At 28.6% G+C, this 72,089-nt stretch overlaps 2 protein-coding genes across 2 annotated transcripts; one reads left to right on the plus strand and one right to left on the minus strand.

Moving 5' to 3' along the window:
• Positions 1 to 8,647: 8,647 nt before the first annotated feature.
• On the plus strand, positions 8,648 to 42,876 carry LOC101238853 (ankyrin repeat and LEM domain-containing protein 2). The gene is made up of 8 exons (XM_065810852.1): positions 8,648 to 9,864; positions 13,137 to 13,259; positions 13,335 to 13,398; positions 20,631 to 20,767; positions 35,341 to 35,429; positions 35,917 to 36,423; positions 36,514 to 36,645; positions 42,402 to 42,876. The coding sequence occupies exons 1-8, from the start codon at positions 9,004 to 9,006 to the stop codon at positions 42,487 to 42,489; spliced, it is 2,001 nt and encodes a 666-aa protein (XP_065666924.1). The 5' UTR covers positions 8,648 to 9,003; the 3' UTR covers positions 42,490 to 42,876.
• Positions 42,877 to 62,621: 19,745 nt separating this feature from the next.
• Positions 62,622 to 67,916, minus strand: LOC136086985 (uncharacterized). The gene has a single exon (XM_065809487.1). The coding sequence runs from the start codon at positions 67,914 to 67,916 to the stop codon at positions 62,622 to 62,624; it is 5,295 nt and encodes a 1,764-aa protein (XP_065665559.1).
• Positions 67,917 to 72,089: the final 4,173 nt, after the last annotated feature.

Below are 72,089 nucleotides of genomic sequence, written 5' to 3' on the forward strand. Positions count from 1 at the left end.
ACACTTAGTTTTATGAACACTTAGTTTTATGAACACTTAGTTTTATGAACACTTAGTTTTATGAACACTTAGTTTTATGAACACTTAGTTTTATGAACACTTAGTTTTATGAACACTTAGTTTTATGAACACTTAGTTTTATGAACACTTAGTTTTATGAACACTTAGTTTTATGAACACTTAGTTTTATGAACACTTAGTTTTATGAACACTTAGTTTTATGAACACTTAGTTTTATGAACTTTTTATTAAAATAAATCGCAAAGCGTTATTTACAATATTTTGGGGAAAAAGACATTACGAGGTAGACAAAATTTGGGTAAAACGAGCCCATTTTCTTTGATGCGGTTGAAAAATCTTTCGAAGTAATAATGGAAGTTTTAAAAACTTTTTTTTAATGTTTATGGGAATTTAATTCATTTAGTTTCGTGTTTTATAGTTTAAGTTTAATGGAATTTTATTCATTTTGTTTTTTAACTATATTTTAGAAAATTCATGTATTAAAAGTCTTTCAAATAATACTTTTTAAAAGAATTTTATTTGCTTTTTTTAATATATAAACGCGTACACAAACGCGTACAAACCCCAAACAAGCAAAACTACCGTCAAACGCTTACTGTACGCGCCAAATACGTACGTATGGTCACCTTACTTAATAAGTTTAAATAAAAATTTACTAAAAAATAAATAATGACATGCTGCTTTCAGCCATTGGAAACTCATCAACGCTATCTAATTATGGTTCTTTGTTTCCTTTTTTCTTATATTCTTTGTATACTGAAAGCTCCTTTTAACTGTACATCTTTCACAAGCATTGTATCCGTTATGATTAATTGTACCTTTAATAAATGCTCTCGCAGGCGCATAACATATAAATGTCCTAATAACTACTTTATATTTTTTTTGTCTTAAAAATATCCCATCTAAATGAAGTTGTCTGTATTCATTTAAAAAATCAAAAATTAAATTATCAATATTATATGGTTTAGATTTTTTATAATATAATCCCACAATAAAAGAGTTAAAATTTACTATTTGATGCAGAAACAGCTTTTAGCATACCAGTCTCAAGAACAAAGTAATAGTATTGACCATCACACTTGCTTTCGAAAGTAACTGATTTTGGAGTCTAAAGCAAAGTTCTTTTATCAGACGATGCCCTTCTCAGAAGGGCATCGTCTGATAAAAGAAAGATAAAAGAACTTTGCTTCAGACTCCAAAATCAGTTACTGTCAAAAGTAAGTATGGTGGTCAATACTATTACTTTGGTCTTGAGACTGGTATACTAAAAGCTGTTTCTGTAGATAGCAGAAGGCTTCTGCTATCAGTATAGCTAACAGCTTGTTTACACATTCACGTGAACAGCAGTGGTCTACTGCCCATTTTACTAGTTTATGATTAAGTGAAACATCATTTTCTTCAATTTCTTCTGAGAAAAACAGTATCATTGTCACTTTGAGACAAATAATCATAAAGAAATTCTTCACTTTCATAATCGCTTTCCGAATTTTTGTCTTCTACTACTTGGCTGATGTTTTGAGTAAATTTTGAATTGTCATTATTTCTCTCGAGTTTCTCTTCTTCACTACTAAAAGATGATTCTGCTAGAACATTAAAATAGAATAGGAAAGATGTAGTACACACTTGATGTGTGTTGAGTCTTAATTACGTAGAATTAAGACTATGACAGCCGATTACAAAATATAGTGTTCAGAAACCGAAATATTTATCAATGCTGTTAATAAAAAGGTTTAAGTTATCTTTACCTATTATCCATTGAGGAAAAGAAATCCAATCGTTTGTAACTCTGCTTGTGAAGAAGTGGTGACGAATTCTCGAATTGGTAAATTGTCTGCGTATTCTACAATTGCAACTTCTACTTGATCGTTCCAGCTCAAAGTTTAATGGAGGGTGGTAAAAATTGACAATATCTTTTCCTCTTGTGATCTTATACATTTGAATCAGATCACCTCTTCTTCTTCTATCATGCAAAGTTGGCAGTTTAAGTATCTTTAATCTTTCTTCATCTGATTTGTCAACTTCCTTCTTCCAAAATGGACTCCAAACTGCTGCTCCGTATTCCAAATTTTTTTTTTAAACATCTTTGCTTCCAACAAGACTACAAGTAACCACTAATTAAAGTTGGAAGTTACTGGAGTTTTACTAAGAGAAAATATGAATATTGTAGAGCAAAATAACGATTTACAGACAACTTATAGGATTGCAATTTATATGAATCAGGAAAGCAAGATAAAGGAAGCGAATTCCAAAGAACCGATGTTCGAGGAAAAAAACTAGACGAATAAGACTTTTTTGGAGCACTTAGTAACAGTCGCAAAAAAAAGGATGAGACTTAATTGAATGACGAGTAACACGAGAATGAGTTTTAGTAGATGGCTAAATTATTGCGAAAATGATTGGCTGAAAAATTTGAGTTTTATCTGTATTGAAGTTCACCAGCCGCTGTGAGCCCCATGCTGTAGCAGAAGTGAGATCCTTTTCAAGCTCAAAAGCACCCTCCAAGCAATCAGAGAGTGTTGGCTTCTTATCATGACAAAAATAAATGGTAGTATCATCAGCAAACAATGCCACCTTAGATGTGAGAATATCTGGAAGATCGTTAATGTAAATTAAAAAGAGTATAGGGCCAAGGATAGAACCTTGAGGAACCCTTGAAGTTACAGAATAATAAGAAGAGTGCTGTTCATCGAGGACAACTTTTATACTACGATTGGAAAAGAAGGATTCAATAATTTTAAAGATGTTGCTAGATTCATCGTAAGAAGAAAGCTTATGGAGAAGACCAGCATGCCAAACTTTATCAAAAGCTTTAGAAATGTCAAGAGCAATAGCCTTAATCTCTCTGTCTCTATCTAATGCACGATAAAACCTATCGGTTAAAACTGTTAGCAAATCAGCTGTAGAACGAGAAGATCGAGATCCATATTGATGATCAGAAAGTGAGCTATTAGATTCAAGATGAGAAATTAAGTGTTTGTTAATTAAAGATTCAAAAGTCTTGTTTATGATAGAAAGAAGACTAATGGGGCGGTAGTTGACGAGTCAGATCGCTCTCCAGAATTTTTGAAAGTAGGGATACCAGAAGCCGCTTTCCAGCAGGCTGGAAAACAACACTCTAATAAGCACTTGTTGAATAGTTATAAGAGTATGGACGACAGCTCCTGAGAACACTTCTGCAAGACAATAACAGGTATGTTGTCCGGCCACAAGCTGTAGAAGAGTCTAGGCAGGAAATCACTTTAGATACAGATGCTGGAGTGATATGAATGTCAAGCAATGGATCAACCTGTTTGTTGGCAATATCAGGTAGAAAAAAGAGAAAAGCCATATAGAACAAAGAGAAAGGCGATAGAGTGAAGTGATGCTAAACGAAAGCACATGAAAGATTAGATTATGGATTAAATGTAAATGCCCAGGCCAAGTATGTGACTATTGGATTCTTTACGAATTGAAGTAAGATAACCATTAACACTAAGATTGCAAGATAAGACAGCTGAACTTAAATTAGTCTCAAAAAGAGCAAGTAGGTCTGGTAAACTTTGCAAGAGATAAGACTCAACAGAAGAAAAGTTACTTCGAAGACCACGAATATTAGTGAATGATAGGTTAAGAGAACTTGGTAATGATGATGGTTTTTTGTGCTTTATAGTTTTTGGTCCTTTTTTTCATTTTTAAATTTGTTGAAGAACTTGACTCAAAGCATAGATAGTACTCAGAACACTGTTTAATAGCCCAAGCATATGCCACATTACTATTAATAAACCCTAAGCCGTAGCAAAGGGCTCCAAATGTGGCTTCGGCAATGCACACCATAAGTACAAACAGGGACACAGCAACATAGCACTGTTAATACTTTGATATTTTTCAGCTGTTGATGGAATCAGCCTCTCTGATAGCTACCACGGAGTTCGGGAAACCTGAATACCAGCTGGCCTCAGAACCGTAAAACTGAGTTTTAGTGCTGTACCCTCATTAGGAGATAATTGAATGAGTTGCTTAGTCATAAAAACAGAGACACAAGCAAAACTCATGCATTAAGTCAAGAGGATCCAGCATTCAACATCCTAAACTGGAAACAATGTATTAAAAGTACATTTGCGCCAGTCTAATAGATAAAGAAAGGGTGCGAGGCTGGTCAACACATAGAATCTGTTTACCCCTTAAGTCTTTGCCTAGGGAGGCCTTCTACAAGACAGTTGCTGGATGCATTTAAAATTTGCCCAAGATAAGTATTTTTATCGAGACACCATCTCTAGCCTTTACTCAACCAAGAGCTCCAAGGCAGGGAGATTTAAAGTCGGAGTTGGCATCTCCTAGCCTTTGCCTAAAAAGGCGTATCTTACAAGACAGCAGGACATGAAGCAGATTGCACTGGGTTACATGTTATCTGTTGCAGGAAAATCTGACCTGACACATGAGGACGTACTAACGATTTGTATAGTAACTTTAATGAAAATTCATGAAAATCTCAAAAGAGTTTTTGATTATGCCTAATTTGCTTTGTCTATAGCTGAATTAATATGATATTTCCACTCTAGATTTTTTGAAATGAAAATCCCAAGATCTTATTCTATTGTTGTTTCTGTTAAAACGGAGTGGTTCAGTTTATATTCATATCTAGGATTCTTTTTACCAATATACATGACTTTACATTTTGATTCATTAAATTTAATTAACCAATCTTCAGACCATTTTACTAGCATGTAAATGTCCTTTTGTAACAATTTATTATCATCATAACAATGATTGATTGAAGTAACTGTGGTATCGTCTGCATATAATTTAGTGACTTTAATAATCCCTCTATATAGGTCATTAATGAAGATAACAAATAATAGAGGTCCGAGTACTGAATTTTGCAGTACTCCACTAGTTCCATCTTCCAACTTGAAATATATTTTTCTATCACCACTCTCTGAGTTTGATCTGAAATAAATGATTTACACCAATTTAACAAAGTTGACCCTAATCCAAGTCTAAATAATTTTTTCAGTAATTTCCTGTGAGAGACTGAATCAAATCCTTTTTGAAATCCAAAAACAAAACATCAACTGAAATGTCCTCTTCATACTCTTAACCAGTGCACATTTAGAAATTGTTTATTATGGTGTCCCTTAAGTCTCAATACTTGGTCCCCTGCTATTTCTCATATATATAAATGATATCCATTTATCCTCCTAATTTTATTTTCTTTGTGGATGAAACTAATATTTTCTTTTCTGGAAACAATTTAAAGTTCATTTTTTCTACTGTTAACACTGAACTAGTAAATTTCAACGACTGGTTTAAAGCTAACAAACTTTCCTCAAATAATGATAAAACAAAATACATTTTGTTCACATAACCCTTAAAATCTGATATCTTACCCCAATATCCAGACTTATTTATAAACAATATCAAAATAAAAAAAGATTATTCAATAAAAATTTTAGACACATTATTTGATATCATCATATCAAATAATATGCCTAAAATTATGTTAAATTAATAGAAAATAAAACCTCTCCAACTTTGGGTATCATGTTCAAAACGAGGCACCTTTTGAACAATAATGCCGAAAAAGTTTCTATTTTTCATTTATCCATAGCTATTATAGCATTTATATTATAGCTATATTAGTTACTGTAATATAGCTTGAGCAAGTAATCAATCTTCATTAAAAAAAATTTATAGCAAACAGAAGCAAGCGACTCGGTTAATTTTCAATGCAAACAGAAATTCATACGCCAAGTCTTTACTAAAAGAAATTAATGCTTTAAATGTATACGAACAAAATATTTATTAAAGTTTATTGTTAAGTATCTGCGTAATCTGCGATTACGCAGATACTTAACAAGACATTCTAGTAAGAATTTTTAAATTCCATCAACAACACTTAAAAAATCGGACTACTCAATAACTTATGGTGGTCCACGTCTGTTGAACTCGATCCTGATAATAACATAAAGCCTGTAACCACAATTAAAGCTACATCTTTATAATACTTCTTGGTGCACCTAAAACTTTTTTTTTTTTTTTTTAAAAGGTATCCATAGCAACCATTTTTATCTACTTTAAAATATTTCCTGCCTGGCATAAGCTCAGGCTTGACAATTTCATACCATCCACTTTCTTTTTTCTATAATGTCTTGCCATCTGGAAAAGAATGATAGGAGCATAAGGCATATAAATAATTCAACCTGTTCTCACTTTTTTTTTCTTTCTATTTTCCCTTTAACTATGTAACATTTATTGTTTATATTATATTTATACAATATATAAAATATAAAAATATATATATACGAATGAATATACCAATAAAAATAATCAATAAAGAATAAGGAAACTCAAAGAAGACCGTGATGTCTTGTTGCAGAGAACCGTTTGGATTTGAAACTTGGACTATATATCCATGTCCATAGCTTTTTAGATAAATGATTTTTTTTCTTTACTTTTTATTTATTTGATCCGTATTACGGAATTTTCATTTTACAGTCATAATACAATTGTTTTTTTTTTATTGTTGGCACACTTTTTCTTCTTGCATATTACGCACTTACGTACACAGTCGTTTTATTTTGTGGGTAAACATTTTCATTATCGCAAATTGAATCAGGGTGTGGGTAGAAAAACGATTTTTTATTAATTAAAAGCATAAAAGTATATACTGATAATTATATTATCAATAGACAAAATGATTTTCTTAAGTTAGTAAGAAGCAAATAAACTTTCATTAAATATTGAAAAAACGAAATATATTTTGTTTGCTAAGTCATCTAAATCCGAGAACCTTCCACTCAAATTACCTGAACTAACAATTAACAATATTAAAATAAAAAGAGTTTTTTCAATGAAAATACTAGGAATAATTTTCGATGAGAATTTAAATTGGAAAAGCCAAATAAAGCTAGTCGAGAACAAAGTTTCAAAGACCCTGGGGATTATGTACAAGACAAAACATCTTTTAAATAATTTATGTTTAAAAAATTTATACTTTTCATTTATACATAGTCATATTAACTATTGTAATATTGCCTGGGCAAACAATCATTTATCTTTCCTAAAAATTATTTATACAAAACAAAAGCAAGCAAGTAGATTAGTTTTGGGCGCAAGTAGATACGAAAGTGCCGAGCCGTTACTCAAGGAAATAAATGCTCTAAATGTATACAAACTAAATATATACCATAACTTGTTATTTATGTTTAAACTTCAAAATGAAATGATTCCAAAATATTTTTTTAAAAGTTTCACTCGAATTAATCATAAATATGAAACAAGACATTCAATGAGTGATTACTACATCCCACTAACATCACTCAAAAAATCTGACTTCTCGACTATATGCCGGGGACCACGCTTGTGGAATTCGGTTCTTGACGAAAATATGAAAAAAATAAAATCTATTGCTACATTTAAAAGAACTATAAAAAAACACTTACTAAATTTAAACATTACGTACATTCTCTCATTTTTTTGAAAAAAAAATCGAAATAGTTTTGTACTTTTAATTTTTTATGTACTTTATTTAATTTTGATATTGTATTGAATATGTATATGCATATGAAGCGAATTAAATTTTATCTTAAATTTATCTTAAATTTCTTCTTTTTTTAACTTTAAGTTCTTTTTTTAACTTTAAGTTCTTCTTTAACCTTCTAAAATTTCTAACCAATTTTTTTTTTAAACTTAATAATTTCACTCTTTTATGTAATATTGGAAAATGTAAAATTTAATTGTATTTTTTTTTGTATTTCACAAAGGGGCTTGATGATAAGTCATTTTGACTTCTACTTGCCCCAGTCAGCTTGTAATTATATATATTTGTTTAAATTTATAGATAACATTGTAAAATGTGTAAAATGACGAAATAAATATAAAAAAAAAAAAAAAAAAAAAAAAAAAGTTTTCTTTTAAATGAGTTAAAATTCTATTCATGAGAAAAGTCAAAATTTTTCAAAACTATTTTATTCCAAAGATATATTTAATCAAAAAATAGAATATTTCAATGAAAATAAAACATTTCTTTTTTTTTTTACAAATTATTTATTTTCTAGAATAGAAAAATAAAATTTACTCTTAAAAAATTTCTTAATGGAGCATTAAGTTCCACTCATTTTTAAAAAACATTATTTTCTGTCTGATCTAACTCACTTTAAGGGGAAAAAAATTCCATGTTTACTAAACATAAAGTTGAGAAAAATAAATTCAATTGAACTTAACATGTCAATATAGTAGACTAATAGTCTTAATATAGTAGATAACTTAATATAGTAGATTTTTGTTTTTTCTCAATTATAACGACCATTTTCTTCTAGCCAGCCCCCTTGTCCTCTCCTCTAAAGAAAAAAAAATTACAGCACTATTACATCTGTCTTTTAACAAAAAAATTTAAACCAAATAATTTAAAAAAAAATTATGAGCGCTTACCTTAGTTATATTTATCACTCGCAAACAATATCCTGATGTGAAAAAATGAAGTTTTAGAATTTAGGGTAACTATAGTCAAACACTTAAAGTTGGAATGAGACTGATAATTTGTGACGGATGCTTTCATGGAATAAACACAATGACTGAACATTTTCAATGATTGGCTGCAAGGCAACTTCCTGTACTGTAGTAAATGCAATCTGATTGGGTAATATTTGTAAGAACAAGATGGCTATTTAGATTAAATTTAATTTAGCATGTTTTCATTGTACTTGGGGCTTATTGCCTCATGGGGCTTAATACCCTGCTTTCCCCTAAGTTTAACTTTAAAAAGAATATTAAAGTTGCTTCACTACCGGCAATCCTGTAGTGCCGACTATTACGCATATCTTATCTGGTATTAAACTACTTATTTTAAATGTAGAAATTCAAAACTAAATATAATTTATGCATATTAAACACATCAAAATGTATAATGATTAGTATTTCTGGAGTAATCCAACAAAATTTGATAACTTCTGAAATTGAATTAACGGCTGTACCAACGAAGTTTTTAATTTATTTAGATAAAATATGTTAAATAGTAAGCCATTGAGTTCTCTCAGTACTGAAGAGCTTGCGAGGGCTCTTAAGTCACTGAATTTAAATGTTGGTCCAATAACATCTTCAACTAGAAAAATTTATGAAAATCGTTTAAAAGAACATTTGCTTAAAACTATAGAAAGTAATCCATCTAACGAAAAGCCGAATAATTGTGTTTCTAATACATTAGAAGAAGATAATTTTCAAAATAACATTAACAGCAATAATAATTTTATAAATAAAACAGATATAATAGATAGTGAAGTTTCTAATGGAGAATCAAAGCCTCAAAACTTTTATGCAGTGTGGACACCAATATCATTAAAAACTGAGAATGGTGTTAAAACACCAAATATCTATACCTCTCAAAAAAACGCTTTAGCTTTTATGAAAGAGAACCGTGGTTCTAGATTTAAACTTTTCAAGAGCATTGAAGAGGCAGAACATTTTTCATTATCAAAATTAGACAAACCTAATGTCGAAAAAGTTGTATCATCAAATAGGGTTAATAATGTGGAAAGCAAAATAATATTTAAATCACCAACATTTCACGAACTTTTGAAATTTAAAAAATATATTGAAGAAGGAAATTTTTTAGAAGTACAAAAATGTTTATGCAATCCAAGATATTTAATTACATCATTAGATATGCCTGTAATTCTTCAAGAAGGTTGTCGCTATAATCCTATGCATGTTGCTGTGCATGCAAATAAACCTAACATATGTAAATACTTTATTGAACTTTTGCATTCACACAAATTTCTTAAGCTTGTATTTTCAGATGAAAGTGATGATTTAAATTTTAGAGAAAGACAATTAGTGGACATCTTTCTAAATACTCCTGATAAGGCGGTGAGGTTTTTTCATATATAGATAAATTTAAAATAATTTAGAACAGTCTTTGAATAAAAATGTACACACGCATGATAAAAGATGGCTTTAGCCTTCATATCTAATCTTTTTGGGTTATATATTAAGGAACATTCAAATAATATATGATTTTTGCTTTTTAAAGCCCATTTTCATTGTCACATTGCAACATTTTTTTAGGAATATATTTATATATATTTTTTTGAAAATAAAAATTCTGTTCAACAGTTTCTTATGTTACATTTTCTATTATCTTAACAACCCATTACTTTTCTAGGGTGCCACGGATTGTTATTAAAAAATATACAAAAAATACTTCAGTGAAAAACACTTCTTAGATAATCTTAGATAAGAGTTTCAAGTTTTTATAAACAGTCAAAGTTAAAGACAATAACTTTGTTAAATATCTGTAAAGTTTTAGTTAACAATGCAAGTTGTGATTTAAAAACTTTGAAGGAGGAATTTATTACCCTGTACTTAAAAACCTGATGTTGCAAGTCATGTTATAAAGTATTATTTTTCCAAAAAAGCTGTGGAAATATTTCATTATCTTTTGTTTAATATATTCTAATATATTGTTTAAACATCCTTCAATTAAAATTTATATTTTTAATGAGGTTGGTATTTTAATATTGTTTTGAAACTTTGAGTTATATTAGATCTAAGTCTGTTATAAAAATTTTAGTTAAATCTCCACTAACCACCCCCATATTTGTGCTTCATTGTAGGATACAAAAGTTTCCTATAATGAAATACTGTTTTTCTGGAAGATTTTTCTATTTGATCTCAGTTTGATACACATTTTATGTTAAAACATTTCCAAGCTATATTCAGAATTTTCAGATTGAGAAAATTTAGCTGTTTATATATAATAGTTTTCACAAATTTATTTTTATGTAATATCTGTTTTTCTAAATCTTTAACTTGGTATATGAATAAAAAAATTTAGAAATTACAAAATACTTTTAAAGTACTGAATTTTTTATTTAGTTAGTTTTATATTTTATTTATTATCTTAGTTTTAATATAATAAATGTATAAGTTGTCTCTTATAAGTCACTCTTATACTCTTGTAAGTCACAATATTTTGTTGACTATTGTTTCTCTATATTGAATGTTATATTTTGTGCAACCAAGTTCCTAACCGGTGTTAATTGATTTTAGTGTTCTTAATTGTATTTGCTGCATTTCTTGCTTTATTTTATTGATGCTAGCACAAAGTAGTGGTGCAATATGGATCTATAAGCCTTTTTTAATTATTTTTTATTAATCGGTCAAATCATTTGAGCAAGTATTTCTCTTTGAAAGCCTTGTGTTTTTATCATCAGGTCTATTTCTAATCTTTTGATTAGACATAGGCTTAATGAGAAAGGCAATTTGAGGCAATTCCATTATTGATACAAAAAAGTGCTTTGATGCGCTTCCATTGTTAATCAGAATATAATTGATATTTAAGTCTTAAATCCTAGGTATTAACATGAGTTTGTGTGTTTAACTCTGAAGTAAATTTTAGCAATTTCAGTTTACTTGAAATGGTCATAGTTTTCATTTTTTTATTTTAAATAACATTTTGTTATTAAAACCAACATAAACATTGTTTCAAATTCTTTGTGTTAAGAATAATTGTTGAATTCTTGTGTTAAGGTTTTGTATTGAAGTACTGTGAGCAAGTTGCATTGTCTTTGACAATGTAAGCAAGAATATTGTTGGCAAATTTGTTTTATTTAGAATTGCATTCAAAAAGTATGATTGTATAAGAAATGCTTGAGGTTGCTACTTTGTTTTTATTCAAAACTTGTTGGTGTCTAGCTCCCATGTACATACAAATGAAAATCCATGAAAAACATGGATTACGTTGTACAACGAATTAAGCCATGTAGGAAAGTTCTTAGTTAGCTTGGTAAATAGAAGGTATTTAGAAGTAACATATTTTCTTATTTAGTATTTACTTAATTGTAAATTTTTTTTTTTTTTAAGTTTTCTACAAGAATTTTTTCAAATTTTATAACAGTTAATAGTGGTTAATACCTAACAAATATCTAAATACCTATGACAAAAAAAATTCTTAAATAACAAATACCTAAAAAAGCAACAACAACCTAACTATCTAAAACAAAAATGTGTTTATATAACAATTAAAAATTGAAGTAAAAGTTTTAAAGATATATTTAAGTTGACATAAAACAATGAAATTGAAAGAATTAATGAACCATTAAAAAGTACCAAATTATTAATGTTTTTTTTTAGATTGGTTAACAGCATATTACCTTTACCTTTCTAAGGTTCACCATTTTATCTTTCAAATTAATATAACAGCAAACTAACTTCATCTTTTTAATATTTACTATTTTACCTTTCAGATTTTTAATGCAGCATACTAGTTTCACTTTTTGTTAGGCTAGTAAACTAATATTTTATAATAACTAAAGTTTTATGTTTTATGTATGTATATAATGTATATTAGTATGTATATAATGTATTATATTATATATAATATTAGTAATAACATAAAAATGTTACATCTTATAATTAAATGTATAAGTTTCAATTTTCAAATAAAATGTGAATAAAATAAAAACATTTATTCACATTTTAATTAGAATTAGTTTTAATGTTTTTAATTTCTAAACCTTAGTATTTATTAAAATTAACTATAGATGAGTATTTACCATTACTAATACCAGTGTTTACTTAAAATTGAGAAAGTTTTTTAGATGTTAATAAGACTAGTTTTAACTTTAGTGTTGTGATACACCCTTATTTATTTATTTTAGTGTTGTGATACACCCTTATTTATTTATTTTAGTGTTGTGATACACCCTTATTTATTTATTTTAGTGTTGTGATACACCCTTATTTATTTATTTTAGTGTTGTGATACACCCTTATTTATTTATTTTAGTGTTGCGATACACCCTTATTTATTTATTTTAGTGTTGTGATACACCCTTATTTATTTATTTTAGTGTTGCGATACACCCTTATTTATTTATTTTAGTGTTGTGATACACCCTTATTTATTTATTTTAGTGTTGTGATACACCCTTATTTATTTATTTTAGTGTTGCGATACACCCTTATTTATTTATTTTAGTGTTGTGATACACCCTTATTTATTTATTTTAGTGTTGTGATACACCCTTATTTAATTATTTTAGTGTTGTGATACACCCTTATTTATTTATTTTAGTGTTGTGATACACCCTTATTTAATTATTTTAGTGTTGTGATACACCCTTATTTATTTATTTTAGTGTTGTGATACACCCTTGCACACTGCATGTAAGTTTTGTTTTAAAGAAATAGTAGTATTTCTATTGACATGCAAAGAAACTGATCTTAAATCAATTAACAAAGATGGTTTTACTGCATTCCAGGTAATCTATTTTTACAGTTTTTTATTTTATTTTTTATTAGTGTTATAAAGTATAAACATTTATGTTTTACTTTAGGTCATTGGTCAAAGAATAAATAATCAATCACCTCTTATACAAGATATCAGGGAATTGTTTGAAGGTAAATTTAATGTTTATGTGTAAATTTAATGTTATGTTTGAACTATTACAGTTCAATACAGTATTATGGTTAGAAGATTTAACATTCTTTTTATAAGGTGATGATTTTTTTTTGTGATCAATAAATTTTTATTATTTTTTATATAGTTTTTTTTTTTTTTTAATTTTATTGTATTTTACTTGTTAAAAAATTATAAGTTTAGCTAAAATTATTAATCCTTTAAATTAGGTTTTATTAGTTATTGTTTATCATTAGCAGTGAGAAAATATTGAAGAAAAACAAAAATATTAAGTTTTCCTCTGTCAAAAACTCTTCTAAATAATCATTGTTTGCCAAATAATCAGTTAGTTAGACTAGAAAGCATTTCCACAAAAGCAACTCAATCGAGAACAGATTTATTTTTATTATTGAAATCAAATAAATTAGGTTCAGTAATTTAGTTTAACATTACATCTTTTATAAATGGATCTGATCATATTACCTTTTCCAAGGATAAGGGAATACTATTTGTAAAAAACTTTTTTTCTGATTTGTTTCTTGAGTCAAATGTTCACACATTTCCTTTTATCCCAATGAAACAGGTTTATTCATTGATGTACCCTCATGGTTGTCCGGTGGCACAGGACAACTCGTTTTCTCAAAGGGCGACTGAAATTTAAAACAATGGCAGGACGACCAGACAGTTTATTACTTACAAAAGTATGTTTAATAATAAAACCATATTTTGAACTATGAAGATTTTATTCCTTGTGATTATTTGAAAAAAACCTTTAAGAAGCATTCAAAGTAGTATACACTTCGTTTAATATTGATAAACTTCGGTGCATTTTACAAAATTTTAATAAACTTGTTGATAAAAAGCCAACACGCAATTTAATATTTATAAGTGCGACTTTACTTTCTTTTTTTGCATTTTGAAGCACATTTCTTCTCAATTCAAAAATAAATTTTAAAATTACATTTTTTTTCAATTCAAAAATCACACGAATGTCATTAGTAAAATCAATTTTTAGTTTAACTTTGTCAAACAAAATTAGTAATAAAAATAATTAATGATAATAATTATATATAATAATAATAGTTAATAATATTAATAATGATAATTATAATAATGATAATTAATAAAAAACATTATTAGAATGCATGTAAAAAAACATTATTAGAATGTACTTAATGATGCACGTGGAAATTTTTTTTTTTTAAAAAAAGAAGTCTTAGTGACGTTACAATAAAAACATTATGTTTTTATTGTAACGAATTACAATAAAAACATAATGTTTTAAACATTCAACTAAATTAAATTTGATTGAAGATTTAGAGAGATTAATAGAATATTTTTCTTTTTACAAAATGTTTCTTTGCAGTTTTGGCTTTCACCTTTTTTGCTCTGTCTGATGAAACTTATCGTAAGATTGACAAAAAGAAACAACACGAAACCGATATTGACTACAATAACTTTTTTTTTGACTGTTCAAAAATTTTAAATAATCAAAAAAAATTATAATGGATGAGGTTTTTCATTATTGCTGCTTTAATGTTGCTTTTTTAAAACCTTGCAAATTACAGATGTGAGTAATATTTGTTAATAATTTGAAAAAGTTAGTCTCTTCTTTTTGAAGACTGGCAAGGTGTTAGTTGATTTCCAAAAAATAGGAAAAAAACAACTTAAAAGAGCTTCAGAGAAACCATTGTGACAATTGTGTAGTGGATGACGGTGAATACTGTCACCACCCAGGGTATTGTATGAGTTATAATTTTTTGAGAGAAGAGTGATCAAATATACTGATGTTAAATGTTCTTGAATTAAAAATTAGAATTGGAAAAGATAATTATAGAAAATTTTTTTAAAAACTGAATAAAAGTTAGTTAGAATTTAGTTTAGCTTTTTTGCAATTTGAGCTTGGTTGTAAACCCTAAGATAGTTCAGAAGAGAACATTTTGTTACTTAGGTTATTTTAAAAGCTTCTAGAAAATTACAATTTTGAAAGAAAACTCTAGCTCTGGTATTCTTAAATCTAATTTTGCTAAAAATATATTTTATAAAAAATTTACAAGTTAAAATATTTACCAAAATTTTACTACTTGCTACATTTAATTTGTTCAAAAATAGAATATGCAATTTATTGAGACAGTAAAAAATTGTATAATACAAAGTTTTTAAATAGCAAATTCAACTAAAATGTGCTTTTTAGTTTCAAACTCAACGAGGATGTCATATCAGATCATGCCACAAATATTAAATAATTATTTTTTAATATTCGAAGCAATGTACTAAAAATTATTTTTCCTTCTAAATTTTTTTTTAAAACTTTTTTCAAATGCCTTATATTTATTTTTCAGTCATTGATCTTATTCTTTATTCATTGTAAGAACAGATTTGTTACAAGTAAGTTTCTCGTAAAAAGAATTAACCAAATTTCCGAAGTCCTAGGAAATTTACTTTGAAACCTTTGGATTTTTATCACTTAACTTTTAATTTCCTGTTTATGATTGCTATTTAATCAAGGATCTTAAGAGTCCTCTAATTGAAAGAATATTTGAAAGAAGGATCTTGTTAGCTTCCTAAGAATTTTTGATAATCCTCAATCTTTAAAAAGTGGTATGGATAATAACTTATTTTGCATACCATCTTAAACTATATAAATCTATGATAAGTTTAGTTATTGAAATAATTTGTAGGCTCTTCACAATAATTGAAAATATAATGTAGAAGACAACAATAAGCTAAACAATAGTAACATAGTAGCAACAATTTAGATTACTCATATAAAAATTCAATTTAGATTACTCATATAAAAAATCAGAAAAATTTTTAACAAAAAAATTACAACTTGGAATAAGTTGTAATAAATCAATTTAGTGTCGAGAATTCATTTTGTTTTGAAGCTACTAACAAAAGATCACTTAATTTACATATAAGCTATTAATATATTCAATGTATAAATTTACATATAAGCTATTAATATATTCAATGTATAAATTTACATATAAGCTATTAATATATTCAATGTATAAACTTACATATAAGCTATTAATATATTCAATGTATAAATTTACATATAAACTATTAATATATTCAGTGTTGAGGCTGAAATGGTAATTAGTTCAACCCGATTATTTTTTTGAATTTTCTAAAAAGGTTTTTTTCATTGGTTTTTCTAAAAAGGTTTTTTCCATTGGTTTTTCTAAAAAGCCAGAAAAAAAAAGGAATTAAATAGTTTGTTCAATTACTTGTATTTTTTGCTAAAAATAAATATAACTTATAATAATTACCCCTATCTTGGCTTTACCAAAAAGGTCTGAAATTCTCAATCTTTACTTGTGACTGAAAATGAGATCTCATAATAAATGTTCATCAAAACAACAGCAGTCTTGATTTCAACAATTTTCCTGCAAAATGGTCTTTCCCATAATTTCTATGTTCTTTGATGACTAATTCTTTTTAAAGTTTTTCTAGAAGCTTTTAAAGTAGACTTTTAAAGTAATTCTTTACCACAAAATAGGTCATCTTTTAGACTAATTCATTTATAGAACTATTTATCTTTTACCAAATTAAGTAAACTGTTTGAAAGAGCATTGTTCCACAGACTCTTGAATTTTTTGAGGAAATTTTCAATCTTTACAAGTATCAATATGATTTGATATCTGTAAAGATTTAAATAACCCTTTCTTCAACACTGCACTTTTTAATAAAAATATATAGAAGTCACAATCACTCAACAAATCATTCATTAATAGAAAGTTATCTTGATCAGATATAAGGGTTAAAATATAAAGTTACTTTGCAAGGTTCAAACAAGTTTCAAACAGGTTCAAAACAGAAATTATTTTGCTCTTGTACCATTTCTCCATCACTTTTTTAATAAAAGTATATAGAAGTTACAATGGTATATATTATAAGTTATAGAAACTTCTTCTCTAATTATCTTCTTCATAATAATCCACAGTAATATCTATTTGATAATGTGTAACTGGTTTACCTGTAGCATTTCACACAAGTTTATTGGTTTCACTTTCACAAGTTTATTTGTTTTGCTTTCACAGATTTTTTGGTTTTACTTTCACAAGTTATTTGTTTTACTTTAATATTTTTTAATAAAATTGTTATTTATCTGTTTTATTCATTAAGCATTAAATTCCAATACAAAGCGTATGTTAAAACCTTTTAATACAATGCAAGGTTGTTGCAATGTGAATATATTAGATAGAACTTATAAGAAAAAAAAAATAGTTTTTTTAATTTTGAAGAATAAATGTGTATTTAAATGTTATTTACAGTAATTTTTCATTGTATATTTATATTTTGTAACTTGAGTACATAATAAATTAAATCATTTTATACTTAGCTCTAAGAGCTAATTTAGAAAGTATTTCAATAGCATCTTCTTTTGTGATATCCAAAATCCACTACAAGAAAGCCAAAATTATTTAAAAACTGAGTAAAGTTATTGCATTATAAAAATAAATGGTAGCAAAGGTTTGTAAATTTTGTTGTCCGGGGCCGGGTTTGTGACCGGGGCTGCATAAACAATTATACATCCTAAAGTATATTATTTTTATTCAAAATTCATCTTATATTTTGTATATATATGCATATATAAACATCATTATGATCAACATGATCATCATTACCATTATATTCATGATCATGATTATTATCATCATTATCATCATCGTCATTACCATCAGGCTTTACTCTTTTGTGCTGTTTCTCTAATATAAACAATCTAGAGAATTTTCTTTCTTTAACTAAACCTCATTCATACAATATATAAGGCACTCTCTTCAAGTTTTCTTACTTCTACCACTACCATTTTCTCCTGAAATTTCTACCTCTCTAAATGCCTCTAAATACCTAAATCACTTTAGTCTTCTCTAACAAATGTTGTCCGATAAGACGCTTTTTTCTAATCTGCCTATGCCTCCTTTTCTTGTCGTGTTAGAGTCACACCACACATTCATCTGATCATCTTCTATTTTGGCAAGTACTACATCATATAAATAATAAAGTTTATATAAATATGAAATGATATTGTTTGCTAGCATCTAAATAAATGGCAAAAATATATGTTTATACCCATAATATGTATGCATAAAGTGCATCTTGGAAGCTTTTATTCCTTCTGGAATAAAAGCTTGGAAGCTTCTATTCCTTCTCTTCAATATTAAGTCAAGCCTCATTCTACTTTGCATTTTTTACCATCTTGAGCAGTTGCTCTATTAAACAGTAATCATTTTGATCTTTTTTACAAGAACATCTCTCTTATAAACAAAAGTCCTTTTATTATTCCAAGAAGCAAAAAAAAAAAAAAAAAGGTCCTGTCTGATGTTAAGCTCTGTAAAAAGGTCCTGTCCGATGTTAAGCTCTGTAAAAAGGTCCTGTCTGATGTTAAGCTCTGTTATTCTAAGTTTACTAAATCTTGTTTCATATCTTAGATGTTAAGATAGAGAAGCTTTTGGTAATTTTTCAACAGTGTCATTAACTAAAGTAAGTCTAACATGTAATCTCTAATTCATGGGTCTGACTTTTTACTTCTCCCCAGCAGAGTTTTTTGCAAAAAAATCTTGCTCTAATTCAACTCTTGAATCTAATGGCCACACTCTTTTTGCTAGTTAAACAGATTAACCCATTGCTAAACATTAAAATCACTATGGCTTCTAATGCTAAAGTTCTCAATTGAACACTTCTACAGTTTGTGCTTCAGAGAAGATTTCCATCATAGTCTTAAAAAAGTGATCTCCAGGATTCTTTTCAATTTTTGCTAAACTTTAAAAAGTGCTAAATAAGTGGTTCCAATTTTTCAAAACTCTAGAAAACATTTTGACCTCTCCAACTATCCTACAATTAGTCTTCACTCTGTTATTAGTTACTTTATATAAAGTTTCTGAGATTAATGAATTATTTCTTTCTAACTGCAGTATTAAAGTTATTCTTGAAGGCCTACACTCCAATTTATTTCAAGTAACTTTAAGGGTACCAAAAAGTTCTATCTTTACTCTTTTAATGTTTCTTATCTACAATAACAATCTTCATGAAAATTTTACATCTAAAGTACCTCTATTAGCTAAGGACTCAACTTTATACTCTTGTATTGACAAAAAACCTTCACTTTTTGATTGCTTAGAACAAGCATCCAATTTTTAATCTGATCTCTTTTCTGTAACTTTGCCTAAGGTTTGCAGTGGCTTGTGGATTTAAATTTTTAAGGTAACAAAACTCATTTATTTACTGCAAAAAATATTGCAATATTGTTGGCATTCTTATATTGATGAATAACAACCCTCTTACTCTCAGACAAAGTCTAAAAGCACATTGTAAATGTAATTAGACTTGCTTTATCTGCCAAGCTTTAGCCACTCTCCCGTTGTTGCAAGGTTGCATTTCTTTCTTTTTTCTACAAATCCTATCATGGTCAATGTTTAAATAAGCTATCATCACTATTATGATAAACCAAAACTCATTCTTACTTGGCTTCTTATTCAACAAGTTACATCCTTTTACTGTATCTGTCCCTTCATGCTAAAACTTTTATTAATTCACTTTTTTATCCTTGCAGATCAAAAAAGCCTTTTAACTTTTCCCCATCTTCTTTTTTTGATTTTTAATACATCCTGCAACTTTTAATGTCTTTAGGTAACCATTTTCTAGTATTTTAACTTGTCCTCTATTTTAACGTAACTCATAACTTAACAATGGTTGCTTGCAATCTTGTTGAAAGTAAATTAGAGTTTAAAAATATATAAATATATGTCAGTATATAATAATAGTAAATGGAAATTTAAAATTGTAATACAAAATGTATTATGAATTTTTTTCTAGCCTAGGCTAATCTGCTAAATCTTATAATTTGGCTGGGGTAGGTTTCCAAAAAGTCTCATTTTAGGCCAGGGCCGGCCCCCCATCACTTACTAAATGGCTACCATCACAACTAATCTTGGTAGAAAATTGTAAATAGAAAATTGTTGTCTTTGTACACCAAAATCATTACACCAATCACATTTCTAATTCATATTCATCAAAGAACATAGCCATATGCTCATTGGAAAATTGTCATAAAAAAAATCAGAAAATGATTAAATATTTCATACAAATATTTAATCATTTTCTGATTTTTTTTATGACAATTTTCCAATGAGCATATGGCTATGTTCTTTGATGAATATGTTTGTCAACATTTTTCTTTTCTGTTAGTTTGTGAAAGTCAAGCATAAATATTGTTTTTATATTTTAGAAAAAGCTTATATTCCTCTGTATAAAAATGATTTCAATCCTTGTGTTGGGCAACCAATTATTACCATATTACCTATAGATGAGGATTTTTCAGCTGAAAAAATAAAAGCTTACGTTGGACCTGTTGCTCCTGCAAAGGTTTGTTTAATTTTGTTGATCCCTAGGTGACAACCATATTTCAGTAATTCGATTATATGCATTAAATTTTTAACGAAAGCAGTCAATTTTTCTAAAATTAAAAAATGTAAATGCCTTCGCTTTTTTTCAAGTATTTAATAATTTAAATATTTCTTAAATTCATAATTAAAAATAAACAGAAATTATAAACTTGGTTACAAAAGTAGAAACTTACATTTAGTATTAACAATTTATATGAATGAAAAAAATGAAATATTTAACATGGTTATAACATAATATACAATTGAAACCGTCATTTCGAAAAGCGCGCAAGTCACATTTTTTTCAAATTTCACTTTTTTGAGCCATTTTATTTATTGAAGTGTGTTACATATTGTCTTAAAAAGGGACATCATCATATACCACAAGTTAACACAACTTTTAACACAAATCAAAATCAAAGTCTGATTGAAAATGGCACTAGTCCTGGACTTATGCCTCTTTCACATGAAGCGAAACAACTGTCAGATGTGACATCACTTTTTTAACTATGAAAATGCTTATAAACTTGAAAAAGAGTTTCTGGTATAACTAACACTCGCCTAAAATACTTATAAATCTAGAAAAAGAGTTTCTGGCATAACTAACAGTGAAAATTATAAACTAACTCAAAAAAAAAAAAGCTAAAATTGCTGGAGAAGCTCATAAAAACCACAGAAGGAATGATGTGGCACCAAGAAATATGGAAGCGTCTCACAGGTTAGTTTTTATTTTTTCATTAATTTTTTTGAATTTACATTATTTATTTTACCACCAATAATTGGTGGTAAATCATTATCTCCAGTTAATATTATAATTAAAATATTACTTCCTCATGATTATGTTTATCATTTTCTTTATTTACATAGGTAATTTAAAAGCTATGGTGCTTATATCTGAGTGTAGAAGTTATGAAAAGTACACAGTTTGTTAACAAGTTTGATAGCAAAAATGCTCTAGATACATAATTGCAGTCATTGAAAGATAATAAAAAAATGTAGAAAAAATGGCCTAGATCTGAAAAACCTATAAAAAGAAAAGAGATTCAGTTTATTTATCATATCAAGATAAACACTATTTAAAAAATTGTGCATAAGATAGCATTTTGCATTATACAATTTTATAATATTTTTGGAATTTCAAAAATTTGGAAACGTAACATAATTAAATTTGGAAATTCAAAACAATTTAGATGTTAAGTTTTTTCTAGAAGGGATTCCAAAGTGTTGAGACAATTTGTGTTCATATCTTAATTAAACCATAGAAAGTAAGTTAAGAGTTAAAATTACCAAAACTAGTTATTTATCGAGATATCACCAAAAAACTTTTCTGCTTTTTTGTAACTTTGCCAACTTATTTCCATTTTTAAGCCTATATTTGGCTTATAATTCTGCTTAGTTTTTTTTTCTGTAAACATATCTGGTTTGTTTAATGAATGGTGTTTTTTTAAAGAATTTAATTTGTGCATGAGCTTGAGTTTTACTTTTTTTATAATAATAATTTTTATAAATTAAATTAAAATTTTAAATAAAAAATTTTTTCCCTGCATTTTAGTTTTTGAAGCATTTCAGTTTTCCAGCCTTCAAAATTAGTGTCGGCATTTGGCAATGCCGACCCAACAGTGTCTGAGGTTGGTATTTTTTTGTTAGCCTTAGAATTTTAAAAAATAAACTAATATAAACTTAAAATAAATAAAATAAAAACTAAATAAAGTTAAAATAAAAACTAAGAAACTAAACATTTTGTTTAAATTTTGGATAAAAAAATTAAAAAAATAAAAACAGCAACAAACGTTTCATTCAAATTTTATATAAAATAATTAAAAAAAAAATAACAGCAATACAAACTTTTTTTTTAATTCTGAACAGTTTAATTTAAAAAGCACAACACTATAAAGATTGTTTTATTTAATTAAATAAATGTTTTAATGTTCTATATTTAAAATACATTTAAATTTTATTTCAATTACTTTATTTAGAATTAAATTTAGTTCTAAATAAAATAATTTAAATAAAATTTAATTAAACTTTAAATTAAATAGTTAAAGATAAAAATGATATCTAAGATGCTAACTTTTAGAAAATAAAAAAATGATGAAGCAAATGTTTTTAATAAATGCTAAATAATAATAATAAAAATAATAATAAAGCCACAGAAAAACAAATGTTTTATTTAAATCAAAAACAAAACAATTGAAATAAAAATGGAATGTTTTTATTAATTCTAAAAAAAATAGTTAAAAAAAACCCGGCAATATCAATGTTTTATTATTTGTCAAAATTTTAGGCAAATTATGGCCTACTTAAATACATGGCTGAACTTGTTACTTACAAGTCCGAAAAATAGTTAGTCAGTTTTTACGATTTAATTATTATATATTAAACTAAATGTTATCTAAACATTAAAGCAAACAAATATATTTCAACAAAATATATAACTTGAGAAAAATATGTAAGCAAAAAAAAATATAGCTGTAGAAAAACAAAACTTATCAAGAAATAAAATAGTTTTAACAAAAAATACAGAAGCAAAACTTAGTCCACCATAAATTAGCTTTAGAAAAAGATGATAATGAAGCTATAGATAAGCAAATCTAAACAAAAATTAAATATACATAGTCCAAACCAAAGTATATCTATAGCAAAAATAAAGGTAATAAATCAAGTTTATTTTTTGTTCTGTCAATTTTTAAAGGCTTCTACTTCATCTTTTCAAATCTTTCCATTTTAAATTGATTGTTCATTATTATAAAATATATTAATAACAGTTGTGTCAATATACTCTCTTCCTGTTTCTAAATGGTCAGAACACATAAAACAAATGTTATTTTTGAACAGTTCAAGTGCAGCTAGAGCTGAATTTTTCAACTTGTTGGAACATTTAGTTAATAACAATTCTCTAGTGATGTCTAATATACAAAATAAGGAGTAAACATATTCTACCATGTTTGCTTCTTATTTTGCTCCATGTTTTGCAAAATAAGAAGCAAACATATTCTACTACTTGGTTCAGTTAACCCTCCCCTTGATAGTATTTCCATATAAAGTGAAAATATTTTGTTAGTTAGAAGAAGATGACACAAAGAACATTAAAATTTGGACTTAACTTTTTTTGTTATATACCCAGCAACATGAATAACAACTTCCTTTCGACTCTTACATAAATCATATTCTTCTGCTTCATTTTGTAATAAAAGTAAATCTGCTTCTAGTCCTTTTGCATCATTATTTACTGGTACTTCATGATCAAACCATGTATTCAATGCTTGAGTTTCTTTAATTAGAGATTTTATACTGATTATTTTTTCAGAACTTTCAACTTCATGCAAACTAACCAGAAGCCACTCATCTGCCTAAGTTTCCCAAAATGTTTTTCAAGAGGATCAGTTTGAAATCTGCTGGTTAAAATGTAATCATATCCTTCTGAAAGTAAATCTTCAATTAAAGATGCAGTTTCTTTTAATGTGACAGTTAATGGATTTAATGTCTGAGCTGAAAGTGACAATTTGTGACATCCCTGTAAATTTGTATTATACCATTCACTTACATATTGAGCAAAAGCATTTAAAAATTCAGGCTTTTGTTCATTTGCAACAACAGCATTTCCTATTTTATTATTAGTATTATAAATATTCTTTGAATTTGAAATTGTCCACCAAGTCTTTATTAAATAACTTTTAATGGCAGAATATGTTGACTCGTGGAAAATTTACAAAGCCAGTTTAACACTGTTTATTTTTTCCTGGTTGTAAACCAGTTGGAGTAAGTTTGTAAGCTCTCTTTAAATTAGCAGGCAGTAAGTTATCGTTTTCATTAACTTGGTGAAATAACTGCTGATGAATCTCCAGCTTCAACATTAATTGAATCCTCAAATTTATCAAAATTTGGAAAAATAAACCTCTTTGAATGTAATAAATTATTTCTGATATTTTTTAAAATATGCCCACTATCAAATAATGTATAAATTTTATTTTGTCCATAATAAAAAAAAATTTTCTGTTGAGTTGTACATTTTTATGAGTTTTTTAAATGCAAGTGTATTAGTTAAATGGTTGTTTGTGATGATAGCACGAATTTTGAAATTAGCATCAAAAAGATTTGTTAGACACTCATCAATTTCAGTCATCAACTGATTTCCAGAAATAACTGTTTCAAGATATGCTTCAACAACAAAAGGTATAGAACATTTAAAACCAACTAACATAAAAACTAGAATTCCTGAATAAAATTTCATCTTTTCAACAATTTCAACAAATTTACCACCATGATATTGAACACTTTTTTTGCAAATACATTTCATTAATTAACAAAACTGAATCTGAGCTTATTTTTTCTTTAATTAATATTTTTTTATAAATATTAATTAAAGAAAATAAAGACTTTTTAATAAATATTTTAATGCTTTGATTGGTTCAATTTTGAACCAATCAAAGTATTAAAACCACCTTGTGATAATGCTTATAAATATGAAAATGAAGGAAAAAGAAATTCATCTAATAACAAGTTGTAGGCTTGACTAGAGGTATGTTGTAGAACCAAAGCAAACCGAATATGTTCATTACTATATAACTCTCTGCCATTCATAATACATAAAACTATAAAGTTCACTTTAAATATTTTTTTCTTTTTCTTCAACCCGATTTCTCATATAAGAAACTAAGTTTTCTAACATGCTTACACTTGTCAGTGTAAACTTATTGTTTTGACGAAACCATTGGGGAAGAGGTATCAAATTTCCTTTAGGTATAGTTTTAGTATCAACATTAATGCTTTCAATGTTAGTTGATGATGTTATATTTTCAATAATAACACGATAATAAATAACGCCACCATATATTTTCTTAAATTAAAAATTTTGATGAGAAACTTGTTCTGTCCAGTCATTGATTAAACAAATCTTATCTAGTTTGTTGAAAACCACTGTTTCATCTAGCAATCAATGATATTAAGGTCTTCTCTTAGAAATCTTTCTTTAAGCTGTAGGTGTAAGAAGTGAAAAAAATAATCTTTATTTATATGAATTGTTGGAATAGGATTCTTTGTAAAGTCTAGAGTATTTTGTTTTCCTCATTTAATAAATTTTTCTTTGAAATGAATAATACATATTCCAGAGAATTTAGATGGTTTCCAATTAATTCTGTTTATAAACTTGATCCACCGGGAGCATGAATCTATGTCTGAGGGAAAATTAAATACTGTTTTAGTAATAAAACCCTCTTCAGTATTGTAATTTTTTTTCTTTTTGTAACCGCTTCTGCAAGCAAATACACAACACTTTTTAGGCATTTTATAAGACAAATAAATAATGTAAAAAGATAAAATGAAAATTTATTTTCATTCCAATTACTATAGTTGTAATTCTTTTGAGAACCACTTTAGGCAAATAAAAAACTTGACTAAAAACTGGCCTGCTAATTATCGGACTTGTATGTAACAAGTCCGGCCGTGTATTTAAGTAGGCCATGGGCAAATGCAGACGTTTGATAGAAAAAATGGCAAACTCTGCATTTGGTTTTCTTCTAAATGTTCATAAGTTAGTCAATTTGTCAAACCCTGTTTCTAAATTTTTTGCCAGCCTAATGCCAACCTAAATCAGTTTTAGGTCTGCAATTTTTCGCTGACCTTATTTTTCTTAATTTGAATGGCTGGTTCTCAAATGTCATTTTTGACAAAATAAAAAATGTATCCAAACTTTGATCTGGCTTTTCTTAAATAACTACTTTTATTAAAAAAGCACTTTTGTTTTCACTGACAAATTTATTTTTATATTTTATTATTACCAAAAATAGTATTTTTTGTCATAAGATTTCATTAGAATGACTTGTTTTTAACAAACCCCCAGCTGGGTTCACTTCTCTCCTTTAAACTGACCAAGTGTTCTTAAATCTTTTCATCATTGAAATTCTTTTTTATAAAAAGAAGTTGTCTGACATATTAAAGAAGGGAAAACCAAACATTAAGGGTGGAATGCAAGAAGCGAACTTGAGTCAAGTTCGACTTGAACTTTACATTGTAACCAATAGCGGCAGAGTATGGGTTTTCCCCTCAAAAAATACTCTGCCGCTATTGGTTACAATGTAAAGTTCAAGTCGAACTTGACTCAAGTTTGCTTCTTGCATTCCACCCTATAATATAATTTAACTTTAACAATAATACTTATTTTTATTCAAGTCAAAGAAAAATGCTTTAATCAGAGCAGATTTCTTTAAAGAATAAAAAAATCAACAATTCGAAACTTTCTCTTGCAAAAAAAAAAATTGGATAAAAAATGAAAAAGGTTTTTGTTAATACTTTGATAAATAATTTGTTTAAATAACTCTAAACTTATTTTCTAAAGTTTTATTTAATATTTGAACACAACTTGTCTCAGCACTTTGGAATCCCTTTAAGAAAATACACTAGGATCCAACTTATTCATAGAAATCCGATACATACTGCAAAAAGCTATCTTGCACACTTTTTTTCTAACGGTGTTTATCTAAGGTAATTTTTCAGGTTTTTTTTGACATGAATGCAAATTTTCTCAACACTTTGAGATCCCTTTAAAAAAAAGACAGCCACATAGATTGCAATGCATTACTTGATGATACATGAAATAAAGTATGGAAGCATATCAAGTTATTTTCTGTTAAGTATGTGCACTACTATAATGAAGTTAGATCATCCTGGAAAATTTTATGTTATTATTTGATAGAAAGCAAATCAATATCTGTGGCTTGTGTAAAGAATTGAAGATAGAATTAAAAATCCACACATTAATAACGATTCAAAAAAGTCTACCAAGCAGACATTGTGATCCACAATAGTCAAGCAAATTAATTTTACAAAAAGATACAGGAAGTTAAAACTAAGTGCAGGATTAGTTCAAATGTGTATGGGATAGTATTTGATTTAATGCAAAATTTTTCATTCCCACATCCCTGTCCATGAAATTTTTTATCTTTGTTAAGGATGGCATATTTACACAGTTAACGACCATATATAATTTTGCATATATGATCTTTAAACTTGTGAAGAAGTTGTTAACAAAGGTCCCAATGAAGTATGTACTGAAGTTATCCTGGATTATAATAAAAAGTATATTGGCAGTGATGTCTAAAAACTGCACATACTTTCAGATGGTTTTGTCAAACAGAATCAGAATCATGCCATGGTCCAAGAGACATTTGAAAAAATGGCATAATTTAGACACCAATCGAGTTTGGAATTCTTATAGCTAAGGCTAACAGAAACTTTAAAATAAGAAGGCCTAAAACTAAAGATATTATTGACATATAAAAATGATGTCCAACCATTATAAGAAACTGGTGATATCTATGGATTATTGTGGCAGAAGAATATCCAAGGAGAAAAAGTAATTAATGGTATTTATAAAATGTCACATTTGACATTCTCTAAAACCACACCTGGTCTAGTGACAAAACAAGAATCCATAGATTTTTTAGTCAGTCTGGTCTTATCATCAAGTAATACTCATGCATGTCCTGGCAAAAGTGCCGATCAATTAAAAAAAATCTGATATTTAAAAAATATGTACAAAAAATTATGTTCAATGTTCAATAGCATAGTATAAAAACTTCTATACAGGGAGTTTTGCATAAACTAACTTTGACAAACTTCTATGCAGAGGGTTTTGCATGGCATAACTTCAAAAAACTTCTATACAGAGGCTTATAACTTCGACAAACAATGAATATCAAGAAATAAAAGACAATTATTAGTTTTCTGATAATCTTTGGATTTGTATGTACAAAAAATGATTTAATTTCAAAAAAGGCATGAGTCCAGAATTTCAAATTATATGATGTATATATTTTTTTAATAAATAAAATTCTCAAAAATATATTTTTTTATTCATCTACTCCAACATTTAGTTTCATAAGTAACTTAGACTTTATTTATAAAAAACATATTTTTGTTGATCCTGAAAAGTTTGAATTAATGAACTCACGTCCTTCTCGAAATGGCAGGTTCAATTATTGCGGTTTGTTAGACAAAATAAATCGAAGCAAAATTTTCTTGTTCTTTTTACAGACATGATAAAGATGTTGATTGCCCATTCTGCAGTCTGATTTGTTCTAGGAATTTCCAGTCTCAAGGTTCTGCCTTCCAAAACTTTTTCATGTTTAATGCTTTTTGTTGTTATTAAATGATAAATAACTAAAAAAGATTTTTTTTTAATGTTTATAACAAAAATAAAAAAGTTTTAAACGAGGTCTGCACTAAACACCATATTATTTGTAATACTTGAAAAGAAAGGTTATTGTATTAAAATTGTTTTTTACTATTATATTAAAGTTTCCAAACTGATTTTTTTTTTGTAATAAAAAAAAGTTTAGAAATGTTAATAAAAATCTTTTGTTTGTTATTGTTACGTCTTGTTTATTTTTTAATGAATCCTAAAAAATATGACTAATAGTGATTTATTATGATTTATACTGGTTTTGAAATGTTTGAAGAAATAGTAGTAAGTAGATATGTATGTGTGTGTATATATATATATATATATATATATATATATATATATATATATATATATATATATATATATATATATATATATATATATATGTATGTATGTATGTATATATATATATATATGTATGTATATATATATGTATGTATATATAAATATGTATATATATATGTATATATAAATGTATTAGGGTTGAGCTTTTAACGAAAATTTACCGGTAAATCGGTAAAATTGTTTTACCGATTTACCGGTAAAATGATGTCGCTAAATTTCGGCAAATATTGTTTTTTTAATAACGTTGAAGGATGCTTGAAATGGCTCAACCAATAAATTAAAAATTTAATTAAAAATTTAATTTTCATTTTCCTGTCAACAAAGCTGTTGTTTGTAATGCTTGAAAAGTGATTTTGTTGGTTTAGTTTTGTCTAAACACTTTAAGAAAAATGTTTTTACTATCTTGTGACTTATTTATCAATCAATGTATTTTGGAAAACAATATTACATCCACGGTCATTTAAAAATAGTTATAAAACTAATATTAAGTAAATACCTATAAGTTGATATAAAAAAATATTTTTTAACACAAATAATAATAAAAATGATGAACAATGAATTAGTAATAATGATAACACTATAATCATAAAAAATAATATATTGAGTATAATATTTATAAATTTACACTAAATAAAACCAATTAACTAAAATAAACAGAAAGAATTAAATAGTTTTAAATACTTAACATATATAAAAAGTAAAATAAAGAATAAGTACATCCGAGAAGATTTTTTAGATACAAAAAATTATAATAAACAATACCAAAAGAAGAGTGCAATTTTGAGACGTTTTGAAGAGAGAAGGCAGAGTGCAAACGGTAACCCTAATATATATATATATATAAATATATATGTATATATATATATGTATATGTATATTATTAGTTGCCTACACGATCGGTCCAATTTTTAAGCACATTATCGATTGTGTGCAGCTGTATTTCACCAATGGCTTCACGAATATTGTCCTTTAAAGCGCCAATTGTCTCTGGCTTGTCGGCGTAACACTTATCTTTGAGGGCACTCCACAAATAATAGTCCAACGGTGTCAAATTGCAGCTCTGAGGTGGCCAAACGACATCAGCTCTGCGGCTGATAATGCCATCTTCAAAAACAGGGCGCAAAACATCGAGTGTAGCTTCGGCTGTGTGGCACGTAGCGCCGTCCTGTTGAAACCAAATGTTGCCAATATCCTCCTCTTCAATTTTTGTGAACAAAAATTCGGTCAACATGGCCCGATAACGATCGCCATTGACTGTAACGGCCACTCCTTGCTCATTTTCGAAGAAAAATGGCCCAACTATGCCTCTGGACCAAAATCCGCACCAAAGTGACTCATTTTGGGTGCATCGGCTTTTCAATGTATGCGTGCGGGTTTTCTGTGCCCCAAATGCAACAATTTTACTTGTTTACATACCCGCCAAGATCAAAATGAGCTTCATCTGAAAAGATGATTTTTTTGGCAAAATCGGCATCTTTTGTAAGTCGATCGCAGGCCCACTTAGCGAAGCGAAAACGCATTGGATGGTCAGTTGGCTTCAACTCCTGAACCAATTGGACTTTGTATGGCGTCATACCAAGGTCTTTATGCAAAATTCGTCTCAATGATGTCTCCAAAATGTTCAATTGTTGAGAACGACGGTGAATTGATGTTGATGGTGCTTCACGCACACTTTCTGCCACAGCAGCAATATTCTCGGGTATACGCACTGTTTTTGGCTTTTCACGCTTTGGTTTATCGATGAAGATGCCAGTTTCTTTCACTTTTTTCACAAGATAACGAACATACGGAGCTGACGATGCTTCTCTTCTTTCAAAATCCGTACGCAATTTCCGCACACATTCTGCAACACTACCATGATTTTCAAAGTAATGTCGCAATATTTCCCAGCATTGTTCAAGCATATACACAACCATATTCGTTCAGTGGAAGGATAAAACGAATTATCTGTCAAATCAGACATGAGCTAAGTGTTACCATTCACAAAATAAGCACTAGTTGAAAAAAAAAAGTTAGATGGCGGACCCTTATATATATATATATATATATATATATATATATATATATATATATATATATATATATATATATATATATATATATATATATATATATATATACAGTTATATACATATAAGATTCTGATAGAGCTGCACCATTTTATAATAACGCTCTTGGTTCTTGCAGATGTAAAGATAAGATACATCATCTGGTTTAACCTGTGTATTCACTCAACTTTAGAACAAACCTAGCAAAAATATTTTTGGGTATAGTTATTAAATTTCAAGCTCAGATCTCTCTTGTGATGCAATTGATACATCCAGCCATTCACATTCTTCTTCATACTTATTTGGTTGATGTAGCTGTTCTATAAATAAATGGAAAAAATAATTAGGTGTAAAAGTTTGCATCAAGAATTTTATCGCTTCTTATAATAGGAATAGACACTAGTACTTCAATTGCATAATATATACCTTATGCAATTGCTGAAAAACTACTTCATGCTCACACATTTGAAAATGCATTAGAAAAAACATTATATACATCTTTAATGTAAAAACTCACCTAGAACTTTTCACCTAGGTATTAGCTTGAAATCTCATTTCTTTATTAAAGTAAGGCCAACTCTACTAAACTTATGAAATTAGTATCTGAGTAAAAAAATAATAGTTTAAACCCTATCTTTACCTATATTCAGGTTTAATTGGCTCCATTTTGTTAATATTCTTTAACAAAATGGAGTCAATTAAACCTGGTAGTAAATTTTGCAACTTATGTTTGATGGGAAAATGACATCTATTAAATTTGTTTAACAAATGAAATGACCTTACATAATGTGCTGTCATGAAAAGTAAGTTTCTAATTAAAAACTTTGATGTCACTAAAGTGGGCTCTCCATAGCATTTTTTGTATTTCTTTGTTATAACACCTGATGATTGTTATTACTCTTTAGAAATTGAATTTACTAAAAAACTAAAGAGAGATAAAATTCAATTGCTAAAAGATAATGTTGTTTGGTAACTGTTAAACTAGCCTTTTAAATTATTTTCTTCTGAAGCTTCCTTTTTTCTTATAGAATTCAAATTGCTTGTGGTTTGTAAATTTTTATGTACACAATGTAACTTTTGTTATATAGGCGAAACCACTTGCCATTTCAAGACATAGATATTTGAACAAGGGACAAAATGTCTCATTTATATTAATAAAAATCATTTCCTGCAATTTATTAAATTTGAGTTAAAACTTAAAAAAGTATGTTCATAGAATGGTTTAAACCTGTTTTGAATAAACAGGATGTCCTAATGACAATTAGTGCTTAATTTTTTAACTTTTCTTTGTCTATATTTAGTTATTTAATCTATTTTTCTGTAACTTCATATTTTGTTTAACTTTTAAAAAAGTTTTCAATAGTGTAATAGTGTCAACGCATGCAGTCTGCCTGGTCTTATTTAATTATATAATAAATAAAAGTTAAATATGTAATAAAATGAATCTTACTGGTGGCCTATTTTAATATACTTGTTGTTTTATTATTAATGAGTTATGGATAAAAAAAAATTTTATACAACACTTAAATACATGTATTTATGGCTTGGTGTTATTGAAACTGTCTGCTGTGTTGTTGACTTCGAACCCATCATTCTCGATTACATTTATGCTACTTTATATTTTCATAATTTTTTTTTTATAAATTATTGTTTTATAAACTTTTAAAAATAAATCACTGAGTTACTCTATAAACGCATTGAATTCAACCACCCACCCACCTCATGTACTTAAACAAATTTCTGTCTCCATTAATGATATACTACACCTAAATTCTTTTGATAAAAAAGTATTTATGTTATAAAAACTAGAATGCAAAGAAGCACTTAACCACAACTGTAACCAAAACAAAGAAGCACAAACAAACAAAACTTCTAATTACAACCCAAAAAATATTAGAAAATAAAAACAAAATTTAATTTGGTTTAATCCTTCATACAACAAAAGCATATTCACCAACATTCAACAAATTTTTGTTTGCAATTAGTAGATAATTTCCCACCCTAAAGCCCACTGCACAATCTATTGAATCAAAATACTTATAAAGCTTGCTAAGCGACTTATAAAGCTTGCTTATAGCTGCTTGAACAATATTCCAGAAATCATAAAAAACCACAACAACAACAGCAACAAAATCTAAATTTCAGGGATTATCTTTTTCCAGATATTTGCGGAATTCAGGATATTTTTCTCAACTTGTAGTTTTTCTGGATATCCAAAACATTTTCCATACATACAAGTTTAGGTGTATATTTTTTGTAATATATTTGTTTTTTAAGCTTTTTCACTAATCACTCATGCAAAAATCAAGAAAATTTTGGAAAAAATATTGGAAACAAATAAAAATATGACCTGGATGATCTTTGTAAATTTACTTCGTAAACTAAGGAATATCTACCAGTTGAAGAAAAATTGTAGAATGACAAATATAATTTACAAATGCACAACATCTCCTCCAAACACACCCAGTAAAGGTCACATTGATTTATCAGAGGGTGTGTGGAAAAAAGAGATAGGCATATTATAAACAATCATTTAAAAACAAAAATCTTGCAAATGCAACCACACTCTGAAAATATTTTTGGGTGACAAATTAATAAAGAAAAATTTAAAAAAACGCCTAAAGTTATAATGATCGATCCTAAAAAATATCCCTTTTAACAATAACATAAAAATAAGTGCTTCCTAATGCTAAATAAAAACCTAAAAAAACTAAACTTATTTCTTATTGCTGTCACAAAAATAAGTTTTTATTAAACAGCCACAAACCTAAAGATTAAGTTAAATGCAACAATCCACTGGGCATAATAGTGTATAAGCGTTATTTAAATATTTTTAACAGAAACAAAACTTTTTTAATGTTATGATTGCGAATAGCATGAAATTAATAGAAGTAAAAACAATGTAGTTTTATTGAAAATAAAACTGAAAATAATGTAGTTTTGAAAATAAAACTGAAAATAATGTAGTTTTGAAAATAAAGTTGAAAATAAAACTACATGATTTGTATATGTATATATATCTCACGCCTTCTATGGAGACATGTGCACGCCTTATATAACTATGCATATAATAGAACGATAAAGTGAATAAAAAATAAACCAGAAAAAATTAAAACATAAAATTAATATGTTTTTATTTTAATTTAAAAGTGTTTTGCTACAAACAATTTAGTAAAAAATTGAATTTCAAATGTTATTTAATCTAAGCTTAATTACTTTGAAACTTAATTATTTAAAATTTTAAAATTTGAACCCTCGATCAATGCCGATGTAACAATGACACATTTAATCAACCTATATGTTAAATCAATGTGGCAAATAAGGAAAAATTATGAAAAACAAAACTCTAATAAGCACTTTTTAAATAGTTTTGAAAGAAGAGGTAACAGCTCCGGAGAACACTACTGCGAGACTGTAACAGGTATGTTGTCTGGACCACAAACTGTGGAAGAATCTAAGCAGGAAATCACTTTAGATAGAGAAGTTGGAGTGATACAATATATGTCAAGCAATGAATCAACCTGTTTGTTGGCTATATCAGGTAGGATATGATTAGTGGAATCAAGAGATAAGATTGATGAAAAGTTCTTAGCAAACAAATCAGCTTTATCTTTAGGTGAGGTAACAAAATCTGAACCATGTAAGAGAGAAGGAATAACAGATTTGTCCTTTTTAGACACTGTTAAAGATTCTAATGTGATCTAAGATATAAATGTGTGTGTTTGTGTATGTGTGTTATTTATTTATAAATGCAGATTTGGCAAACTATGAATTATGTTTTTAAAATCAAATTAGAAAATAATATTTAAAATGGAAAAATTTGTTCCAAACTTTTCTTTTTGTAAATAGTTTATATGTTTTGTGTTTTTTATTCATAAAAAATTGCTTTAAAAGAAACTTTAAAAATTTGATGACAGTTTTGTGTTTTGTGTTAGAAAATGTTTCATTTCTTAAATTATTTTCTGATTATAATTTCAGGCTGTTCAGGTTTTTACGATTTGGAAAACGCAAAGAAAATCACCTGTGGCTTTATCAGATATTGATAAAGGCTTAGAGCGAATTGGACGGTCTAAACTTTTTATATGCATTTAAAATATTATATTTAAAGTTTGTTTTAATGTATTGCTGTACACAATCATTTGTAACACCACTAACATATGTAACACCACTAACATATATAACACCACTAGCATATGTAACACCGCTAGCATATGTAACACCACTAGCATAGGTAACACCATACTGTAACACCACTAGCATATGTATAACGCCACTGGTATATGTAACACCTCTGGCATATGTAACACCTCTGGCATATGTAACACCACTGACATATGTAACACCACTGGCATATGTAACACCACTAGCATATGTAACACCACTGGCATATGTAACAACACTGACATATGTAAAAATACTGGCATATGTAACAACTCTGGCATATGTAACTTAGTTGCATATGCCTGTGGTGTTACATGTTAGCTCAACCAAAAAAAACTAAAGAGTTAATTTTTTAAATTTATATTTTATTTGCATATTGTTTTTTTTTTGCAGAGATATTGCAGACAAAGAAAATGTTCCATTTACAGAATATTGGACATTTCTCAATGGTTTCTATAATTTGGCAACTAAAAAAGGTCTTGAGAAGTTAGAAGAATATTTAAATTTCAAGTCTGAAAATTCAATAAATCAGTCTGAAATGAGCTCATATGAATTTAAAACTTCAGAGAATTTTCTGGAAAAAAATGAAACAAACTTAAAAGACAATATCAAACGAAAGCTTAATTTTGAGGACGAAATCTCTGATAATAGACATTCTGAAGCAGTTTTTGACAATTGTTATAATGAATCTTTAGAGCATAATGATTGCTCTATTGATCTTGATTTTAAAGATTTGAGTGTTCTTTTTAAAGCTTTTACTAAAAGAATTATAGAGCCAAGTACATCAACCAATGGAAATGAACTGAATCAAGACAAGCTACCTTCTCCAGTACAAAAGCCAATTATCAATTCTAATAAAAATATTAAAAAAAAAAAAAGTCAGAAAGTTTTTATAGATGGGTTTGTTTTTTTATTTTTTTAGTACAATTTTTGTCACTTTTTTTCTATATATTTTTATAAATTTAACAAAAAAGGTATTATATATCATAGTGATATTCCCACCAAAGTTGATCTAGATGTATTCCGTGCAATTAAAGATGTTGTTATAGAACCTCTGCAATATCCTAACATCCACCATTGGAAATCTTACATTGAGTCTTACTCTGATACTTCAAAATTAAGGTGAGGAATTTTTCAATTTCAAAACTACAATATTAAGCTGAGGCCTGATACTGTAAGTGAAATTATAGGAAGTTGCACTGTAAAGGTTATTTTTAATTAGTTTTAATGTTGCTTTGACCACAAAAAAGTATTGAAGTAGTACGCTTTTTAGGGAGTTTTTTGCTTAAACTGTTGTCAGCGTTTTGTTGGCATTTTTGGTTAAATTTAAAATCAATGTATAATGCAATCTCTTTTAATGTTTTTGTGTCAGGTACTCTCGAGTCCTTAATACAAAAAAAAGGTGGGGGGGGGGGGGATTTTATTTCAGATCTATTAAAAGGAGGGGGGAAATTTTTTTATGTTACAATATAAGTATTTTTCTTAAAAAGTTGAGTTTATAAATCCGAACTAATATTTTATATATTTAAAATTATAATAACTATAATTCGTGGCTTGTGGTGAAATGCGCATTTTTTCTAACAGCTGTTTTTATCATAATCTCAATATACTTTAACATGCTCATATAAGTTTTACACTTTAGTGAGAAATAAATCAAAAGCTCATTCTCGCCAAATCAAGATTTACTAGGTCGGCGATTTTTAAAGCCTGTTTAAAAATTGTTTTTTAATTTTTGAGGCCGATTTTTACTGATTTTTTTTTTTTTTTTGGTTTTGAGATAAAAAGTTTTTGCTAACAACGAGTAAAAATTAAAAAAACAGAAGTGTCTTAATAAATTTGGAGTGGGTTGGAAAATTTTCCAAAATAATTATAAACACTTCCTCCCCCCTCCCTTCCCTTTATTAAGGATTCGAGAGTACATCAATAGAAATCATTCTTAATTAGAATAATAAAGATTAAAAAAAAATGTGTTTGTTATCTTTATAATAAAAAGTTATATATATCTATAATAATGTAATTTAATATCAACTATTATATTTTTTTCATTATAATAGATTTTTGTTGGTTGCATAGAATTTATGCTTAAATAGTTTTTAATAAAAAGTCTTCAGTAAACTTCCTGAGTTTTTATTTTTTATTTGATTTCAATTTTACTTTGTTGTAAATAAACTTGTATTGTGTAATCACAAAGTTGAGTTTTGAGTTATCGATTAAGATAATCGGTAGTCCGTAATAAGTTTTTTGGATATTTTTTTCGGGTGAAAATGATGAAGAAAAAAGTTTAAACGCCTGACTATTAAAATATGTCTAATAAGAAACGGTTTATTTAAAAATAAATTAATTAAATGAAAAAAACTGAAATGTTGTTTAGGGTCGTCCATAAAGTACGTACGCTTTTTATTCGCCACCCCCCCCCCCCACCTTCCACCCCCCGCATTTTGCCATACGCTTTTTTGAGAACCCTCTACCTCCCTAAAAGTACCTACGCTTTTAATCTACCAACCCAACATTTTATGATTTTTTTTAATTAAGTGTCTCCATACTTTTATAATTGCACCCCCCCATCTCATATACGCCATTTGCAGACCCCCTCTTCCTCTCCGAGCGTACGTACTTTATGGATGATCCCTTTCAAATGTGAAAAGGTGTTAAAAATTATTTTTAAGTAACTTTAGTTACAAAGAGATGTTTGTAAAGAGATAACGGCGGCCCTGTTTGTTGTAGCCGATATCTGTTTCGTGTCGTTTCTTTTCGTCAATCTTAACCAAGGTTTCATTACCTAGAACAAAAAAGTTGAAAGCCAAAACCGCAAAGAAACATTTTATAAAAAGAAAAATATTCTATTATTCTCTCTCAATCTTTAATCAAATTTTACTTAGTTGAATGTTTAAAACACTGTTTTTAATTTTTTGAATATTTTTCATTATACCGTAATATCGCCTAAGTTCGGTCACTTAAGCTTTGAACATTTATTTTATTACGCATAAATAAAAAGTTTTCAACTTTTTTTCATGAAACAGAGAAATTTATATTGATAATTGATATTAAAAAATTAAAAAGTGAAATATATAAACTAGTACTCAGCAATTAATTTCAAATGAAAACATCTACTTTCGCCGAACTTTCAATACCATCTCAAAGTTTGGCCGCTATATAAATACTCATGACGTATCACAAACTTAACGTCACAATTAATGAAAACTAATTTTTAAATGTTGTTTTATTGTAAAATTATGATATAAGTTCAGATAATACCATTAACTAAGGAGGGCGTCGCATTGGGCTTAAAAAAAAGTCTTTTGGGGGCACCAAAGAAAACAAAAAGGAGCACATAAAAAAGGCCTTTTAGTAGTATTTTCTAATTTTTATTGTGATTAGTCAACTATTTTATTACTTTGGCCATTATCACATTTGCTATGCCACTGGCAAATAAAATTAAAAATATATTTTTCAATTTATTTAAAAAGGTTTTTTCAATTAACAAAAAAACATTACTTTGCTTTAAATGAACTTTGTATGTTTATTGGCAATTCTTGCACGTATTGTTGACCATAGTAGAACAGCAAGATCCACACAACCAATCGTCACAGGATTCGCAACGCATCCATAATTGTCGTTGAGTTGTAATTTTATCTCCAAAAAAAATTTCACAAGCTTGATATTTTTTAGAACTCAAAGAACTGTCAGTTAGTTTTGAAATTATGAACAAATTCCAATAAAGTACCATGGTGTTTATCCGTTATAAAATTTTCAAGATTTACTGGTAAAGTTACAGGTAAAGTTACCGGTAAATTTTACATTCGCAACACTTATCAACATTTTGCAATATTACTGCTAATTGTCTCCTTCGTTGTTTATCCGTGAATGACCGAAGTTAGAGTATTTCAAAATTTCACTAATTTTTATAAAAAAGTAGTTAATTTTCAAAAATTAATAATTTTTTTTGTAAATATAATTAGTTTGGTGATTCTTAATAATACTAAGATTAAATATGATCATTTATTTTAATAATTTGCTTATTTTAGATTTTAATAGTATGCATTTTTTCAAATTGTTGTTTTGCTGAAGAATTATTTTAGCAGGTTGCATATAAACATTATTTTTTTTAAAATTCATATTTACGAATTAATTACAAATATTATTTGAGAAAAAAAAGTTTGTAAAACCTAAGTTTTGCATGCTTTTTTTTTAAATGACCGAATTTACATGGTGACCGAACTTAGGCGATTTTACGGTATTAAGACTTCTTTTTTTTTTCGAAAAAAAAAAAAGAATTTCCACGTGCATCATTTCTGCGTGCATCATTAAGTGCATTCTTATAAAGATTTTTCACGTGCCTCTTAATGTTTTTTATTTTGTTAATTTTTACAAATGAAAAACAAAAGAGATTTAGTGTTAATATTAATTTGTCTGCTCGCTCACGCGCTTCAAAATGCAACAATGTTTAAAAAACAGTAAAGTTGCACTTATAAATATTAAATCGCGTGTCGGTTTTTTTTCATTAAGTTTAATAAAGTTTTGTAAAAGGCATCTTAGGGTACTCATTATTAAACGAAGTGTATACTACTTTAAATGCTTTTTAAAGGTTTTTTTTAAATAATTGCCAGGAATAAAATCTTCATAGTTCAAAATATGATTTTATTAATAAACACGCTTTTGTAAGTAACAAACTGTCTGGTCTATTGACAAGCATTTTTTATTTATTTTAGTCGCCCTCGGAGAAAACGAGTCGTCCCGTGCCACCGGATGGCCATGAGGGTACATCCTTGATACTTTTTTTAACTCTAACTGAAAGCATTGATAACCAACTTATTATCCATTACTATTTGCTTCAGGTTCTCAATTCTCTCCATTAGCTTTGAGTTCAAGATGAAGTCAACCATTTAATAATAAATCAAGGATTTTACAGCAACGTAAAAGTTTTTGAGAAATTAAGAGAAATAACTTAAGAGAAACATCTAGGAAAGAGCAGAGCTTTAAAGCTGAAGAGAGATGAAACAGTTACAAACCTAATAATGTTGCATTATGGAATCTGGAAGAATCCTTTGTGCTGCAATTAGGTTTTTTGTTTTTGTTGCTGTTTTTTATCTTGACTAAATTTTCCTTGAGTTTCCTCATGCAAGCAGCTGTTTTTCTATTGATGTTCATTGATAAAAGAGAACCAGGGGATCAGTTTCTGCATCTTACATAATGACAAATAGGGCTGATCAAATAATGATCAATATAAATTATTTAAATAACAAATTGTTTTTGAAAAGTTATTTATATAATTCTAACAATTTAAACAATTATGGTATTAATTGTTTCTTTTGTTTTTAGTACAAAGTAAAATGGTGCGTGGTGAAAACTAAAGTCAGCCATTTATGGGCTGATTTTCTAGTAACTAATGCACTAATGTAATACTATCATGGGCGCCGGCTTTTTTCTGATGTTTCAGATAGGACACTTTCACACATTGTGCAAAATCTAAACTTAAGTATGTTCATACCTATGCCAAATGAGGAGGCCTTGCAAAAATTTGGAATGGCAGAGGCCTAGAAACTAAAAAGCTCTAAAACGCTTAACCAACCCTTCTCCCCTCCCCTGTCCAAACGTAAGGGCACTGATGTAGTAAAATTTTCAACTTTACTAGCTTAACTAAATTTAAATTTATCGACAGATTTTAAATTTCGTAAAAAAATATTGAAAAATACAGTTATGACTATGCAAATTTATCGACCCATCCCCCCACTCCTACCAAAATGAGAGGGATCGGAAAATTGACATGGTCTTAACTTTTTATATAGTTTATATATATTTTTTAAAGTTTCTATATTTTTATATAGTCAAAGTCATCAGCTAAATCTTTCTTGCTCATTCCAAAAGCGTGCTTTTTATTATCTATTAATTGGAATTTTTAAGTTTTATGCTGTTCAAGTATTTTAATATCAATACTTTCCTCCTATTTAAAAATTGGATTATGATCAACTGCAACAAATCTGGCAAGAACAACCTCATGTGAATTAATTTTGATTTTAAGACAAGCAGTAATTGAAATCTCTCTTTTTTCTAACTGATTTCTGTTTCTTAAACTCCAAAAGTTTTTTAATTTTAATATTTTCAACTTTATCAAGATGATATATCCTTGAGTTTGCGTCTGCCGACTGAAATGTTGAAGAGCAATTTTTGTACTTGACAATTGAACCATTTGAATGAATTAAAACATGTTTCCGACCTCAAAACGTTTTTCAGTGGGTGCAATCCACTGATTTTTCATTTTCAAAAACTTATAATTCAAATTTATTATTTCTTCTAAACAAAACTAAAAGTAAGTTTAATATTTTGTTCAATTTTATAATGAAAAAGTATGTTGCCACTACTCAGTCAAGAGAAGCCTCAGGTTGACTGAACAAGCGAGAATAAAATAAATTTGTTGGGTGAACAAGCGAGTATAAAATAAACAAAAAGTTTTAACTGAAATGAAAAAATGACAGAAAAAAATTTACGTTCTCAACATTTTTTTTTTTTTATTTAACTGTTTAATGCGCAAAAATTATTATTTGAATTATTTAAATCATAAAATTAATTAAGCAATTTCAAATTAAAAAAATTATTTGATTATTTAAATAATTATTTATTTGATAACTTTTATTTAATAATAGCCCTAATGACTAAAGCTGCAGTTGATTAAATTTTTTCTAGGTGGTTATTTTTATTTATCGTCGTCAGTTTTAAACCTTAAAAAAAAATATTTTAAATTTTACGTTTCAAACAATTTTTTATAATTTTACGTTTTAAACCGTGTTTATTCAGTTTATCTTTCAGTATAAAAAAAATTATTTGTAGTTTTGTATTTTATTACAAAACTACAAATAATTTTAAAGATAATTTGTTTTTAGCTGGCCAAGTCCTGGTTCACCGCGCTATCACAAAAATAAAAAGAGAACGGCATTACCAAGTGTTGAAGACAGTGATAATGGTTTTTAGTTATTTTTTATTTTTTTCTATTTTTTTTTCCAAATCATTGACTTGGTTTTATTGTTTTGTTTCAAATTTAAAGTTTTAAGCATGTTTTTAAATTCATTTAATATTTAAAAAAAAAATTATTTTTGATTTTTTTTTCGAAAATTTTTTTTAATAATTTTTAATTAGAAAGTCATTTGATTTTTGAATTTGTGGGATTGAGTTACGTTTTTATTGTCGAAATTTTTTTTTTTTGAATATCTTTACTATGTTTTCTGTCAATTGCATATTTTATTTTAAAAGTTCTTTTTTAATATATTTTAAATTTTATTTTAAGCTTTTTGCTATTCTTGTTAATAGAGATGTTTATTTATTTTATGTTTAAACACAAAATATATTTATACAAGATTATTTTAGAAGGTTTATTTACTATTAAAAATATAAATAAAATAGTTTTACTATACTTACATAATAAATGATTACAGATAAGTAAATATAAATAAAGACTTTATAAAAAAAATAAAAGTGATATTTACAGGTAATGGTCAAAATAAGGCCAGTATGTTGTAATCAATTTGTAGCGTCAGCTTTTCTGGCTCTTTACACAGTTTTATATTTACCATACGGCACCAAACGTTAAATGTTGAACCCGTCTGCAAAACTCTCTAAGTCCGAGTAAATTGATTTTGAGAAATTTTCGAAGGAAAACTGGCCCACGTCTAAGTAGCGCTCCCAAAAAAAAATTGTGTTCGTTGAATTTGTATCATTAAATAGACACTATAAAATCACGTGCATAAAAAAAATGCAACTCTACAGGATCTCGAAATAAATCTTTTTGAAATATAGACTTAGCTTATTTTGATAATGTCAGTTGGACTTTTTTGAGATTATTATGAAAAATTATTGAGATAATTATGAAAATGTTTGGTTAAATTGGCTTGTTAGTTTATTAAAAAGTATTGAAATAATTTGATTTATTTAACTTGCGCGAATTATTTTTCATTATTATACTAATAAATAAGGTAACGGAAAAGGAAATATTAAGTATTGTTATTGATTCTTTAATATAAGCGTTCTTATATTAAAGAATCAATAACAATACTTTTTAAAGAATTAAAACGATCATCCTGCTCCCAGTTCACTCCTGCATGCATAAGAATTAAACTTTTAATATCTTTCTTTTTAGCATCTGCAATTGGGACTCCTTTCTGAATCTGAGATGGACACAAAAAACAGTCACGCCCTCTCTTTGTTATAAACTGAGGACTGTTCAGAAAAAATTTAAAATTTGGTTCTCCTTGGACTTTAATATTTTTAGTGATTCTCTTGTGATAAAAAAGCGTTTAATTTCCTGAATTTTGATTGGCAGTGGTTTTTTAAAAACTCTTAGAGATACTGATTTAAAATCTAACACATTCCAGTCTCTTTCTGCAATTTTCACTTTTCCTTGTGTATTGTAAACATTATAGTACTCTTCTGGGGAATATATTCGTTCAATCTTTTTAGGCTTATTTTCTAAAGTTCCTAATACACGGTCACAAGGCAAAAATGTATGTCAATTGTTTTTACTAATATCAGTGCATGTCCTAACAGCCAGAAGCCTCCCATATAAATTAAAGCAATATTTTTATTTTGACCACCACATGCATCAGAAACTAAACAAATAGTGTCTATGCCATCCATGTTTGTATTGCAGATCTTGTCAAATACTGCACTGGAACAGGAAGAACTATTCTTTTTGAAATCATTCTCATTTCAAGTATAGATAGTGACATCTTGATATAATAATTCGTTATTTATTTTTTCTACAACACAAAAGTTGTATATGTATAGTTGTCTACTGTAATAAGCTTGTTGACCTGGAACTTTAGGAATGACTTGGTTTTGTTGATGGTCAAGCAAGTAATTTTTGAACCATCTCTCTGCTCCTTTAAAAGATCATAGACTGCATTTGCTCTACGCTTATGAATAACTAAATCAGTAATTAAACTGTTCTTCCTTTCTAAATTATTTTCAATCTTAATTTGGTTTCAAATTCACAAAATGAACATGCATCTGATTTAGGAGAACCAAACCCTAAATTAAAGTTGATTATAAAAATTTTTCGGAAAAATTCATGTCACTGGTAGATTGGGCTCCTTTTCTGCATACAATTTCCATACAGTTTTAATACTTTTAAGCTCTGATGGTAGATAAAGTTTTATAGATTTCTTTCTGCTATAATGACTCTCCCTTCCAAGAAGCGTCTTTATAAATTCTATCACAGCCTTTCGCTTATCTTTAAAACTGTGGCTCTTTTTATCACCACCTCTGTTTTCTTTTCTAGAATTACCATGTTTAAAGAAATGTTTTGAAATATTTTGAACACGAGTTTTACCAACATGTAAGCATTTTAGAAAAGTGTCTTAACCACCATGCACAACTTGTCTGTTTTCTTTTTCCATAAAATAACTTATTTCACAGTTAGACCTATTTCTCATTTTTTGAGGATAAAATTGCTCTTTTTTTTCTAGATCGTTGTTTTTTCTGAACAGACAAAAACTTTAACATGTATTTGTCTTGGTCACATTTTTTGATAGCATTTTAAAAATGAGCATTAAAAAGGTAGAGGTCAGTATTTTTCATGTCGGCAATAGTGTTTTGAAGGTGATTTTGGTCCATGCCTAAAAATTAAAATATAAGCTAACATTTATATGTATATATATATATATATATATATATATATATATATATATATATATATATATATATATATATATATATATATATATATATATATACAGTATCCGACAAAATGAGTGCAACCAAATAATGCTAATTTAGTTTCTTTATATAAAAGTGCTGCAATTTTTCAATTTAGAGGAATAACCATGTAACTGTTTAGAGACAAAGTTCTTCAAGTTTTATTCATCACAAAGTTCATTATTTGTACACGAAAATTAATAAACTAATCAAAAGTATTAAAAAAAAATGATTTCCTTCTGGACAAAACAAGTGCAACTCGACAAAATGTTGACCAAGCTGTATTTCGCTATCAATATTTTGTGGCGAATCCTTTGTTGTCGATTACAGCTTTGCATCTTCGAAGCATAGATTCGATCAGGTGATTAATGAAACTTTGTGGAATCGCTGCCCAGGCCTTTTGGATTTGTTCAAACAGTTGATCCTTATTACGAACACCTTCACGATTAATTCAGCGGTTGACGATCTCCCACAGGTTCTCAATAGGGTTGAGATCCGGAGATTGAGGCGGCCAATCCATCACCGATAGGTGGTTGTCTTGAAACCACTGCTTGACTACTTTTGCAGTGTGTTTCGTATCGTTGTCTTGCTGAAAAACCCATTTTATTGGCATATCCCATTCAGCACGAGGGAGCATAACATCTTTCAGGATATTTTTATACATGAAACGGTCCATTATTCCATCGTTTCGATGTATTGGACCTAGACCTATAGTAGAAAAACACCCCCAGACCATTAAATTGCCTCCACTATGCTTCACGGTCTTATGGCAGTAACGTAAATTGAGGCGTTTTCCGGCCGGTCGACGTACACGTCAAATGCCATCGCTCCCAATGATGTTGAACTTCGATTCATCACTGAGCAGGACAGTTCGCCATTTCTGCACATTCCAGTCAATATGAGATGTAGCAAACAGGAGTCTTTTCTTCTGGTTTTTTAGTGAAATTAGCGATTTCTTTGCAGGGCGTCGAGAAAACAATCCGGCTTCAATAGCACGTCGTCTGATTGTTCGGTCCGATACAGGCAGCTCTAATTGCTTTTGTATCTCGACTAATGATATCCAGAGATCCTTCTTGACGGATCTAACGACCATAGAATCCTCTCTAGAAGTGGTGGAACGCGGTCTTCCACCTTTGTTATCTTCTGCCAACTTCCCCGCAGAACGATATTTGGAACATAGTCTTGATACGGTCCATTTTTTAACGCGATATTTATCACAAATACTTTTTTGCGACATTCCACTTACGTAATCGCCAAAAATTTTCTTTCTTAGTTCCAATCCAAGACTGTCGGGAGCCATTTTTGCACTTGAAGTTATAAAAATAATAAAAATAAATAATCACGCTTCTCAAGGCTTACCGTGTTACATTTACCTTGTGATGATACAATAATGCTCTGTGGAACACAACGTCTTGGTTGGATGTGGACTGTATTAATGTAATGAAACACTTGTTGTATTTCACTTCTTGTATTGATGTTCTTTGATAAAATACTTTGATAAAACTCACTTCGATAAACTGTCTTGATAATACTGACTGATTGACTTCCATATACTGACTGAATTACATGTCGATTTACATGTCTCTTATATAGTAAAATGAACCTGTGTGAACCTGTTCTGGAAGATTCTAAATGCTTCTTTTCGATGCTTCTGGTAGCTTCTGGATGCGTCTGGATGCTTCTGAATGTTTCTGGATATTTCTGGACGCTTCCAAATGCCTCATCTGGAAACTTCTGGAAGCTTCTGCATGCTTCTGGAAACTTCTGGAAACTTCTGCATACTTCCTTTAATTATTAAAAAACTTCCGTGACATTGACACGGACCAGACTTAAGAAAATGAAACAAACAAAAAAAGTTGCACTTGTTTTGTCCGCTGCAAAATTGCACTTGTCAACGAAATTCTGCCTGTGTGCTGTCACCTGTCAGCTGATTGCTCATGTCATGGCATGCTATGACTCCAGACTCCTGAACTGTTTGCTGTGGTAGTATAGTTCGTTTCGTTTTTAAGACATGTAAAACACTTTTTAGCATTGTTCGATGTTGGTTGCAAATGTTTTGTCCAATACTGTATATATATATAAACCGAATCATACAAATTTATCTTATATATATAAGATAAATTTGTATGATTCTGTTTGTATAAAACTTTTAATATTCATAATATAAAAATACACACCTTTCTTTGAATATTAAATAAACTTGAAGCGCCAACAAAAAGTGCGCTAGTTTTAATATAAACACTCCTTTTATTGGTTGCTAAAAAATCATACAGTCATTTAATTCGCTGCGGACTTAGTACGTTTTGAAGCTATAACCCTGTTTGACTTATCGTGTTTTGAAAATGTTGTGATATTTTCCCTGAATATTTTAAGAACTTAGAGTCTTTTAATAGATCTAATATTTAAATAGGTTATAGATTTCAGTATCTAGAATCTAGAAATGTAATTAACTCAATTTTTTTATTTTTGTGACGCGTTTTCAGATCGGCTCCTCAAATGAATGTTTTGCGTCAATCAGTAATGATCCGATTATATCAATTTGTTTGACTTTTTTAAATCTTGAAAGTTCTTAGCTTATCTTTTGCAAAATAAAATCTACGAACTTGTATATACAGTCTTAGACAATCATGCACATTTAGCAGCAAGCAAATATGATAAACGTTATAATATGATTGACAAATGAGGTGCCAGTCAGATAAACGAAGACAAGATTTGCAAATTAAAAACTTAAAAAGAAAAGGTTTAATTTTGAATGTGGTTTTAAAAAGAACTTGTTGTTTCAGAAATTGTTTTGTAAAACTTGTGGTAAAAAATTTCAGCATTTCTATCAAATGAATTAGTTAGGTTTTTACTCGAGACTAAGCTGTAATGATTTCTTGAAATACTTGAAGTATTTGTAGGGGAAATTGGGGCACAGTGGATCGGTTTTCTTTATTTTTTAAATTAAGTGAAAGTTAAAGTATGTGTTTTAATTTTTTCAAAACGAAATGATTAAGATATGTGTCCTTCATGATAAGAAATCACTGAAATAAGAATATTTATTATCTAACGGCTCACAGAATGGTTTAAAGTGTTACGCGATTCACTGTGCCCGAGTACTGGGGCACAGTGAATAAATGAACACAGCCGTTAATTAATGGTAGTGAATTGGGTATATCCAAATAACTTAGAGGCTGAGGGAGTAAAGTCAGTGTACACTATACTTTTGGCATACTTTTATTAATTAAATTAGTATAAAATCGAAATAATAGACATTTTGAAAATTGAGAATAAAAAAAAGAATTTTATTGATTACAAAACTTATAAAAATATAAAAAAATTAAAAACTTTTTAAAATACTATTATTTATAACTTGAAACTAACAAATTCATTTTCATGTAGTTTGTTTGTTAAAAATGCATGAATTTAATCTTTAAGATCATCAATGGGCTTTAGTGAATCAACCTATTCACTGTGCACCACCATAACGAATTAAGTTCAAGTCTAATTTCTTAGGAGTTAAAGGAAAAGCTAAACTACTAAAAAGAAGCTGAAAAAAAGAATCTGAAATATCTGAATGAAATACTTCAACTTTAAAAATTATGTCAACTATGATCTCCATAACAAACGTAAAAAAGGTAAGAAAATTTACTTAGCTAAAAACAAAAATTACCTTCCAAAAACCGGTAGTAAAAAATTATGTGGTAACAACTATGAATAAAGATTGCTGATATATGAGCACATAAAATGATTACATTATCAACATTATGAATAAAGATTGCTGATACATGAGCACATAAAATGATTACATTATCAACATTATGAATAAAGATTGCTGATATATGAGCACATAAAATGATTAGATTATCAACATGAACAAAATTCTAATCTTTGAGAAAATGCCTCTTATTCACTGTGCCCCTCGATCCACTGTACCCCAACTTCCCCTACTTGATTTAAAATTTTTAAACTCAGTTTATTGCAGGGTACTATTTATCTGTAGCAAGCTTTTTTACAATCTGAACTAAAAAAATTTGAAACATAGTAATATGAAGAATTATTTTTTCTTTCTTTATTCTTTACTAAGTTGTTTATCAGTAATTTTGTCCTTGTTTGACGTTGATGTGACAAATCACCTTGCGTTATACATCGATTCTTGCAAAACCAACACATAAATATACTTTTTTTCACTTTAGTTAGGATAAATTAAATAAGGTAACCTAATATTCAAACTAAAATTAAGGTCTGTTTCCAACAAGTAGCAACTTAATAGCGGACGAGAGTGCATTAAAAAATATTTAATGCACTCTCATCCGGTTACCCCATAAAGTTCAAGTTAATCAAGAGAGAAGGAGGCTAGGGGAGAGGCTAAAGCCCCGGGCCCTGCAATTTTGGGGCTCCGATTGAAAATGAAAGATTTTTTTTAAAAGAATTTATGAAAACAAAACTTTTGATTAATGAGATGGAAAAAAGGCCTTCTGCTTTATAATTATTAGATAATTGTTTATTATAATTGTTAGTGTTTCGATTTTTTTTTTTTTTTTTTTTTTTTTTGTTCTATATTACAAAATTTAATACAATATTTACAAATATATCAATAAGACAAATTACATGCAAAGAAATCGTTAAAAAAATAAAGAATAATGTTGTAATCGCTTGTTCCTAATAATCTTATCCATTAGTATTATTTTTACTATAATTATCAACATAGGTTATAATTATTAACATAGCTTTCCACTTCCTGTTGTTTCTTACATTCTCCTCGTTCGGTACGGTATTGTGTAAACTGTGCTAAAAATGTTTTTTCATTCACATATGTAAAAATCACGAATTTAAATTTCAGATAAAATTCTTTAAAGTGATCTTTGTCTAAAAATCTTTTCTCGTCTTTTCATTTAAATAATCTTTTACCAAGTTTACCAAAATTAATAATTGTTATACCTCGTGTTCGTGATTCCGATGAAGAAATTTATTCTTCTTCAAGCAAATTATTATTATTTTATAGTCATTTTGATTATCTTTAGCTGGGTTAGAGCCGGCGTCAAACTTCTTACTAGTTCTAAGCCAGAATTCTAACAACTGCACTACGGCTGCTTGACTTTATGTACACTCAACTTTAATTAAATAAACTCTCTCTCTCTACTTTTTTCATATCATCGATACTATAATTTTAATTTTAATCGATACTATCATTTTAATTTTAATATATTAATTTTAATTTTTCTATTATTGGCATAACTAAAACAAACTTAAAAAAGGAGCATCCTCAACTAAACCGATTCTCATCGGTAATTACAACATTGAGCAAACTGAATCATCTTGTGTTGGTACATTATTATATTTAAGAAAAAAGCTACTATACAAACGAAGTGATGATTTAATGGTTTACACACCTAATTGATTAGAATCAATATTTGTTGGAACTTTTTTTATAAAATGCCTAATATTCTTGCTGGTTGCATTTATAGACGTTTCGGTTTGGTTTTTTACTTGGTGTTTATAATATTGATCTGATAAAATCAAATAATGACATTGTGACGTCTGATTTTTTTAATAATGTTTTCTTTTTATAATATTTGCCCTATCATCAATTTGCCGACTAGAATCACTGATCATTCTGCTACAATCATTGATATCATCAATTTGCCGACTAGAATCACTGATCATTCTGCTACAATCATTGATACCATTAATTTGCCGACTAGAATTACTGATCATTCTGCTACAATCATTGATATCATTTTCTCTAATTTAATAACCAACAAAATTATTTGAGAAAATTTGACGAGTTTCTGTTTTTGATTTTTTTAATTTTTATTTTATTTTATTTATTTCGCCTTTTAATAACTTTTACAATTTAAAAGTTTATATATAAAAATACTGGCGGGGCAAGTACATTATTTTGTCTTACCACCGAGCCCCAATCGTACGTATTTACAATAGCCGTATAATATACTTATACTTTACAAACTATTTATTAAAGATTATAAATGTAAAAATAAATAACAATTTGTTTAAGAAATACTTCAAGAACAATATTCATGTTAAGAGTAATAATCAAGTAAACAAGAAAAACTGAAAGGAAAGTAAAAAAGAAAAACAAAAAAAAAAATTAATTAATTAAAGAGCACGTATTTACAAGAGCCACACTATATACGTATATTATACAAAGTATTTATTGTAAAATATGAAAATAAAATTTATAACAATTTGTAATAAAGTAATATTTAAATAAAGAACAAAAAATTCAAAATAAAAGAGTACTTATTTTAAAAAACCGTTTTATATATGTATATTATAAAACCAATTTAATTAATAGTAAAATAAATAACAATTCATTAATAGTTAAATAGTAAAATGTTCAAGAACTAAGATTTCAGAAATAACTTTTAAGATTAGAAGAAACACCATAACTGAAATAATAAAAAAAAAAAATAAATAAATAAAAGTTGATATTATTGATATAATTTTGTCGGGTATTTATGCACTACTTTTTCAAAGTAGGACTAAAATATTTTAGGAGATACTTTTATTTTAGGAGTTTCATTTTTGTTTTATACATGAACATTAAAATTTGATGTAAGTTTATTTTATAAACATTTAATGCGCCCAGTATACGCAGAAAAGGTTTACTGAACAATTTTTTTAATTTTCTATGATTTGTACTTGCCCATCCAATATTACAATAAACCAAATAAGAATGAATGAAAAAAAATAAATAAACTTTTTAAAGATTTATTATTTAGAAATGGTTTAGCCCTATATATCATGGCAATATTTTTTGATATTTTTTTTTCAATGCTTTTTATATGATCACTCCAACGTAAATGTTCATCTAATATTATGCCCAAAAAGTAAACTGAAGTTTCTCTTTTAATGTTAGCATTATTGATTATTAGATTTGGCAGTTTAATCGGAATATTTTCCAATTTATTTACTTTATGAAATAAACTAAATTTGGTTTTATCCACATTTAGAGACAGTTTATTACTTATAAACCATTCATTAACCTTACCCACTTACTCTTTGTTAGCTGTTTCAAAAAGTATTTAATATCTCTGTGGGAATAAAAAAGATTGGAGTCATCTGCAAAAAGAATACAATTTAAGAAGTGTGTTGCTAAATTTAAATCATTTATATATACTAAGAAGAATAATAAGGGTCCTTAAATAGAGCCCTGGGGGAAACCACAAGTTACAGTCTATGGAATTGTTTGTTTTTGCACATATTGGATGAATTGCATTCTATTGGTCAAATAGCTTTTGAATCAAAGTAAGTTATCATTTTTTACTCCATAATATTGAAGTTTTTTTATTAGTATGTTATGGTTTACAGTATCAAAAGCCTTTGACAGATCAATGAAAACTCCTAATGTAAAGTAGTTAGTACATAATGCGTTTGTTATTTGATTGACTATTTCAAGCACTGCATGTTCAATGGAACATTTATTTTTAAAACCAAACTGTTTTGAGTACAACATATTGTTTTCTGATAAATAGTTAAATAGCCTGTTGTACATTATTCTTTCAAGCAAATTTGAGAAACACGGTAATATAGATATAGGTCTATAATTAGAAATAATAGAGTCATCGCCAGTCTTGAAAACCGGTGTGATTCGTGCAATTTTTAATTTTTCCGGGACGATACCTGTTTTAAAAGAAAGATTAAAGATGTGAAACAAAAGAGGCTCGATTATATGATAAACAGATTTTATAACATTAACGTTAATTTTATCAAATCCAGCACTTTTGTTAGTTTTAAGATTATAAAAAGCGGTTCGCAATTCAATGAATTTAAGATTAGGTTCATCCATAACTTTATCGTAATTTTTTAAATAAGACTTAAATGAAGTTGAATTCAGAGTTTTGATGCCAAATTTGGATCAGCATTAATAAAAAAACTGTTTATTTTTTCAGCAATAATTGATTTATCATAAATATTTTTTTCATTAACTGTTTTTTTTTGGCAGAGTGTTTCTCGCATAATTATTTTTGCCAATTACTTCTTTAATTACATTCCAAGTTTTTTTGGTGTTTCCGCTTGCTTTGTCTAATAAAGCTTTTTAGAGTTTCTTTTTGTTTTTTCAAATACATTTTTGTAATTTTTATATGTCATTTCGTTTTTATAATTATTTTTTTTAAGTATTTATCATATAGTTTTTGTTTTCTTCTTGAGGATTTTAGTAACCCATTAGACATCCATGGAGTCATAACTGTTTTTGTGTTTACAATAATTTTTTTTTCAGGAAACGCTGTTTCATATTGCTTGCAGAATTAACTTAGAAATAGATCATATGAGTTGTTAGCATCTTTTGATTGCAATACCAGATTCCAATCAACGTTGTTTCTTATAAGGTTTTGAAACTGTTTTACAGAGTTTTCATTGATCTGTCGCCTAAATACGATAGTTTTAGAAGGAATATTGCTATATATTATGTTATTAGTAACTAAGAATGTTGGGAAATGATCTGATAAGTCAGTTTTGAGTATATCTGTGTTAAGACGGTTATTATGAAAGTTATTAGTTAGTCACTTTAGTTGGCTTGTTTATTGTTGGAATTAAATTATTTTGAAGAAGAGTGTCTATAAACTTTTTACATTATTATTTGAAGCATGATTTTTCAGGTCAATGTTTAGATCACCTGTCAAAAAGACATGATCTCGCGCTTTATTGATAGCTGTTATAAATGATTTCAGATAAGTTTTAAATTTTTTTAAATTACCTGATGGTGGTCTATATGTCGCGTATTACAATTATGTTTTTCGTCTTTTTATTTTTTAATTCAATACATAATGACTCATAATCTATTACATTCACACAGAGATCGTTACGTAAACTATAATTAATTGAGTTGTGGATAAAAATTCTTACGCCCCCACCAATACCATAATTACGTGGTTGGTGAACTGATTTGTAATTAATTAGTTTAAATTCCGCATTTGTTTCACCACACTTACACCAAGTTTCCGTAAGACAAGTAATATTAAAGTCATTATTTATTTTAATTCATCCAACAAAAACTTAATATTTAAAAACTTTTTTTTTTTACTTCGAACATTAATGTTTAAAATTGAAAAAAAGTTTCCTTTTTTTGAAGATATTGGAAAGATTCAAAAACTGTATAGTATTGACTTTCAAATATTTGTTGATTAAAATTATCAGAGTCATTTTCGTCCCTGAGAATGATATTTTCATCACAAAATTTAATTATTAGGTTTCCTCCATTTTTTTGTTTATTTGTTTTTGTTTTTAAAAAAAATAAGATAAAATAATAGTAATAGAAAATAAAAAGGACATTTGTTTAAACACAAAATTGCAAATAAAACAATAAAACTTAACTCTTGCTTTCTTGGCACGGTTTTTTTGATACCCAATCGCGCTCAATTAGATATATATGCAAACTTTCCCAGCTGCCTTTCAGTTTTCATTCTTTCTCTCAAGTCTTTTCTTATTACGTTAGCTTCGTAGCAAAAATCTTCATTTGTGAAACTACTTTCACCCATAAATTTAAAAGAATTTTTTAAAGTTTCTACTTTATCTTTGTAATCTAAAAGTTTTATCATGATTGTACGTGGCTTTTTTGCATCTTTGCCTCCGCAGCGATGCGCTCGTTCAATTTTAACATTTTTTACCTTTAAAATCTGTTCAAACAGTTTGATCACTTTTGTTTCACTTTCCGTCCATGTTTCATTTTCGTTTTTTTTCAGTCCATTAATACTAAGATTATTTCTTCGTGACCGATCTTCAATTTCTCTTAGTTTTTTTTTAAGGTCGGTAAACTTTGGTCACAAACCTCAATTTTGTATTTGCTCTAATTTCAATTTCGCAGGCACAATTTATTACTAAAATAAAACTGATTTTAAATTGCTTTGCCCCACTTAATAAAGCTAGTATCAAAGCTTAAAATGTCGATTTAAATTATGGATTATAAAAGAAATTTTTGAAACTTTTCAAGTGTGCTTTCTTTTTCAACAAAAAATGTTATGATCTAAAGATCTTATTAATATAAACAAGTTTGAAAGTATTTTTAAAAGAGATAAATATATGATAATTACATTAATCAAACTTAGTAAAAAAAATCCATTTAAAAAAATTTTTCTCAGAAAATACAAAAAAATTTTCGTAAACTTTGAAAGGCATTAACAATCTAATAAATAAAACATATATAATTGACCCGATCAAAAGTATATTAAATATACAAATTTACATAATTTACTATTATTTCCAACAACTATTCAAGAAATTTCATCTCTTGAATCTGAATCCAAGAAAATCATTAGGTCCAAACAGCATTACCACAAACATTGTTACAGATTTTAACTATCAATTTTTAAATATTCTTTCTAAACTATTTAAAACCTCGTTCATGTTTTTGATATTTTCAAATTATGAGGCGTTATGCCAATATTTAAAAATGACTCTAAACTTTCATGCTCTAACTACAGACTTTTTCTTTTATTTACCATTAGTAAGCTTTTTGAAAAACTTATGTATTTTAGAGTGTACTCTTTTTTAAACTCATTTAATTATTTTAATAACTTTTAATTTGGTTTCCGATCAAAACATTCTACCTGTCACACATTATTAAGTTTAACAGAAAAGTCAGAAAAACTCTTTATACTGGTCATTTCGTTTGTAGTGTTTTTATCGATTTACAAAAAGCTTACGGTACCGTTGACAAAAGTATTTTCATTTCTAAATTAGGACATTATGGAATTTGCGTTATTGTAACTGGCAACGATCTCATCTTTCCACTCGAAAACAATTTATAAATATTAATGGTTTTAATTTTAGCTATAAAACATGCTTTGTGTGGTGTTTTTTTCTTCTTCAAGGTTCTTATTCTTGGTCTTCTTTTGTTTTTAATCTAAGGTAGCGACCTAACCAACTCTGTTCACTTCTCGTCAGTTCATCTATTTGCTGATGATACAAATCTCTTGCATATCAACAAACCGTATCATTATTTATGTAAAAATGTAAATTCGAATCTAAAAGGCATAGTTAAATAGTTAAATTCTAATTTAATATGTCTTAACACCGAAAAAACTTCAAAGAAAAATTTTTTTCTATAAAAGTATTGAAATTAAAATCAATCTACGAGAGTTATTAAATACCTTGGTGTTTTAATCAATAATAAACAGCTATAACCTTCGAGAGTTGTTAAATATCTTGGTGTGTTAATTAACTGCAATCTTTCATATAACTCAAATGCACATTTTTTAGCAGTTGTTTCTATATTTTAGTCTATATCTAGTCGTTTATAATTTTGATAGGATTTTATAAGTTTTATACTATGGTGAAAAAGAAATAAAAACCTTTTTACAAATTTTTTACAAATCGAGATTTACGAGATTTTTTAATGGTTGACAATAATTAACACCTAATTACATTGAGATTTTTTATTCATATCAGTGACTGATTTATTTATATTTTTTTTTTAATTTTTAATTTTTATTTTGAAATGTTTTTTTTTGTTTTAATTTTTTGTTGATAAAAAGTAAAAAATGATAAATCGAGGGAGGGGTGGGAGGGGGTGGGGGAGGGGGTTGAAATAAGCTTGAGGTGGGTGGGAAAATTTTTTTCAAAAATAATAAACGTCTCCTCCGAGTATTACACGGATTATATTACGCTGTTCACACTAGAGAATTTTGTTAAATTTTTTTAGATGCCCCAAGAAGTCCTTACGGTCTTTTCACGTAATATTTGATGGAACATCGTCGAACTAAATAAATGTACTCTCGTGCAAACGCAAGTTAAACAAAAATTCTATGAACTTTGAGGAACTTTTGTACTGTTTCTTCCAACCCAGAATAAACAAATGTTTTGGAACATTCGTTTGTTTTTGTATAAAAATAATGGTGTCTGTTCAACTATTTTTAATGTATATTCAAAAAAAGCGTGTACATATAAGCTACTCTATAATAAAATGTGACAGATGAAAATTTGAAGATTGTACTTTTAGTATTGCTTGATTTATTATTAAATGGTTGACTGTACAATACATGTTCAGAACCGTTGCGATAGTACCCCATACCCCAAACTTACAGGCGCGGGGGGAGGTTCAACTATTTACGGAGGTCCATTTTTAAATGTAAGGGCTCTTTTGAAAATTGAACAAACTTTTTTTTGATAAATTTTTTTTAGAAAAATAGGCCCTAATGACAGATTTATTTTGGAGGGAAAAAGCTTCCAACTTTGCCACAGCACTGTGCATGCTTATTATAAAGCAACTCAAACTAGGATTTTTATATAGGTAATTCAAACATCCACTATAGTCTATAAAAATTATGAAGATTAAAGATTTTATATTCCAACTAGTATTTTTGTCTGGGACAGTCTATATAATAACTTATCAATATGCTTTGATAGTTGTTATAAATTTATTAATACTATTCCTTATCATAACCATCATAAAGATTAGTATCATGCAGCAACTTTGCAATTCATTTTAAAAAAACGTCTAAAAATGACATTTATTCTAATAAGTATGAATCAACTACATCATGGAATTATCTTCTCCTGAATTTCTGGGGTAAAATAATTCAGTTTTACAGCTAGCGGTATCATTAGGGGTTGTCCATAAAGTACGTACGCTTTTTTTTCATCTATCCCCCCCCCCCCCGCATTTTGCAATACGTTTTTTTGAGTACCCTCCACCTCTCTAAAAGTACCTACGTTTTTAACCTATTTATCTAACATTTTATGATATTTTTTTTAACTCAAGGTCCTCTTTCTTTTATAATTGACCCACTGCCCTCCCATCTCATGTATGCCATTTTCAGACCTCCTCTTCCCCTCCGAGCGTACGTACTTTATGGATGATCCCTTACGATATTAACCACCAACTAGTTTTAGGCTAGTACTTTTGTTGTCATTTGCTTTAAAGCTTCGTAGCTTTATAACGACAAACCTATATCAAGCAAACTAGACGATAATTCTTTAGACTATTTATTTGAGAACTTTTGTGAACTTCCCAAAAATCATTGGAAAAAAAAGTCAGACGAATTATCGTTTACAAGTAAACTAAACAAGTGCGTATGGAAGTTTATTGCGTGTTGAGAAATAGTACAAACACGTTCACTTTAATTCCAAAGTTAAATGTCCAAAATTTCTTTTCAGCACGAAATAAGTAATTATCTTTATAAATATGACAAACTTTTTAAAATCTATTCTTTAAAACCATATTTTTTTTTTTTTTTTTTTTAGAATTTTTATTTATTTCGTCAATTTACACATTTTACAATGTTATCTATAAATTTAAACAAATATATATAATTACAAGCTGACTGGGGCAAGTAGAAGTCAAAATGACTTATCATCAAGCCCCTTTGTGAAATACAAAAAAAAATACAATTAAATTTTACATCTTCCAATATTACATAAAAGAGTGAAATTAATAAGTTTAAAAAAAAAAAAAAAAATTGGTTAGAAATTTTAGAAGGTTAAAGAAGAACTTAAAGTTAAAAAAAGAACTTAAAGTTAAAAAAAGAAGAAATTTAAGATAAAGTTAAAATATAAAATAACAAATAAAAAATTACAAAACTGTACATATTCGTATACTTATTAAAGACAATAAACAAAAAAAAAAAAAAATTAATTCGCTTCATATGCATATACATATTCAATACAATATTAAAATTAAATAAAGTACATAAAAAATTAAAAATACAAAATTATTTCGATTTTTTTTTAAAAAAATGAGAGAATGTACGTAATGTTTAAATTTAGTAAGTGTTTTTTTATAGTTCTTTTAAATGTAGCAATAGATTTTATTTTTTTCATATTTTCGTCAAGAACCGAATTCCACAAGCGTGGTCCCCGGCATATAGTCGAGAAGTCAGATTTTTTGAGTGATGTTAGTGGGATGTAGTAATTACTCATTGAATGTCTTGTTTCATATTTATGATTAATTCGAGTGAAACTTTTAAAAAAATATTTTGGAATCATTTCATTTTGAAGTTTAAACATAAATAACAAGTTATGGTATATATTTAGTTTGTATACATTTAGAGCATTTATTTCCTTGAGTAACGGCTCGGCACTTTCGTATCTACTTGCGCCCAAAACTAATCTACTTGCTTGCTTTTGTTTTGTATAAATAATTTTTAGGAAAGATAAATGATTGTTTGCCCAGGCAATATTACAATAGTTAATATGACTATGTATAAATGAAAAGTATAATTTTTTTAAACATAAATTATTTAAAAGATGTTTTGTCTTGTACATAATCCCCAGGGTCTTTGAAACTTTGTTCTCGACTAGCTTTATTTGGCTTTTCCAATTTAAATTCTCATCGAAAATTATTCCTAGTATTTTCATTGAAAAAACTCTTTTTATTTTAACATTGTTAATTGTTAGTTCAGGTAATTTGAGTGGAAGGTTCTCGGATTTAGATGACTTAGCAAACAAAATATATTTCGTTTTTTCGATATTTAATGAAAGTTTATTTGCTTCAAACCACTCATTAAAATATATTAATTCTGTGTTTACAATATAAAAAATATTTTTTAAATTTGAGTCAGAAAAGAAAACATTTGTGTCATCAGCAAAAATAATATAATTAAGTATTTTTGAAGACAAATAAATATCATTAATACAAATTAAAAATAGCAGGGGTCCAAGTATTGATCCTTGGGGAACTCCGCAATTTATTAATTCAAATGGGGAACATGTTAAGTCAATGGTACTCCTTTTTTACGATTTTGTAAATAACATTGCAGCCACTTTAAATTGGAGTGAACTACTCCATAATTGTGTAGTTTATAAATTAGAATCTTGTGGTTAACAGTATCAAATGCTTTTGATAGATCTAGAAACATTCCGAGTGTGTAACTGTCGTTATCAAAACCATTTAAAATTTGGTTGGCAAGATCAATTACTGCATGTTCCGTGGAATGGTTGTTGCAAAATCCAAACTGTTTATGATAAAGAATGTTGTTTTTTTCAAGATAATTGTACAGTCTGTTGTGCATAATACGCTCTAGTATTTTGGAAAAACAAGAAAGTATGGAAATTGGTCTGTAGTTAGATTTTATTGAGTCATCACTGCCTTTTAATTTAATAAAATCAATACACGTTTCGACTTATTTTAAGTCATCTTCAATTGAAATAATAATTAAAATTTAGACTATATTATAAAAAAGCGTAATAAAGGTACAAAACAAAGTGTAATAAAAGAAAATAAAAACGATGTAAGATAAAATTACAAAACCATTAACAAGTTTAACATGACCCGGCAAAGCAAATATAATATAAAAGAAGCAACAAAAGACTATACAAATTGCTAAATATAGTTAAACAGAGACAAAGAGAGAGTCAATTTAACACGATTAATATGTTTGTTTATATTTGGTTTTTGTCATTTTATATACTTGCATTACATTTTATATTACTTGCTTTTAATTTGAGTTTAAATTTATTGGAAAAAGAATTTAATATTGAAAAACATTCATCGCTATATGTTACGTAGCAATTTTCGTCAGCATGGAGATGTTCAAATAAATGCGAATTTTTGTCTCTCCGATACTGATCAGTCTTTCTTATCTTTAGATGGCGAATTGTCTCGTCAATATAACAAAAATTACATCTTGCGCAACCAAATTTATAAACAACGAATGATTTGAACTTTATTGAAATGGGATCTTTAGAAGAAAATACGTTGAAAATTTGAAATTAAATAAAAACTAACTTTATGGAGACTTTATGGAGATTTAACTTTATGGAGATTAATTTAAAACTTAATCTCTTTTTAGTCCTCTAATTTTTGAATATTTCGAAAGTTTGAAATATTTTATTAATAGTTGATCTTTTGATTTATTGGATATTTAGAGGATTATTGCGCGGAGACGATGCTAATTAGAAAAGAATTACGGGCGGGCATGAAAAAAGCACGAGAAGCTGGAATGTTTGCGTATATTTCATACGACAAGTTGGTGGTTCGCGAATGGTCTCGAAAAGCAACGTAAATATTTTATATTTCTTTTAACGATACTTTATTTTTTTTTTTTTTTTAGTTTTTCAAATTTTAATTTAACTTTTAGAAATGGAGAATAATCTCTCTACTAATATTAATGCTAAAAATATTGTTTTTAGCGATAATAACTCTGTTAATCATACTGAAACCTTATTAGAAAGTGAGTACTATTCAATACCTGAATCTACTCAATATCTCTGTGAGAATAAGAATAAATTTTCAATTTTGCATATTAATATTCGAAGTATGAATAAAAACTTCGAAAACTTTAAGTGTTTATTGGGAGAACTTAATCATGATTTTAAAATAATTTGTTTCACAGAAACTTGGCTTAAAAGCAATGAAACAAATTCTAATTTTGAGTTAAGAAACTATACATCAGTTCATCAAATGCGCGATATTTGCGTTGGTGGTGGTATAAGCATATACGTTCACAATTCTATTGATTTTATTCAGCGTAAAGATCTTAATGTAAACAATACAGATTGTGAGGCATTATGCGTTGAGATAATAAATAAATTAGCTAATAATTTTATAATCAATGCTATTTATAGAACACCAGCTGGTAGTTTAAAAACATTCAAAACTTATCTTCGCACATTCCTAAACACAAAAAATATTTTGCAAAAGCATGTTTACGTAGTTATGGATATCAACATTGACTTACTCAACCATGCCTTAAATAGTGAAGCAAAAACTTTTATTGATATTCTTCTCGAATACAACCTTATCCCAACTATAAACAAAGCAACAAGAGTAACTAAAAAATCATTGACATTATTAGATAATGTTATAACTAACAATTTTCATAATAGCAGTTTTAAAACTGGTATAATCAAGACTGATTTAACCGATCATTTTCCTATATTCCTTATTACTGAGAGCGTTACTCTAAATAATGCTACCCACAAATCAACAGTATTCATGAGACAAATCAATGAAAGTTTCATATGCCAATTTAAAAATTTATTAAATAATTACGTCGATTGGAATCTTGTACTGCAATCACACGATGTAAATAATGCTTATGATTTATTTCTAAACCAATTTTCTAAAATGTATGATAAGGCATTTCCTTTAAAAGTGAAAGTAATAAACTCAAAGTCGGTTGTATCCCCATGGATGACCAAAGGCCTACTAAAATCATCAAGTGTGGGGAAATTTTTAATACTTTCCCTGAGACACTAATGATTTCACTCGTTTATCAATTTTATTTTATTTTCATCTGACTGCGAATAATTTATTTACAAATATCACCCTTTTTATATAAAGTTTAGAACCACAAAATAAATAAACTTAATTACAAGTAATTACGTTGGCGTAATTTTCCCATACCTCTACGAAGACCACATCATTTCAAATACATTAATGTTTATATTAAGAAACAACCGCTAATTGTTGTTAGTATCTTGGAAGACGTAATTCACCACACACTCCCCCGATTAAAGCTGAGACTTCGGCTTTAATCAGCCATCTCGTCTTCCATGATGGAACTGATTATTTGTCGTGCATTTAATTTCGCCTGTCTTGGTTCTCTTTTCAAGGTATCCTCTTCGGCCTTGGTTTCTAAATTCTCTTCCGATTCGATTCCGCTTTCTGCCCCACACCCCATTTCCAAGTCGCACACCAACTGAATTGGTCGTTCAATTACATAACCATTTCCAAGACGTATTTTAAAGCCACGAATAACTCCATCCTTCCCCTTAATGTTGTTTTCAATTCGACCAATGTTGAGAAGAGCCTTGTCCTTCACATCGTCTTTTATGAGTACCATACTTCCGACCTCTGGGAGTTTCACGTTACCTCTCTTTTCCCTTGCTTGTTGTCGTTCTTCCATTGCGTGCACGTACTCGTTCATCCATCTTTTCCTTAAGTGATTCTTACAACTTTTCACAAACTTGATTCTCCGTAATGCGCAATCATCCCTTGTTATTAAATCGATATCTTCTTCAAGCAAAACTGCCGGTCTACCCCTCATTAATACATTTGGTGTTAATACTTGCTTATCGAATTGGTCACCTTGATAACAAAGTGGTCTATTGTTCATAACGCATTCCACATCCAGCAATACTTCTTCCAATTCAAAGAAGTTTAGGATGCCTTTCCCAATTGTTTTTGACAAACTTTTCTTCATTATCCCTATTAATCTTTCAAACAAACCTCCCCACCATGGCGCTCTTGATAAATTAAACCTCCATTTTATGGCTGTGGTAGCAAGATAGTTTGCGAGATTTTCATCCTTCTTAAGTGTTAGTAACCACTTCCCTGTTGCCACAAACGTTTTTGCGTTATCACTAATCATCATTTGTGGTGGTCCTTTTCTTACAACAAACTCCTTTAAAATTCTCTGAAATTCTCCTGCCGTTAGGTCATGACAAAGTCTAAGGTAGACAGCTCTTGTACATGCGCATGTAAACAGTGCAACATAACATTTTTCAACCAACTTCCCTTGCGCTTTATACTTTAGCGGACCGGCAAAATCAACACCTGTAACCGTAAACGGTTCGATATTTTCAGTTCTAAAACGTGGTAACATTGCTCTTGTTGGCGGTAACAGCGGTTTCACTCTATATCTCTTACATAGATTGCATTCACGAATGACCTTCTTTACAGCAACTCTCAAATTTGGTATCCAAAATCTTTCTCTAATGCTACTCATTGTATCTCCTACTCCCCCGTGTAACGTTTTCGCGTGATGATACTCAATAATTTTTAGAGTTAGTTGAAAACCTTTTGGTACAAATATTGGATTATACCCAGAGACTTTTCCATGACACCTCCAAAGCTGTTTTTCATCCTGTTTAAGTTCCACATTGGACTTTATCGCAACAGCTTCTTGTAGTAACTTAAGATTCACCAACTCCGCTTCTATCATCTCTTCAGCATTCAGTGGTCCTGTTATTTTTTCTTCATTCCGACAATTGTAAATAAACCTTTTTATGAAAGATGATATTCTTATAATTTTCCAATACTTGTGTTTACTCAATATTTCCTTAAATATATGAAGTCCCTTTATTTCTTCTGTTGCCATACTGACGTTCTCTCTTAAATGAATAGTTTCACATAATGCGTTCGGCGTTTCAAATATTTCTGGTTGAATTGGCCAATTTTCTTTGTGTTTTAACCATATAGGTCCATTGAACCACAAACTTGTTAGTTTCTCAGGACTTACTCCTCTTGTTCCAAGATCACTTGGGTTTTCTTTTGTTGGGACATAAAGCCATTTTACTTCTCCATTTAATAATATCTGTTGAACTCGGTTCCTGACAAATTGTGACCAACTGCCCCTTTCTTTTAACCAATAAAGTACTGCAGTACTGTCAACCCAATGATATACTTCAATAATATTATACTTGTTCAATGTCTTCCTAACGTGATTCATTAACTTGCTCAAGGTGTGTGCTGCTACCAGCTCCAGTCTAGGAATACTAAGATCCCTTGGTGCGATCCGTGCTTTCGCTACAAGTAAGTTACTGGTTTTCGAATATCGGTGGCTCACTGCAATGTAGATGCATGCACATACTGCTGATTTACTTGCATCTGAAAATCCATGGAGCTCCATTTCAATACTTCTTTCAGACAGAACGCTCCGCGGAATTGAAATAGTTCTTTTAATTCGTATTGCCTTGATCCAGGTCTTCCATTCTTCTGAAAGTTCATATGGAATTTGTTGATCCCATCCGAGTTTTAACAAGCATAGCCGACTGTATAATATTTTTCCAGTGATTAAAATAGGTGCACTAAATCCCAATACGTCAAAAACACTGTTAATGGCGGATAGCATTTTCCTTTTTGTTATCACTTCTTTATCTCCACTATTGATGCAAGCAGTAAAGTCAATCGATAGTTGATCCGTTTCTTTGTTCCAAGGAATCCCAAGTATTTTTGTTGATTTGCCCTCAGCGTTGCTTTCCAATTTGCTCACGTTGCTATGCCATTTGTGCAGCTGGAACCCAGCTTTCATTAAGATTTGCGTTGATTCATTTTTAAACCTGATAAGTTCATCTTCCGTTTCTCCACCTGCTTGTATATCATCGACATAAGTATCTTCTTCCAAAGCAAGCACCGTTTTAGGATAAATGTCCTTGTATTTTGATATATGCTTTTTAATGGTAGCACCAAGAATGTAAGGGCTTGAACTTGAACCAAAAATCACCCTTGTAAATCGTAAATCCGTTAATTCCATATTCTTCAAGTCCTTATACCAAATTAAGCGTTGTGCGTCTCTATCCATTTCGTGTATTCGAATTTGTAGAAACGCCTTCTTCACGTCAGCTAAAACGCAGAGTTTATTCATTCGATTTCGTACGAGTATGTCAAAAATTAATGGTTGCAGCGATGGTCCCACTTCTAGACAGTCGTTTAATGAAGGTGACTGAGCGTATTTTCTAGCTGAACAATCATAAACAATTCTCATTTTTGTTGACTCGGCATTTTCCTTGACTACTGCTTGATGAGGAACGTAGTGAATAATTTCTCCCGTAGGTTTTTCTGGTGCCATTTCCAATATTCCCTCATTGATCTGTTCCATCATTATTTCATTATACTGTTCTAGTTTTTTAAGTTTTTTCAATCGAGTCGTCACACTTCCCAATCTTTTAAGAGCCAGGTTTCTGTTATTTGGTAGTTTAACAACACCCTTTCTCCACGGCATTCTGGTTTCATAGAAACCTTCTTCGGTTTGATGCAGTTTTTCGCTGAAGTCTTGGTGGAACATTGACTCACTATTTGTGTCCGATAATCCAAGTACTTCTAAACTACACATTTGCTCAAACTCATCACGACCAGTGTTCAATAAGAAACTTCTCTCAATACCTGAACTAAATTGTGTTCGTCTCCCAGAAAGAGTCCATCCCAACATCGTTAATTCGGCTCCGGGATCTTTATCCGGATTTTTTCCGAGAACTACCGGTTCCGTGGTTTTTATTCGCTGATAATCAGCCGCACCGAGTATAATGTGAACAGGTTGAAGTTCGTCACTCCCTTCATCATCGCTAAATTTCAGCCTCCTCAATTTTGCAAAATGCTTCTTAACATCCTTGATCATCGGATTCGGTAAAAAGGTGAGTGTTTCCTTTTCTGCGTTGGCGCATTCGACTTTGATGCTAAATTCCGGTATTGTCGTTGATTCTAGCGTAACCTTATATATTTCCACACGCTTGTCCACAGTTCCATAGAGCTGTTCAATACTTTTACATTCCTTTCGTGTAGGTTTCAACTTTAGTTTTGTTATCAAATTCGTACATATATAGGAACTTCCAGCACCCGTATCCAACATTATCCTTACTTTTTCACCATTTACTTTTGCGATCACTGTTGGGTGAATAGTTGTGCTTGCATTAAGCACCGTTCCCATGTTTTCTTTTTTATTTTCAATGTTACCATCCATTGTTGCGTTCCTATCTTGACAAATGGACGTGTGATGTTTTTTGTTGCACTTTCTGCATCCTCTTGATTTACAATTTACCGCCGAGTGTCCGTAACCAATGCAGTTGTAACATAATCTTTTGTTTGTTAAAATCTCCCTGCGTCTTGCAACAGTTAGTACTTTTGTACAATCTTCGCTTTTGTGATTTTGTAACCCACAGTAGACACATCCATGCTTTCCACTAGTTGCCCTGGTTTCTTTGTCATAAAGACTGCCATTGTATTGTTTAAACGTAGTGCTTCGATGTTCATAGGGCCTTGACTGAACGTTCGTGTTCTTTTTATCGCCCTTTGTTTGTTCGTCGCTTGAGTTAAAAGTTGAGTTCAACGGATTCCTTTCAATGTACTTTTGCAACTTTTCGACAAGTTGCTCCAGTCCCCATTCTCCCCATCCATCATCGTTTTGTGTAAGTATTTCACGAACTGGTCCAAGTTTATCCATCAATGAATACACGAATGATTGAGCCGTTTGTAGTTTCTGCATAGTTTTCAATGTTCGTACAGTTCTTGCAAGCTTGTTGTAAAAGTCGTGAACTTCTTTGATTTTGTACGAGCTATGTATAGCCGTCAATCCTTCCAAATCTTTAATCAATGCTTTGTGAACCCAAATATCTTTTCCGTAAGTTTCTTGTAGTATGCGTTTAGCTTCATCGTATCCTTCCAACGAATGAGGTAAACCAAGTATATCCTCCCTGGGCTTTCCTTCGACAAGTTCCAGCAAGTAGTTGAATTTGCTGATGTTCGATATGTTTGAGTTGTCAACTTCTACCGTGAATTGATTCCAAAATCGCAACCAGTCTTTATAATCGCCATTAAATTTTGTAATTGTGTACTTTTGAAGTTTGACAGATTGTTTAGTAGCTTCGTTTTCGTTTCCAAGAGATTTACGCAATGTTTCTTTCATTTTTAGTTTCTTTAAATACCATTCTTCTTCGCTTTGAAGTTTTCTCAATGAGGCTTGTTCTGCTTCTTTTTGAATCGTTAACTGCTGTTCCACTATTTGTTTTTCATACTCAAATTTTCTGACGCATTCGTTTTTATTTATCGAATCCAACTTGTCCACCATTTTGTTTTTGATTTCAATTGCTGCTTCTACTTCCATTACTGGCTTCGAAAGCCATTCTTCAACTGAATCGATGCTTTCGCCGTCGTCAAGCATTTTCCTGGTCAGCTCATCCTTTGCCATTTCAAATCTTCCCAATAAATTTGTTATTTTGTCCAGCGCCAAGATTATGCTTGATTTGTCGCCATTAATCGTGTTGCGTTCTATGTTTTTAATGTTTATTCTTATCATGCTGACTTCTCTTTGGTAAATTCGCTCTTGGTCCATTCTTTACTAACTCGTAGGTTTCGTAGGTCCTGGTAGGGTCGCCACCTTTTAGTGTGGGGAAATTTTTAATACTTTCCCTGAGACACTAATGATTTCACTCGTTTATCAATTTTATTTTATTTTCATCTGACTGCGAATAATTTATTTACAAATATCACCCTTTTTATATAAAGTTTAGAACCACAAAATAAATAAACTTAATTACAAGTAATTACGTTGGCGTAATTTTCCCATACCTCTACGAAGACCACATCATTTCAAATACATTAATGTTTATATTAAGAAACAACCGCTAATTGTTGTTAGTATCTTGGAAGACGTAATTCACCACACAAGGAAAAAACAAAAATTGTATGATAAATATCTAAAAAATAAAACTTATAAAAATGAAACTAATTACAAAAATTATAAAAGTTTATTTACAAAAACTAAAAAACGATCAAAAGTAAATTACTGTGCTAAACTGCTTGAAAAAAACAAAGGAAACCCTCAAAAAACATGGAGTGTTATTAGAGACTTAATTGGGAAAAATAAAATTGAAAAAAATAACTTACCGCAAAAACTTATTGTTGAGGGAAAAATGATTTATCATAAAGAAGTTATTATTGAGAAATTAAACAATTTTTTTCTTGATGTTGGCCCAAACCTAGCAGCGAAAATTCCAGTTGGTCAAAAAAAATTTGATTCATATCTTGCAACAACTGATTTAATTATGGAAGAACCGATTTTAACCAAAAGTGAACTACATACTGCTTTTAATAGTCTGAAAAAAAATAAAAGTGCAGGTATAGATCAAATTAATGTTAATGCAATTAAATCTGTTTTTGATATTATCGAACCCTCATTATTCCATATTTTTAATCTCTCCCTTAAATCAGGTCATATTCCAAATAAACTAAAAATTGCAAAAATAACACCTATTTTCAAATCTGGCGATGAGACCAATATTTCAAAATACAGACCAATCTCAGTCTTACCCTGCTTTTCTAAACTAATTGAACGCATTATGTACAACAGACTTTATAAATATCTATCTGAAAATAAGATTTTATATAAAAATCAATACGGTTTTAAAAAAAATCATTCTACTAACCATGCAATAATTGAATTGGTTAAGCATATATCAAATGGATTTAATAGTGATTGCTATACAATAGGGGTTTTTATTGATTTATCCAAAGCTTTCGACACAGTAAATCATGAAATTCTTTTGAAAAAATTAGAAAACTATGGTGTTAAAGTTTACTTTGGTTTAAATCATACTTAACTAACAGAAAACAATTTGTACTTAAAGAAACAAAAGACTCAAAAAACAACTTAATAACTTGTGGAGTATCCCGTTTTATTTTGGGACCATTATTGTTCTTACTTTATATAAATGATTTATCATCAAAAGTATTAAATACTATCTTATTTGCACATGACACTAATTTGTTTTACTCTCACAAAGATATTACTATTCTTTTTAAAATATTTAACGAAGAATTAGATAAGATCAACGAGTGGTTTATAAGTAACCGACTATCATTAAATGTTGAGAAAACAAAATTTATCCTATTCTATAAACCTAGTAAAGCCGAGAATATTCCTCTGAAACTACCCAATCTTTTAATCAATAATAAAATAATTAAAAGGGAATTGACTACAAACTTTCTGGGAGTGCTCTTAGATGAAAAATTGTCATGGAAATTTCATATTAAATATATTGAAGGTAAGATCTCAAAAAATATTGCCATGTTATATAGAACAAAACCTTTTCTTAATAACGAGTCTTTAAAAAATTTATATTTTTCGTTTATACACAGTTATCTTTCATACTGTAACATTTCCTGGGGTAGCACTAATCACACTAAACTCAAAAAAATTTATAGTAAACAAAAACATGCTTGCAGGATAGTATATGGGGCAAATAGAAAAACACAATGCGAACCTCTCTTACGTCAGCTTGGAGCTTTAAATATTTATAAGCCTAATATTCATCAAGTAATGTTATTTATGTTTAAAGCAAAACTTGGGTTTTCTCCAGTAACATTTCAATCCTACTTTAATGAAATCTCCCATAAATATCCAACCAAATTTTCAGTGAATAACTTTGTGGTTCCCATAAACCTTCTTAAATTAAGTTCGTACCAAATTCAATATCGGGGACCTTTAATTTGGAAAAAATTTCTTCCAATCTTTAGTAAAAAACAAAACTTCGTTTTAAACTGCACTTTGCAAAGTTTTAAGAATGATTCAAAACGGTATTTACTGAACATGGAATTCGATATATTAGATTTCAAATACCTTTTTTGAAAACAATTTAAAGGTTTGGACTGAATCGCTTGAAAATAAATTAAATCTTTATCACTTTCTTTAGCATTTATTAAAATGGTTTCTAACCATTAGTATAAAAGATAACGAAAATAAAATTGTCTTTTTCGTTCATATTTTTGGTGATATTAAATAATCAGCCCAAATACTTATGTTTACATATATTGCTTTTTTTTTTTTTTTTTTTATTAAACAACGCATTTTTTTTTGTGTCTTTATAACTTTCATGATTTTCTGTCGTTTTTACTTTTTTATTTTTAAAATTATTCTGCTGGAAGATTGTTAGCAACAAATTATTTTATTGCTGAAGTATTTGATTTGTTTTTGTTTTTGTATTTATACTGTCTTTTTGTCTTTTATCATTTATTGTGCATGTAAATTTTTGCGTGACGGGGCTCGGTGATAAGACAACCTGTCTTCTTCTTGCTCTGGCCAGGATTTTTCTTTTATTGTAATTTCTTTTTTATAATATTTATCAACGGCAAAATAAATAAATAATAAAAAAAAAAAAAAAAAAAAAAAATTTAACTGGATTAATATTAGAGACTTTTTCCATATAAGATTTGTGAACTCTACTTTGTAACCAAAATAGATAATACTTCTCTTTTGAATTTTAAAAAGTTTGTTTGTATCAAATTGAAGAGCATGTTTAGTATTATTAATTTTAAACGCTCTGTCAATTAAGCATCTAACAAGACTTACTTGGTTTATTAGATAAATAAAACTGTAAAACAAGGTGTGAAAAAACGCTTTCTCCTTTCTCCATTTCATCAATAGTATTTATAGCTCAATCTTGTATTAAAATTGTAAAATTTCCTTTTAATTGCATTTGAGACTAGCTAACGACAACTCGTAATGATAAAAACAACAACTGGGCCACGAGGATCGCTAGAGAGATAAGCTAGCTACTAGCTAGTTATATAAAAAGCGACTAGCTAACGACAACTCGTAACAATAAAGACAGCGACTTGGCCACGAGGATCTCTAGCTATTAACTAGCGACCAATCATAACCTTAAAGGCAACTATTTAACTAGAAGAATATGAAAGACAACTGACAGGGAACCAAGGGTGGATCCATTGGGAGAAGGGGGAAGGATCAAGGGTCGATAGGGGTGGTCCCCTCCTCCCTTCTTAGTTATTTTGGAAAGAATTTTTTTTCCAATTTATATATTTAACTCAGCAATTGTTTGAAAACGGAAGTAAATTAGGGTGGCTGTGATAAAAAATTTTAAAAGTTTGTTTGGTACAAAAAAAATCGGGCTGCTGTGATATCGATATAAAGTAATTTTATAGTTACATAGATTAAGACTGTGAAGACTTATATTCAAATAAATTAAAAACCTGAATATTGATCCCCTCCTCCGCCTCCCTACTTTACTATATCTTAGTCAAATTACCCCCCCCCCTCCTCAAAAGTTCTTTCCTTATGGTCGTCCATAAATTATGCAACACTAAATTTATTTAAAAACAGATGTAGGAGATCCTAAGCACTTTTACGCGGCGATTTTCATTTAACTTAATAAGGTTTGATTTTTGATTTAACTCAAGGTTCTGCGAGGGGAAACTTTTGATCTTTTAATTGTTTATCAATGAACCCCGAAATGGTGCAACAAATTTAAAAATGCACCTTCCCTTACCGGATCCACCCCTGCAAAGTGCTACATTTTAATAAGCATTTCAATAAAATCACTGTTATAAAAAATGAAACAAAAAATGTAAAAACTGTTTTACTAAAAAGATTGAAATTTCTGTCTAATTTCAATAGATAATAAAATGGATTATTTTTAAAAATAAATCTTAATAATTTTGCTTACATTTTATTTTGTTAACACTTTTAAAAAATATATAAAAATACATT

This window comes from Hydra vulgaris, chromosome 11, assembly GCF_038396675.1.
Source record: "Hydra vulgaris chromosome 11, alternate assembly HydraT2T_AEP".
In the NCBI taxonomy this organism is placed as follows: Eukaryota; Metazoa; Cnidaria; class Hydrozoa; order Anthoathecata; family Hydridae; genus Hydra; species Hydra vulgaris.

Bases quoted from the DNA above. Each gene is read 5' to 3' on its own strand.
- LOC101238853 (XM_065810852.1), top strand. From the start codon at position 9,004: ATGTTAAATAGTAAGCCATTGAGTTCTCTCAGTACTGAAGAGCTTGCG. The intron at 13,399-20,630 runs GTAAATTTAATG...TTTATATTTTAG, and splicing joins TATCAGGGAATTGTTTGAAG to AAAAAGCTTATATTCCTCTG. The intron at 20,768-35,340 runs GTTTGTTTAATT...TTATAATTTCAG, and splicing joins GACCTGTTGCTCCTGCAAAG to GCTGTTCAGGTTTTTACGAT.
- LOC136086985 (XM_065809487.1), bottom strand. From the start codon at position 67,916: ATGGACCAAGAGCGAATTTACCAAAGAGAAGTCAGCATGATAAGAATA.